The sequence below is a fragment of the Myxocyprinus asiaticus genome, chromosome 15 (assembly GCF_019703515.2).
Source record: "Myxocyprinus asiaticus isolate MX2 ecotype Aquarium Trade chromosome 15, UBuf_Myxa_2, whole genome shotgun sequence".
Lineage (NCBI taxonomy): Eukaryota > Metazoa > Chordata > Actinopteri > Cypriniformes > Catostomidae > Myxocyprinus > Myxocyprinus asiaticus.
In genome coordinates, this window is record NC_059358.1 from 39,274,161 (window position 1) to 39,346,249 (window position 72,089).

The window sequence follows — 72,089 nt, forward strand, 5'->3', positions numbered from 1 at the left end:
AAAAGTCAAGGCCATTATGGAAATGCCAGAACCGAAAAACACTGGGGATGTGCGCAGAATCCTCGGCATGGCAAACTACTTAGCCAAATGTATTCCAAATCTAGCCTCTCTCACTACACCACTAAAACACTTCTCTGTGACAAGAATGTGTGGTGTTGGGGGCCACAGCAGATGTATGCTTTTCAACAATGCATAAAGGAGTTTAGTTCCCCCTGAGTTTTGTCTCAGTACTCCCCTACAGCAGAAACACAAGTAGCTGCAGATGCTTCCTCATAAGGCCTTGGAGCAGTTCTGATGCAGTGACAGGCAGATGACACCTACAGACCAATTATGTATATTTCCAGGAGCCTAACAGAGACTGAGAAAAGATATGCCCAAATAGAAAAAGAGGCATGAGGCATTACCTGGGCATGAGAACTTCTCTCCTCTTACCTGCTTGGATTACAGTTCACCATAAGGACTGATTACAAACCATTACTCCCGCTGCTGAGCTCCAGAGGGCTTGAACAGCTACCTCCATGGATACTGTGGTTTCGGCTGTGCCTGCTCAGCTCATTCTCCATTAAGCATGTCCCGGGAAAGTCTCTTATCACAGCAGACACTCTGTCACGAGCTCCAGTGCATGATCTGCCCACAGAAAAAGAAGCAGAACTCTCGAGAGAGGTACAAGTGTATTGTTGATGCAGTGCATGCTGTTTTCCCAGCATCAGAGACACGTCTTCAACGGATCAGACATGTGCAGCACTCAGACAAAACATTTCAACGCATCATTTATTACTGCTAGCAAGGCATACTTGCTTACCGTGCCACTCCACTGGAACATGGCTACTCACTGGCCCAGTTATTAATGGGGAGACACCTCCGTACTACTGTCCCACATTCACAAGCCACCCTCCAACCAAGGTGGCCGAACTTAAAGCGATTAATGAGGCAGACAAAGCAGGATGGCTGCGATAAGCTGCGCACTACAACCAGTGACATCATACCCACACTCTGCCCCAGCTGCAGCCCGGTCAGAGAGTCTGGCTTACAATGGAGAAGTCCACAGGTGCTGTAGTGAATGGGGCAGGAGCATCTAGATCATATTTTGTTGAGACAGACAGAGGTGTGTTCAGATATAATAGGATTTACTTACATCCATTGAGACAGCCTCATGTCACACCTACACCAACAGTCATTCTCCAGAAGCACCAGCGGAAGCATTACAAACAGAAAATTCTACCAGATCAGGACGTGTTTCCCATCCACCTGAAAAGATGAATCTCTAGGTTTAAACTATGATTAGTTACCTCTGTTGGCCTTGTAGTAAGGTAACTTTAATGTATGTTGCAAGAGTTGGTTCAACTGAAAAAAGTTCTGTGAAAAAAAAAGAGTAATGTATGTACAAAGTTCAGCCACAACATTAAAACCACCTGCCTAATATCATGTAGGTCCCCCTCGTGCTGCCAAAACAGCTCTGACCTGTCGAGTTATGGATTCCACAAGACCCATGGTATCTGGCACCAAGATGTTAGATCCTCGTAAGTTGCGAGGTGGGGCCTCCATTGATCGGACTTGTTGGTCCAGCACATCCCATAGATGCTTAATCGGACTGAGATCTTGGGAATTTGAAGGCCAAGTCAACACCTTGAACTCTTTGTCATGTTCCTCAAACCATTCCTGAACAATTTTTGCAGTGTGGCAGGGCACATTATCCTGCTGAAAGAGGAATACCATCACCATGAAGGGTGTACGTGGTCTGCAACAATCTTTAGGTAGGTGGTACGTGTCAAAGTAACATCCGTATGAATGCCAGGACCCAAGGTTTCCCAGTAGAACATTGCCCAGAGCATCACACTGCCTCCGCCAGCCTGCCTTTTTCACATAGTGCATCCTGCTTCCATCTCTTCCCCAAGTAAACGACACATATGCACCCGGCCATCCACATTATCTAAAAGAAAATGTGATTCATCAGACCGGGCTCCCTTCTTCCATTGCTCCATGGTTCAATTCTGATGCTCACTTGCCCATTGTAGGCACTTTCGGTGGAGGACAGGGGTCAGCATGGGCACTCTGACCGGTCTGCGGTTACGCAACTCCATACGCAGCAAGCTGCGATGCACTGTGTGTCCTGACACCTTTCTATCATGGCCAGCATTAAGTTTTTCAGCAATTTGTGCTACAGTAGCTGTTCTGTGGGATCGGATCAGATGCACTAGCCTTCGCTCTCCACATGCATCAATGAGCCTTGGGTACCCATGGCCCTGTCGCCAGTTCACCGGTTGTCCTTCCTTGGACAACTTTTGGTAGGTACTAACCACTGCATACCGAGAACACCCCACAAAACCTACCATTTTGGAGATGCTCTGACCCAGTCATCTAGCCATCGCAATTTGGCCCTTGTCAAAGTCGCTCAAATCCTTACACTTGCCCATTTTTCCTGCTTCCAACACATGAAATTCAAGAACTGACTGTTCACTTGCTGCCTAATATATCCCACCCCTTGACAGGTGCCATTGTAATGAGAAAATAAATGTTATTCACTTCACCTGTCAGTGGCTTTAATGTTGTGGCTGATCAGTCTATGTGTTCACAATTTAAAAGGAAATGTGTTTAAGTTTATAGATTAAAAGGTGAGATATAAGATTTCTGGTAAGGTTAACTAAATAAGATAATTTGGGAGTTTATGTCTGACAAAAAGGGGCAGGTCTACCAGAAAGAGTTAAATGCCCTGGATGTATGTGCAAGGGTAGGTTGAATAAGCCAGCTGTGAGTCAAGCATGTATAGTTTCTTTGTTGATCCTTTATTAAGTCTTACCTTATTAGTACAACTGTCACTGATATTTTTAAGCACCCAACCCCACCCCTACACCTAAACTCTCTTCTCCTCTCAACAAGTCTCTCATCCATTCAGTAATCATCTTCAGTTTCAGCTCCACTCAGTCAGATCTACCCTCATTATGTCACAGACAGCAGCTGTTCTGAGCCTGAGGCAGTTCACTCTAAATATCACATGGACCAATTAAAGCATTGTCTCTGTCCCTCATGTGGGCTGATGTGCAGGGACTGAAAAGGGTTAATGAGTGGGCTCAGGGACCACAGGTCTCTTCCTTGCCCTCCCCCTCATCCAGGCAGTGATGGGACTTTCCTTATGCTTATGTCATGTCACCCGCTCCCCTAAAACTCAGCCATGTATTGAGACAAGGGTGGTGCGGAGCGTGTCATTACAATATTCATGAGGGACAGTCAGAAAGCTGGCCTCTTCTCCACTGTCTCCGCCTATTGACGTGTAACCCACCATATGGATGTGAAAGGTCACATACCCGGCACATGTCTGTCTCAAAAGCATGTGACGGTTAAAGGGACAGATCACCCAAAAATGTTCTGTCAACATTTACTCAGCCTCATTTCGTTCCAGACCTGAATGAGTTTCTTTCTTTTGTGAAACACAAAAGGAGATGTACTGTACAGGAATGCAGAATGTTAGTCTCAGGGGGCTTTCACACTGGGCACATTTGCTGCGGTCCGATTCCGAGTGCGATTGTTCCCGGTGCCGCCTGCAGCGTTGGTCTGGTTTCACACTCACTTGATTCTATCGAACCCCGGTCCATTTGCGTTCATCTTACATCATCACAAACACGCATGGTGAACACAACGCGACTCATCATACTTTTTGTTTTTTGTTATTTTGGTGCCATTATGCACAGCAGAATGAACGACAACTGCGTATATGTGCGCTTCATGGCGTAACTCATCAGATGTCCAGGGGAAGGTGGCTTGCTGCTGCTCGCAAATGGCGTTTTTTGAGGAGACATGCATCTTTGCATCTTTGTTTACACTGCACGCTTACTCACGCTCGTGTCCAAGGTGAAGTTATCATCACTGTCATCTCCTATTATACCCTATATTTATAACCTATTAGTATTTATATATAGTATTTATAAAGTGTATAGATAGATAGACAGACAGTATTTATAGTGTTGATTTTAATTGTATGTCATTGTGGTGTCATTACTTTTTTGGGACTTTCAGGAATGTGTGGATCCTCATGTGTTGTCGAAACTAATGATGTCGTCATTGGCTAAAACACAAGCACAGGTTACTTTACTTCGCACCCGAGTCCGAGTTGCTTTCACATTCACACGGATCGTGTTACAGTTCCATTGCAACCGAACTCAGACCACCTCCTACAGGTAGTCTCGGGTTCGGTACCATGGTGCACTCCCCGGTCCACATGACAGCTTTCACATTACCAATTTTTCATGCAAACCATGCTCTGCTTCGAACTAAACTGCAAATGCGAAAGCACCCTCAGTCACCATTTACTTTCACTGCATCTTACAGTGGAAGTGAAAGATGACTAAAGCTCTCATTCTGCCTAATATCTCTTTTTGCATTCCTTTGAAGAATACCAATGCTTTAATTTGCCTACTGTTGCAGACCATATTTAAACAGGAAAGGGTTGGGTGTCCCATCTCTCTCACGAACGTTTAAATTTTTTAAACGATAATGTCCAAACCAATTAAATTCCAGTTGATCTTTCTGCAAAAGCACATGGTGCATGAAATATGTATTGTGGTTCTTAGGACTTTTTTTCTGTTTTCATTTATTTATTTTTTTCCTGTGGTGGGAAAATAGATCTGATTTGCATATTAATGAGAGGCTTTGCAGATTGGCAAGTTGGAAATTGTCACAGTGGTTGAACCTGATGCTATAGGCCTGTGTACAGAGGTTTAGACTGCATTCTCGTACTCTGCTAACACTGCAGGATTAACAAGGGCAGCTGGTCAACAACTGCACCTCATGTACACTGCGCGTGACCTATTACCTCATTGAACATAGATAATATGGGGTTTATAACTTCAAATAGAATCAAGGATGCATGTGCTTCTTTGTGATATTTTGTGATGAAATTCACATTTAGACAGACAAAGAACATGTACACAAAACACATACATGATATTTATTTATTTATGTATTTATTTATTTTTTCTGTGAAAAGGAACGGAACAGATATGATTTGTACCCAAAACCTCTTCATTTAGCATTAGCACTTTCCTAAAAACAATTGTTTGTCACTATGCACTGCAAAAGTTTCCTGATCCATGAGGTTATCATGTGCAATGTCAGACTCTAAAGGTTAATTTTGAGGTAATATCATATAACATTTAATAACTTACTGTCACAATTTTAGGTATTTTATGAGAAATCACTGAAATTATTAATTTTACCTTGAGACAAAATACTTATTTGCCATCTTCAGTTTTGTTCTACATAATTAAATAAATGTTTTTCAATAGCTGTTCAGCAAGTGTGTCAGGTGTATTTTGTTGATTCATGTCTTTTATTTTGAAATTCTAGTTCCTGTTTCATGTCATGTGTTCCTGTTTCCCTTGTCATGTGATTTCTGTTTTCCCTCCATGTTCATTTGTCAGGTTTTCATTGGTTTATTGTTTAATTAGCTTGTTTGAGTTCTGTTTGTTCATTGGTTTATGTTCTCACATGTCTTGTATTTAAGCCCTCATGTTTCAATTGTGTGGGGGTCAAGTATTGAATGTGATTGTGATGAATGTGTTTGACACGTCCACGTCCATGTTTTGTATTTAACATTTCTAGTTAGGGTTTTTTGGTTCATGTTTGTAAATAAACTGCACTTGGGTTCTTCATCTCATCATTGTCATTGTCATTGCCAGCATCCAACAACGTTACAAAGTGAAAGTATATCTAAATATATGGTTATGTTGTTGTGGTAACCTGTAGGGCTCTTTGAAATAACTGAAATAATTTGGTGAAGTGATATGGAACCGTTATGCGGTCAAGACCTGGAACTACTTTATAGCAGTGCGTTTACTTGAAAAATAATTGCACACCTTAGAACGTCCGTGAACCAATCAGAATCAAGCATTCAACAGACCCGTGGTATAAATATATATACATTTCAATTCAGTTCAATGGCTTTATTGGCATGAGTGTAAACAACACAATATTTAAACAATACAATATATATATATATATATATATATATATATACGTAAAGAAATTTTAAAAGACCCAGATTCACTGGCTACACCACATTTATCTCATTAACATCTTGTTTCTTATGTGTAACACCCTGAAGTCACCAACAACAGATAAGGCTCCATTTTTTAGACAACATACAAGCTCTTTCTCATTCTCTCACTTTCAGAACTAAAGCAGAGGTCTAGGGGGCACTGAAGACTCCTAAAACCCGACTATTGCAAACACAGCTGGCTGTGTTATCGCTCTCCTGCACACACTCTGTGCAAAGTTTAAGCTGATCCAGTGACAAGCAGTGTGGTGTTGGGCTATTCTAATCTGGCAGGGAGCGTGTGTTAATTTGACACTAGCAACAGCACAATTAAAAAGCCACTGCTGTGTTTACACCAGCTGGCCTGTGTAACCGATGAATGAGAAATATAAACAGCTTAACTGCCGGGGAGAGTGCGGATCTGATGGCGTGAACCTCTGTGCAGCCTGGGATACTTGCCGTCACAAACTCCCACTGATGGAATCCGAAAAATTGGCATATTGTGCGGAACACAAAACAGAGATTCTTTTCGTCTGTTGGCATCTGATGCGAACAAAGGCTAGGATAGGTTTGGGGTAATAAATATAATCTGTTCTAATCAGTTGGATTGCCTGGTGCCAGTTGAAGCTTTGACAGTCCTCTGGGTCACAGCACTTATGGATGCGGCGCTCTTTCGGAATTGGACTTCCCTTGTCCCCTAAATTCTGTGCTTCAAGTCTGGTTTTCCTAGAGTTAAAAATCCCCATATAGAGGATCATGTTTGAATGCTGGCATGGTCTGGTATCAGGTGGCATTGCGTCAGTAATCTCAATAATCAGTAATCTCCTGGACTGTGTGGAAACCATCCATCTTTTCCAGTTTCACATTCAGGCACAATATTAACAGAGCAACATTTATTTGGAGTCACAATACAGTCGTGTCACTTTTATTGTGAATAAACTGCCCAGAGAGGTCGGTTTATGCATTCTCCCACATGCTATTCATTGTTATAATCTGTTTGGCTACTTGAGCATCAACGATGAATTCTAACCAAAACTCTCGCAGTATTTCTGTCCCATCATCATCCTTAAAGCCAGATGAGAGCCGTTCACAATATAATCTCTGATCTGGCAGTGCTGAGCATATGTTTGCTACTGGTGAACTGATAAATGAATCATCAGGGCCAGTGATCAATGTGCTTCTCTAAAGTGTACAAACCTCTCATCAGACATTCACAGTTTTAGCCATGTATTGTTCTCTAAACAGATGATTCCGGGCTTTAAACATGGTGTTTGAATGTATGGATGTATTTGTATATTTTCTGATTCAAGGCAAGCCCACCTTAGAGAATGCTCACTTCTAACATAACCACCACAATGGATTGTTTTATTTGTAAGGCTGTTGATTAAACACATTAATTCCATGTGATTAATCACATAAAAACAACCAAGTCTCATAAATTGAGTGTTACTAGAACTAAATTTTTGAAAACTGACTTTTACATGCCAAATTCTACATTTCACTGTAGTTTCCTGATGAAATTAGCACTAGAGGCACTACAACAACTGTGTGTTTTATTTACTGTCACACAAATCACAAGTACAATGGCTGATTATGACTTTATAAACACTTTGTAGAGCCGAGGAGGGCGGGGCCGGGCTGGAATGAGACACACCCGGTCCCCAATCAGCCTGATGGGGCGCGCGAGGGATAAAGGTGGCCGGGGACGACAGTTCGGGAGAGAGAGAGAATTACAGACAGCTGTACTGTGTGTTTTTGGTTGTGTGTTTTTGGTTATGTTTTTTTTGGTTAATAAATTATTATTTAAGTTGTCAAGCCAGTTCTCGCCTCCTCCTTTCCACTAAACCCCCTTACACTGGTGCCGAAACCCGGGAAGGAGGAGGGATTCCCGTCGCAGAGTCCTCGACACTGCTGTCCACCCAGGGGAGCGCCGCTGCCATCCGATGGGGGACGGAGTAGCCTGACCACCCGGACGCGGGGAACGGCCACCGTCTGCGAGGCGAGTGGGGACGGGACTCCCCGACCACCTGGAGCGAGGGAGCCACTGCCGGGGGCGGAGGAGTGCCCTGCCGTCCCCCGGGAACGCGGAGGGGTCGAGAGAAGACCGGCGTCCGCGGGGGGAGGAGGGAAGTGACTCCCCGACCGCCTGGAGTGGTAGGGCCGCTGCCAGGGGCGGAGGAGTGTCCCCACGGGACGCCGGAGGGGCGTTCTGTCCGCTGGGGGTCGGAGGTCTGACTCCGGTCTGCCCGGGGAGGAGCGGCTGCAGTCCGCCTGAGAGGGTGGAGTAGTGATCGGGGACCACGCGACGGCGCATCAGAGAACCGGTGAGTTTCTTTTTCTCTCTCTCCTCTCTCTCTCTCTCTCTGTCGCTCCGTATTGGCCTTTCCCTCGCCATTTTGTTTTGTTGTTTTTCCCCTCCTGTCTCCTCCCAGGTCGAGGAAGGCAGGGATGACCCGCCGGCAGTCGGGGCATAAGGCACGCCCCCACCCCCCGGAGAGGAAGGGTGGGGGGGGGATGTACGTCATGCCAGGGGCTCCCCGGCCTGTGGCAATTTGGGATTCTCCAATTCACTTAACCTGTATGTTTTTGGACTTGCTGCATAAGGTGTTAAAACAATGTGCACAATGAATCATGTCCCCTGACCACACGTAAATTCCATTATAAGGAATTTTCCTACCACAGGGGCCATTCAAGCTTTCCTTCATGTTTTTATGAGTCCAAGTCAGAAGGAGGCTGTCGGCGCAACTCCAGATGTTTAGGCAACAAACAGACAGCTCTGCTGTTCAAAGTTAGCTACACAGAAACAAAATGCAGGGGTCTCGAGATGCATTTTTACCATTTCAAATTACATTTAACATGACACAATGTCCTAAGAAAACGCAGTGTGTATGGCTAGAGATGATGAAAACCTGTGAGAACGCACCACAACGACTGTGAGATGCTCCAAATTAATGCATGTGTACATAGACCAACAAAATTAGTGCAGATGAAAAGAAAAATGATGTCCTGTAAGAACAGCCCTTCTGTATTGTCTTATCAATGCTTTACTAGTCTGCCACAATAACGTAATGTCTTTGAATTATTAAAATGATCGTATTTATTGTACAGTACTGTGCAAAAGTTTTAGGCAAAAGCAAAATCAATATTCAGTGTGACCACCTTTGCCTTCAAAACAACCCCAATTCTCCTAGGTACACCTGGACACAGTTTTTCTTGGTTGTTGGCAGATAGGATGTACCAAGCTTCTTGGAGAATTCGCCACAGATCTTCTATCTATTTAGGCTGTCTCAATTGCTTCTGTCTCTTTATATAATCTCAGACTGACATGATGTTCAGTGGAGGGATCTGTGGGGACCATGCCATCTGTTGCAGGGCTCCCTGTTCTTCTGTTCTATTCTATTCAAGTTGCAAAATAAATGTTTGGGAGTCTAAAATGTACATTTCCTATTGACACACTAAAGCTGAAAATATAAATAACCATCTTAAGACAAATGCTTTTGTGAAACATCTTATGTGCCTAAGACTTTTGCACAGCACTGTATATTATATATATAGATTTATTTTGATAATGTAATTATCTTTACTCTTTACCTAATTTCGGAAGGAATATACAATATACAGAACAATCAGAAGAACTAATAGCACTGTACTAAAAAAAATAAAAAAATAAAAAAATAAAAAAAACATTTGGCCCACTCATTAGACAAAGCTTTGGGTTATACAGTATATAGTTTTATATATAATGATATAACATATTTACACTTTTTGTGGAAATCAACCTATAAATGGCTAACTGATAGTTGTCTCTACATATTAAGATGGGATAGTAGAAAGTTTTTTCATAGCATCAAAAAATATAATAATAAAAAAAATCACCCTTAAAATAGCCTGGACTGGAAGTGACTCTAGGTCAGGTAGATTTTTTCCTAACCTAGTGTCAGGCTGTGCTGGTGTTTGAAGAATGTTAGAGACCCTCGGCTGGCCTCACAACACTTTTCTTTGATGTCTGTGACAGCGAGATGTTTTCATTCATAGGAACAGAGGAGAAAAAGCCAACAACAACTCAACAACAAATATAAACACGCTGAAGTACATTGGAGTGCTGTGCAACTTAAGTTCGTGACATGCTGTCAAAAGCCTTGGTGTGAAACCATCCCTCCTCCTCTCTCTTGCCCGAGGACATCGGGGGAAAACCTCTGCCTCCGATTCCGCTCCTGCAGCTACCATCAACTTGCCCAGACCCCCTTTGCCAAAATGATCAGCTCTGACAGGCCTCACCCCATCCCACTCCACACTTATTAAAGGACCCCACAGGTACCCCTCTAATCTGCTCACCTGAATTTGAGTGCCACGGCAACAGAACAGACTCTTCACACTGGCGAGAGCCAACAATCTCATGTCTTGTACTGTTCAGTCAGAGGTCTCGCGCTCGTTCACCCAGCACGGTCACAGTCAACAGCACCCAGAACTCAGAACTGACCACCTGGCAGTTAGGGAGTCACTGACATGTGGCATCCGTTCACTTGAGCGTGGTCGGATCGGAGAGAATTCAGAGTAAATTGCATCGTGTAAGTAGGCCTGCACAAACTTCAAATACTCTTCTATTAGAGATGGAAGTGTCTGATTGTAATAATTGTCATAGTGGAGGCCTAAATGTGACACTAGTTTTACCATGTGTAAGGGGTGTTCTTAGATGCAACGCAAATTTGGCTTAAACACCCTTAAAATCTGGTAAAATGCTTTTATAAAATTGCTTTTATATATTTTATTTGTCTAACATTTTGCTGTTGACAATTGCCAAGCAACACAGAACATTGGTGCATTACTGGGTGTTTCTTCAACTTGGGCACTTTTATCACTGTTGATTTCTAGGAGGTAAAGTCTGGTTAAAACATATTACTCTCCCACTAGTTAATTTAATTTGTCTATTAACAATGTCTAACAGTGTATGCACACGCATTTATGCCATTTTTGTCATTTTATTCTGAAAGTCATGAAAATTCCCACCACAGTGTCACTTCATGAACATCTCAAACTCTGTATTGAGTTTAATAGAATTATGTGGTGGAAATGACTGTGATGGAAATGGTTTTTAACATTTTTGAAATTAATTTGCAGACTCCTATGTCTTACTAAGGCAAATTCCATAGATAACATTTCATGTACTAAATACACACAATTCTAAAATAATATTTTAACACTTTCTGCATAATCTGGCAAAATTACGGCTTGTTTGGAAATGACGCCCAATAAAAATACTTTGCTTTACCTTGATTTTTCTTTGTTTTCTACAAACATCACTTGTCTCATATTTCATCCCAAGCATGCTCTTCACTGACACTACTTTTATCGGCTTGGTTACCAATTACACTAAATTATAAAAAAAATAAAATAAAAAAAAAGAGCTTTTATTTAGACTTTTTATATTAAAATATGGAAATCCATTATATAGTTTCATATGAAAAGTCTGGGACAAGGCTATAACAGTCAAATCGTACCATAAAAGGCATTTAAATAGTACCAAAAATGAACGATGAAGGTCTGGTAAAAAAATTTCCATTTAAGTTTTAATGAGACCTTCAATTAACAAAAATAAAAAAACGTTTAAATTTGTTCATTTTAGTAACAATCAACCCCTGGGGCATGAAATTGAGATTGCGGTCACAGGTGCAAAATCAGAATTTTCAGTCTTGTATTGTAATAATAATAATAATAATAATAATAATAATAATAGTTATTATTATTATTATTATAATAATTATTATATTTACTTTTAAACTGTTTTTCACAAAAATAACAACAAATAAAAACAACAACAACAACAACAACAAAAATAAATAACGAAAGGCAATCATTTGGTGAAATAAATGAATGGGCCAAATCCTTTTGTACATCACTGGAAATAATTAAGTGGTTAGGAGAACACACTCTACTGTATGTGCTGCAAGACCAACTGAATATTCTGACCTGTAATTCCTATCCTGAAAGAAAGAGGGCGCTGTTGCTTTACTTAAGAGTCAGTATAGATCTTGAATCCCTTGTTCAATGGATTCTGTCCTTGACCGTTACTCTCCTCAAGGTTTAACCCAGTGCTCTTAGAATGTGTGTCTTTAATGTTAAAGCAAAAACACTGATTATACAAACAGCAATCAAAATGCTGGTTCATTTTCATTACACATTTATTATTTACTGTATAACCCCTGTACTCATGCTGTCCAAATATGTGAAAACCGCAGATGGTGGGATGTGTATGTTTTAGGGGTGGCTAGGGGCTTTATCAAGTGTGATGCACAGCATGACCATTGTTGTCAGAGTGTTGTTTGGATGTTTTTGGCACATCTCCATGAGAATCTTACATGAAGCAGAGCAAACAAGTACGCATGTTTACTCCTCTTCTCTGGGCAACTGCTCCATTTGGAGGGCACCCTGAAATCTTATTTCCATTTCCTGATGAACATAGTCGTGCCCACCCAGGACCACAGAGTGTGGGCGTGCACCTATTCGGCATTAGAGTTAATTATGTGTTTCTGTGATGGGCAGCGTAGATGTAACGCTGCGTTTGCACATCTGCACTTCTACACTGCAACGGTGGCAACCTGCCATTGCGGCTTTCCACCCCAATCTTGCTTTTTTCATATACAAACCCAGAGATTTGACTGGTTTGAAAACAGGAGGATTATGAAAGGCTGTAATTAGTTGGTTCAGGACAGGAGGAATGAGTAGAACTTGAGGTGAAGTGGCAGATCATTAAGGACTGGTGGTTCTGTGAACCTCTCACTGTGGGTTTTAAGTCATTTTGGCGTGTAATTACCAAAAAATGTTACTTGATAGATGGGAGAGTGAAGTGTGCTCTGTTTCTTTCCCTCCCACAGTTTCTCTCTCTCTGTTGCTTTCATTCTATTTAAAAAATTCAAACACTTGTACACTCTTGTCGTTTTTTTTTTTAAAAATCACTGACTCCTGACTCTAACTAACCAAAACTAAGGCCTTAAACTTATTTTATTTGTTTGTATCTATGTAAACCTGTCTCTCTGATGACCATTTTATTGACGTTTTTAAACGTTTTAGCTGTTCATATGGCATTTAACATTTTATTTTCAATGTATAGTGAGACCAGGGCAGGATGTCACACAGGAAAGTTGTAACAAAGGATTATCTCAGCAAGGATGTAACCATATATTCAAAATTGAAGGGTGCCACGTGTAGTAATTTAAGAATCAACAATTGAAAAACCCACATCGCTCTACCATTAATCGGAATGTTAGGTGTGGCATGTGCCCCTTAATGTCTATTATGGTTACAGCCCTCTATCTCATATATATATATATATATATATATATATATATATATATATATATATATATATATATATAAACAGTAAATAAGTCCAGTTGCAAAAATGCTTTTTTATATTGGTTTCAGCCACCTAGTTTAAAACTTTGTGAATTCCATCCTTAAATTCCTATTTCAATATACTTTTAGCTGTTTGGTAATAAGTGAATACCACAGAACCCTACTGGCATACTTTCAGGCAAAGATCTGCTCTATAATAAAAGTCAAGTTTTCTTAGGAGAAGGGTTTATTTCATAAATGTCAGTTTGAGACAAGTTGCATACATATGTGTGACATATTGCAAATATATCACCTTTTATTTTTGTAGGCCAAAACAATGATTAGACATTGTTGAATATTAACTTTTTTGTTGACATGTCCTGCTATTGGGTATGTATAATGAACAGTATTTTTCTTTCTGGCAAAACAAAACACAAAACAAAACAAAACAAAACAAAACAAAAAACAAAACAAAATAAAACAAAGGAAAACAAAACAAAATAAAACAAAGAAAAACAAAACAAAACTGTTTAAATGTTGAATAGCTTCAATAGAGTAAAGACTTTAAGGTGTGTGTTTATACAGAAATTGACATTCCAAAAAAAAAAAAAAAAACTACCCTGAGAAATATTCACCGGAATAAAAAGTGACAACTAGCCCCAGTCTCCCTTACATATTCTTGGACAGATTGAGCCAAATTTAGAAGTAAATCACACCATTTTTATTCCTCATTATCCTTTTGTAAATGTTTTTTTTTTTTTTGCTCTTTAAATAGAGACTATAATCGACTGATGTGACTGGGAAGGTAATGCTTCAAAGTTTCTGGCATTCAATTTTTCTGGATGTCAAACTTGTTTAAATGCTCTGCAGAAATAATTTGTATATGTTTGATATTTATGTCTTAATATAAGTACATTTTTGCTCTAAAGCAAATTTGTATCCCAAATATGAATTCGAGCGAGAACAGTGGGTGCCATGCTGCCATAAACCGACAGACAGGAAGAGTAAATTTGAATCGGATGTGAATGTCCAAATCTGATAAGTCAATACAAATGTTATTTTGGTTTTTGGAATGGACAAATAGATTCATGGGCTCAAACAACTCTCTGTCTATTATCTGGAGCATGCAAACAAAATCTATCATAAATAGACTTTGGATTATATTACAGGGTACAGTCACTTTCAAACTCCCTTTTACCAAAATAGGATGTGCTGTTATCTTTTATAACTCACAAATGCCATCTTTCCTTGTATCAAGGATTTTTCAAAGACAATTGTTTTACTATATATATATTAGTATACTTTTGATCGTGCTCCACCAAAGAACCAAACGGATCCCTAAAGATCAACAACTCTAGTTTTACAATTCACTGACTTGTGCTAAGTGACGGAAAACCACATCTTTTTTGCAACATCATTTTTATTTTATAGGTTAAATTCTCCATAGACCTGGCGATAACAGTCGCCATAGCATTGTACAGGCAAGGAGACAGCCCAGCCAGATGTCTAGTGGTGCATGTCCTGATTCCAGCAGTTGCACATGGAAGTTTCTGGGAAAGGGCCCATTGGCTTGATTTAATTGCTGTTGGTGACACAACAAAGAGCCACTCTAATGACTACAGACATTCATGTGCTCGACACCGCTGGATTATAATTGAACAGGGAAAAAGATCAATAGCATTCAATAAAAACTAATTGTGTTGGAAAGGGGAATGTTAGTTTGCGTGTTATATATGTTATATATGCCGGCCAGAAACAAAGTCCTTTGTACACAGTGTCTCCAGCTCCATTTTTTAGTGAAACTGAGCATGACAAAAAGGGATGCATAAAACACACTCCTCTTCTATTATTTAAGAATGGAAACAGTGTGGAACAATGGGAGAGATGGGGCTTTGGAGCGAAAAAGAGGAAAAGAACAGTAGAAAATGGAGGTTTGATCATAAAAACAAGAGACTTTAGAGATTTCCATTAAAAAAATTTTTTACTGTATATTCAGTGTAATTTCTTGGTTGTCAAGGGTTGGTTCCAATATTCTTTTGTTGGTCTTTTGTCATATCTATTGAAAGTGAAAGTGGAAAGATGACAGAAAATGATGGCGAAAACAGGTGGAATCAGGATTGGGGCACAACATCCCACATGAGCATGCTTTATGTGATTTTGCTTAGTAGATATGTTCCTGCAATAACACCTATTTGGTCCTGGATCAACATTCCTAATAACCAACTGTATTGTAGGGTTAGGGTTATGTTAAGGGCTGGGGAAGAGACTTCAAGAACATTCTTATCTAATAATTTCCCCCTTATTTTAGGGGTAGATTATAGTCAGGGTTTGGCATGTGACTGATTGTTTGAATGTTGCTCCATCCAGGACCAACAAATGATCTTGGTCCAGGAGCAAGCCCTACTTGGCACCATCATGTTTCACATGAGCACCACTGCTCAACATTTCTGGAGAATGTGCACTGGTGGCTAAACCACGTCTCCAACTGATTCCTTTATTTGTAACTTGAACAAAAATGTGCATTCTTACAGTAAAATTCCTTACAGTAAATTAAGCATCAGTTTTAATTCTTCTTCTTCTTCTTCTTCTTATTATTATTATTGTTATTAATTTTAAACATCCATTTTAGGTATAGTGATCATCTTTCATTCACCTAACTCCCGATAAAGGGAGCCTCTTAAATGCCTCTCACCATAATTTTAACAATAGTTTACGTATTCTCTTGTTATATATAATATAAATTTTTACCGTAAATAAAAATCCAAACATCTTTTTTTTTACAATATTTTGACGTAAAATGTATTGTTAAATATATTATAATCTTTTACCATATATGTTAAGGTTATTATGCGTTAAAGGTGCACTAAGTAACTTTTTCTTTGTGTAATCCTAATGGCTTTGATGCAACATCATTTAAAATTAATAGTTTTCAATTTCAGATGTCATTGTAGAAATGTAGTATTCACAGTCAGACATGATTACTTTAATCAATCAGTGAAAGTGTCAAACAACAGGACGGTTACTGAGATTAAGGGAGTAGTATTCGGCTGGTCCTGTGATTCTAACATGGCAGCACCCATGTGCGGAACCTCTCCATGTAGAATAAAACAGCTTTTATAAGGTAATTGATATGACTGGAGTCTTCATTTTAATGCGAGTGCACATGATTTCCTATATATATTGCAAAATTACAATTATTGTCTTTAGGAGTTAAACTTTTGTGATGAGGAAAAAATGACTGAGTGCACCTTTAACCAATTAAAGGTTATTTCTGTAGCATTTTCAAATTCTTTTACTGTTAGAATTAGTCATTTTTTATAGTGTGGCAGAGGTTTTGAATGTTGGTTTCAAACACCTAGTTCAAAACCCTCTTAAATTGGTATACTTTTGTTCATTCTACCCTCCGAAGTAAATTTTCACAAACATCATATTTTGTTATAGCTTTTTAGTAAACAAGCGAGCATTATCATCACACTGGCATCCATTCAGGTAAGGGTCAACCATATTATGAAGGCAGAGTTGTACCAAAAGTTTCAAATAGTCTTAGGACAATATTTTTCATGAAAGTAAGGTCGGGTCATGTTGTCACTTATTTATTTATTTATTTTCAGGGCAGATGGTCGTGTGTTTAAATGCTGTAAGTTTATACTATTTATCAATTAAAACATTTGTTGGCCAAAACATTTGTTTCCATTATTTTACTTATTCTGGGAATATTCCGGGTTCAATACAAGTTGAGCATAATATCGATTGCTACAACTTTTCTGTGTAAAGTTATGGCCAGTTTAACAACTTCATTGCCATGACAATGTAATGTAAATAAACCCTAAAATGACTTTAAAATGATGATTTAAACAACTTTACAGCTCAAATAATACATGTGTTTTAACAAAAGAATTCATGTAAGTGTTTTTATAAAATTATAAACTTCACATTTCTGCCTTTAAACCCTCCAAAAATTGGCTCCATTCACTTCCATTGTAAGTGCCTCAATGGAACAAAAAAGCCCAACCTTTTTATTTTTAAGAACACTTTAGCAACTGTGACGACTGTGTTACTAGATTTCGATTTGAAAAATGGTGGAATCACTTCATCAGTCTGAAAATGGACTGACACGAGGATTTCTATTGTGTGTTATGGAACTGTGTATATTCAAAATTGGATGACAAATGTTGAAGGGAGAAACAACACGAGGTGCTAAATGAACAGAGATGGATAGATAAGACTTAATTTATAGATGTCTTAATAGGTCTGTATGTGTTGTAGATTTCTATAGAGTCCTGGTTTTTCCTTAAAGGAGGTGACTTGTGGAGGGAATGTATAAATAATGTAAAGGGTTTAAAGTGTTTTCGTATGCCTGTAGCTCATTCCTGACCCATTTTAATTAGCCCTTCATTTCAGCACTCTCTGCTTTCATACAACTTTTGCAGAGCACAAAAACCTTGACTTTGATTAAAAGCACTTTGATTTGACCCAGGTTTCTGGAGAAAAAAAAGGATTATAAGGTGGCACACTGTCAAATCAGACAGCCAGGACCTCCAAAACATTTAATTGCCCACCAAAATGTTCCACATCCATCACATTATCTCGCCACAATCTGCCAAAGGTATCACAGACCCCCGCCTCCAATTAACTGCGTTTTCTCTGCATATAAGTCCCCTGCACTGCAAATGTGACCTTTCGCATAAGTGCTGATTGCTTGTTTAGAGGATGAGTGTTGGTGAAGGGGGAAATATATGTGAAAATGTGTGCATGTGTTTGGAACGGATGGGTTTTGTTGAAGTGAATTGTTGTGTGATATGAGAAATGAGTTCTGTACCAAAACCTAGTGAGTTGTCTTGCTGCTTAGTGCCTACATAGTTAGCTGCCTTCTAAGGCAGCATCCTAACTGTCATGGAGCCTCATAAGTGACTGATTTGGAACACTTTATATAGGCTGCAACTCTGTGCAACACAAATATTGCTCCGCACTTAAGGCTCAACTCAACAAAAGAGTTTGAAATTAGCACATTGCTAAGTTAACAGGGCAATACTCTTGAATAAGCATAGCAATACACAGCAAACGCAACTATTGGCAACCTGGTTTCTTAGAATCACATTACTATACCTACATTTTTGCAAAAAAAAATCTTACGTGGCTCATTGTACACATTGCAGCAGTTTCCTGTTGAAATTAACACTAGAGGTTCTACCACAGCAATGAGTTTCATTCACTTTTCATTCAGTAAAATGGCTGATGATCAGTTCATAAAAAACATACTTTTCACCCTGTTCCTTAAACAATGTTATCTTCATACATCAAAACACTTTTACTACAGTGCATAACTTCAAAGGCGATACATTTTAATGTTAGCAATACATAACCAACTTCATTTGCAAACTTGTTCAAATATGATCAAATTGAACAGTAGCTCAACTGGTAGAGCATTGCACTAGCGATGTAAAGGATTGGGGTATGAGTCCTGAAGAGCATGCAAGCTGACACGTGAGCCAAAAGTGTCATCAAAGCACCACAAAATGGTGTGGTTGCTTTAGCTATTGCATTTTATTATGTCACATTTGCTTTTACTGACATTATCAGTTATGTTTAGGTTTAATATTTAGAGGGAGGTAGGTTATGTTGATTTAAAACTCAATACAGTATTAACCTTAAAAACCTTATTTGTTTGAGAAAACATTTAACTTGCTTTTAGCGCCACTCAGTAGTAGGGGTGTTATGGTATGAAATGTTCACAGTATGATGACCTTCACAAAAAATACCATGGTATCAACAAGCTATGTCTCCATCTAAGTTGTGAATTTAATTTATGCGAAAAACCATAATATAGCAAAAACAATGCGCGAATAAAGACGCATTTCCATCTGTGATGAGGAGGAGGGCGTGACTGGGCTGTGAGGATGCCGAGAGTTATGGAGAGAGATGGAAATGCCAGAGGGAGCCCGCTACCATCTGGTAGGAGGCGGAGGAGCCGCTGCCATCTGCCAGGAGGCGGAGAAGCCCACTACCATCCGACAGGTGGTGGAGGAGCCCGCTGCCGTCTGCCAGGAGGCAAAGTCCAGTGCCATCGCCCGGCGTTGCGGAGGAACGTTGCACAGCTGGCTGAGGACCGAATGGTGACGTGGTCGGGAACCGGATTTTTTTTTTCTCTCTCTCCCCTCTCTCTGACTCTCCCACTCTCTTTCTCTCCATCCCCACATCCTACTAAGGTTCCCAGGAGGAGGGGAAGACCAGACAGTGGCGGAACGGCCAAAGGGGCAACTCCACCCCTCCAGAAAGGGGGGGTGGCGGTTGGTTCCCCAGCCTGAATCGGGCACTGGGGATATGTGATGAGAAGGAAGGCATGGCCGGGCTGTGAGGATGCACGGCTGGTGCTGAGTTGCCTCAATCAGCGGGAGAGAGATAAGGAGGAGCCGGAGACAACAGGGAGGGAGAGCGAGAGTGAGAGAGAGAGAGAGAGAGAGAGAGAGAGAGAGAGAGAGAGAGAGAAAGAGACATACGCAGCAGTGTTTGTGTGTGCACACATTTTTTTGGTTATGCTGAAAAGCAGTTTTATGTCTGTGTTTTGTTTATTAAAAGTATTTTTGGTTGATATCCCGGTTCCCGCTTCCTCCTTTCCTGATGAACAAGAGGTGTGTCTGCCACACCATCCAAGGGTGTTCAAAAGGATGAAATCGTCACTTCTAGAGAAACTGCAGCCACTGTGAGTGTTTTATTAATAAAATACTGGTGGTTTAGTGTACGCAGACAAAACACTCTAAAGAACTTTGTCTCATGTTTGGGAGCGACGGTGCATCACAAACGTCTGGGAGTGCTATCTATGTGCGTTCATCCATCCTTATGACTATACAGTGTGGATCTATAAGATATTTTTCAAAAGTGTCAATATACCTTCTCTTCCGTACAGTTCAAGTTTGTTTTCAACTTATTTGCTCTGCAGACTCTTTGTAGGCTTTGGATTTTCTAGACACCGATATTTCAGGATGACAGGAGCAACATTTCAGATGCGAGTTTTAGTCACATGAACTTTCTGATGCGCATCTTTTATTCTTAACAAATTCAATAGAAATGTATTCAGTAAATGTGTTTCCATCATAGTTTATGCGCATTTCTTCTAATCAACTAAAACATTTATCCACCCCAGTTTATGCGAGCGTATAATTTTTTATGTGCATTTGGAGGTTTATTTGCATCTTGGTGTTTCTATCCAGCAGTTTTTATGCAATATCCCAAAATGTGCATAACATTGTTTGGATGGAAACATAGCTACAGTATGGTGGCCTTGCTAAAATTATTAGAAAAATACAGCAATGAGTCCTCTGACTGGATGATGGCCCAGGAAGTGATGTTGGGGCATTTTTCTGGATAAATAAATAAATACATTTGAAATCTTTATAGTTTGTTAATGCCGTCACTAACTGGTCTTTGAAATGCAGGCAACATTATAAATTGCATAGGCCTATATTAAAATATGATATTTTTGTCCAGGTATTATTTCCCATTAGGTGCATCTTGTGAATGAAGGAAAAACAATGCCAAGTGAAATGGATAAAATTATACATACGTTTTTTTATTGTTTTATTATTTTATGCTGTTTTGAAATATAATAATAACGGTAAGGCAGGAAAAAATCCCCCTGTCATCTTGTTCTCCCAATTTTTGATAACATTAAAACCACTGTTTTGCGCCTATATCTCTATGCTCTTTGCATATTTTCACACAATATACAGATTCGAGATAAAAACAGAATTTCTATACTTTTCGGGATACGCTGTTTATCTAGCGCCCACAAGTGTTTATCTATCACCCACAAGTGTCTGACTGACTTGTGTCTGACTGGCAAGTTTCTAAAAACTTTCAACTTAGATGCAGTAGACCTACCACTTTCTGGTGTTCACATTTCATGCCGTTGTTGCACTCATGGGTGATCTTGTTGAGCTAGGATGGTTATTTAATTCCGCCATACAAAGAGTGTAAAAGACATGTCCCTTCCCTTGACTGAGCGAGAGGCCTAGAGAGAGGGAGGCTGTGTCTCATTTGGAAGGCTGCGTCCTCCGAAGGTCGCATTTGTCGGCCGCATACATCATCGAGGCTGTCTCGTTTCAGAAAAGCGAAGTGGACACTTCAAATGCAGCCTTCGAATGCAACCTTCTTTCACGAGAATTCGGAGGATGCATGAGGTGTATCCTTCGTGGGCACTCACAACCCACAATTCTTTGCTTCAACAGAAATGTCTAAAAAAACAAAATGATGCCAGTTTGCCGGTAAATAAGATGATCAAACTCAAGGAATATTAATTCCCAAGTTGAAGTACCTCAGTAGATGGGTGCAGAGTATATAATATGCATAATTATATGAATATATAATTAAAATAAAGTATTAGACTAAAAGTACACCTGTAAAATCAATTTTTTTTTCTCTTTACATCATTATAACTCTCCTAAAATGTACCTCATGAGGGACTTTGTTCCCTTCTCACTCAAAGCACCTGCGCTTGTTAAAGAGTGGTGTGCTGTCATAGCAACCATGTTTCGTTCCGTTTCTGTTTCAAGGAGGACACTCGATATACTGCAGCCTTCAAAGCACGCGTCCTACCTAGCACGCAGCCTTCGAAACGAGACACAGCCTTAATTTTCTCATGATTGTCCAAACGTCCAAAGCTGAAAATCACGTGACTGCTTCAGTATGTGGTTCAAAAGAAATGCAAATCCCACAAGTTTAGACCCAAAACAGTCACATAAGCACATTGCACTACCATTTTAATAAAATGTTACAGACCATCCCACAAGCATATTTATTATCCAATCTAGACATTAATAATCAGTTATTAATTTACTCTCAGACATTGTTTTTATTTACAGAACACAGTTCTTAACTCATATATGAAGCCTTTAAGCCTTTACTTGACTTTTCCATATTTTATTTATAAACACTTCATTTTTTGACCAACAGATGACAATAAATTTAACCTTGTACAGAAGCTTTGAGTATGAACCCAATTTCAATAGGTTTGTAATTAATTAAATATGCAGTTGACATGGCACTTGTGGCCTTTTGCATGAAGGAGGACCAGAAATGAATAATCTTTATTATAATCACATAAAGTCCCACCAGAATTGGTGTCGGTTGAGTGCACTTGAGATTAATGTGAATAAAACCAAATAATTAGTCGTTACTAGCAAGAAGCAGGAAATCCCTGAACAAGTACAACCTTTAATACTTGGTGAGCACCCTGTAGAAATAGTTTGCAGTTTTAAATATCTGGGAACATGTATAGATAGTCATCTTACTTTTACTGAGAATACAGATTATGTTTTTAATAAAAGCAATGCAGAGACTGCATCTTATTCGGAGGTTAACCACTTTGGTGTAAGTAAAGACATTTTAGAAATGGTTTACAAGAATCTCATGGAAAGCATTATGCCTTTCAATATGACCATGTGGTACAGAAACCTGAGAGTAAAAATCAAAGCAAAGTTGTCTAAAGTTGTTAATGTAGCAATTAAAATGGTAGGTAAGCCATATATATATATATATATATATATATATATATATATATATATACAGTACACGTATCCAAAGTAAAACAAAAAGCTTTGGTGATTATAGAGGATCTTACCCATCCTCTACACAGTCACTTTCAGTTATTACCCTCAGGGCAGCGTTTTAGGCAACCATGGGCTATCAAGTATGTGTATCAGATGTCATTTGTGCCAAATGCAGTCAGACTTTTAAATGAGTAGTCTAGTTGTATATGTGTATAAATGTGTGGGTGGGTATTTGAATATGCCTGCAGAGGGCATACTTTTAATGGATCATATTTGTTTATGTTTTTTCTATGCTGTTTTATGTGATGTGCTGGTGTTTTATTGTGTATGGTGAAGCTAAAGTCAAATTTCCACATTGTGGATAATAAGGTCACCGAACTTAACTGAAATGAAAACCCTTTTGCTTCAGAAAGCTTCATTTTCCCATCATTACTCCATGGATACCGAATTATGACTGAGAGATGCAGCTCAGCAGACTTGCAAGTCACTAGATAAAACTGAGATAAAATCCATCTTCTTGACCTAAAGAATCCTACTGTTGTGATAAACAGAAACTGAAGATGCTGTGCCTGTGACGTCATGAGCTGCTCCAGGTGTCAAAAGGTGTTTACTTGCGGGAACTTTAAATTGAAATCACGAAAACAAACGAGAAAATTAAGTCATGATCACGAGAAAACAACTTTTGTTATGTCGAGATCTCGAGAAAATTAAGTCGAGAAAATAAAAACTGATAAACCATGGACAAAACGGGCTTCCTTATGATCAGCTCCGATTCCGATCCCACTTTTTTTTCGACAAAGTTTACAAATTGGGGTGGACTGGACATCAACATTGATGATGCCTTGTGGGTCTTTTAAATAACCATAATATTGCCACACCGCAGACTTCAACTGCTTGACTGAGGGAAATAAAGTTTCAGGCTTCGACATTTCAGTGCGCTGCGTTCTCTCTGCCGTGCAGTTCACGCATGTGGCGGTTCAGTGAAACTGGAGACATATGTTGCAATTTAGATATTTATTTTATCAAGTTTATATGATGCTGTGTACATGTTGCCAATTCTCTCTTAAATTAACTGATATTAACTATGGAAACTTTCATTCCTTTACTTGGATTTTAGGAAAAAAAAAATCTAAGTAATAGACTACAGTGAATGCAATACCATGAACTATAAATGTCAACTGTTTGATAACCATCTCTTTTTGAAACTGTGGTATACCATGAAACCGTGACACCATTGCATCCCTGCTCAGAAGTCATTTCACCTCAGAAATTTCACCATACTTGTAATGAACTTCGTAATGTCATTTTGCACAAATTTTGTCACAGTCACATAATTTTTATGAGATCAGCCTGAATATTGGGTATAATAATACATTTTGCTTACACTAAACATTTTATAAATTCTTTTTAGTATTGAATTAAATATAAGTTTATAATCAACATTTCTCTCACCTCATCCATCATCTTGGATTTTGTTTTCACAGAGCTTGTCGCATTGTATACTGGGATTGCCTTCGCCGTGAAAATAAAAATGTGATGCTGTCTTAAAATTTGACTAAAATAAGGTATCTTGGGCAGCATAATTACATTGCCTACCTTTTAGAACAGCTTTTGTGTGTGGAGTGTGCCTTTGACGCTCTAAAATGCTGCCACTGTAGGCAGCTCACTAGGTTTTGATAGAACGCAATGGTGTTTCTTTTGGCTCTTTTTTGTGTGTGAGTGTGTTTCTCAGATGTAGACACCTCTGTGACATGCCACCCATTGTGAATGTTAACTCACTCTGATAGCCATAACACAAATCAGTAGACTTGACATCATACAGAGGGCTTGAGTGCCCTGACTCGGGTGGTTTAACGAGGGCTGGGCAGCCATCCGGATGCCCCTGTAGTCCAGACTCATGCATAAGAAGCAGCCATGACGAAACTTCACCAATTCCCCCTTCTCTTACCACATCCTTAAACAGGGCAGATCCCCCTCTGCCTATTTTCTCTCCTCAACAGCTCAACCAGGCCAGGCATGTTAAGCAAGGCCCACTCGCATGGCCAGTACCGTTAAAGTGTACATTCACAGCTGTCTACATGCATCTGCCTCTCTAAGTTCGTGCAGTGTGAAACTAAACCAGGCCTAGTTAAAGCCGACCGTCATGGCACCATGGTGTGGTCTCAAGAAGCAAGCCAAGAAATGTACATTTCCTGGAGGACAGCACATGTTTTGTTTGTTTGTATTTACAAAAGCATCCATTTACTCAAAAGAGAAGTTCTGCCCATCACTAAGGTATAACAATTTACTGTATAACAGAATAATTGCATGTTTCTGTCTTTTAATGCTATAGATAGATAGATATATGGATGGGTGGATGGATGGATGGATGGATGGTCTGTCAATAGATCGATCGATAGATAGATAGATAGACAGACAGACAGACGGATGGACAGACAGACGGACGGACGGACAGACAGATAGATTTAGGACCAAAGTGTAAAACTAAAAAATAAAGAAAGACCCAGCTAACTTCTGTAAACATCACTCTGGCCTTTTTTTTGTCACCTTGGTAATTGCAAAAAGGTCAGGAGGCATTGTGTGAAGCCCACAGATTTGTGTATCTCATTTTAGGATGGATCAATAGTATATGCTGTTATGCTTTGTCTATGAAAGGCATAAGAGAGTTAAGCTTGACCTTTGCCTCCATATCCAATTGTGTTGCAAAATAGCAGCAGTACATACAAATGAGAGGGGCTCCTGTGTTTTTGTAGAATGAAAGATAAGAACAAGAGGTCGGGCACAAGGGGGAATAAAAACACTGATTCTGTTTGATGTAAGGAAATATTACTAAGTTCCTCTGACAAATCATAAGATGTGTTTGGATTGTTCTTGTTGGACCTCACGGTGCCTGGCATTTTTTTCTCAGTTGAAATAAAAAGGTAAAGTAGATGTGAACAGACTGGTTTTAGTTTACTGTAATTGTATTTTTCCTTCTAATCAGGACAATATAAAACTGGAGTTTGGCATTGACATATAACATAATTTGCAAAGATGTTTTAAATTCCTTTTGTAAAATTCTTGTTAACAGTTTAAGCAATATGTGCATATCATAACTTTCAACAAATATTAATACACCTTTCACTGGCACACAGACATGTAGTCACGAAAACATTTTTGGCTTGAGTTGAAACTCTTAAAGGGATAGTTCACCCAATAATGAAAATGCTCTCATCATTTACTCACCCTCATGCCATCCTGGATGTGTATGACTTTCTTTCTTCTCCAGAACACAAATGAAGATTTTTTTATCTCATCTCTGTAGGTCCATACAATGCAAGTGAATGGTGGCCAAAACTCTGAAGGTCCAAATTTCACATAAAGTCAGCATAAAAGTAATACATATGACTCCAGTGTTTTAATCAATGTCTTACGAGCAATCCAATTGGTTTTGGGTGAGAACAAACCAAAATATAACTCCTTTTTTCACTGTAGATCTTGCCATTGCAGTCTCTAGGCTTGATCATGTTTTAAATATCGATTACACTTCCTAGCTCGACACATGCACAGAGCACTAGGTGGTGCTATTTGAGGTCTAATCGAGCTTGAAATCACGATCACCAAGGAGAATGCTGTCAAGATGTATAGTGAAAAAGGAATTACAATTAGTTTTTTTTCTCACCCAAAACCAACTGGATCACTTCAGAAAATATTTGTCATGGTTTTGTCACAGCCTTGTCACCTTTAAGTTCCCAGGACTCTTATTTTGATATGGTCTTGTCATCTGTCTATAGTCTCCCTTGTACTACATTTCCCATGATTCCCTGCACTCATTACTACCACCTGTTTCCCATCATTGCTCCCAAGTGTTCTGTGTTTGGTTATTATCCTAGTCTGTATAAATACCCTGTAGTTTCTATCATGCTTTGTCAGTTCTTGAATGTATTTCACTTGTCTACCGGTTCCTGAATATCTGTCAGTTTACTTGTATGTTTATGTGTAGTTTAGAGTTCTTTGTGTTCTCCTCGTTGTTTTATATCTTCATCATTACCTTCATTAAAAGCCTGCGGATAGATCCTTGCCTCTCATCTCACCTCTGACAAATCCTGACAATATTGATTTAACCACTGTTTGGCAATGGTTGCCAACCCTGTTCCTGGAGGCCCCCCAACCCTACACATGTTGGATATCTCCCTAATCAAACACACCTGATTCAACTCATCAGCTCGTTAGTGGAGACTCCTGAATTGAGTGTGTCAGAAAAGGGAGATATACAAAATGTGCATTGTTAAGGGGCCTTCAGGAACAGGGTTGGGAAACACTGGTCTATGGATTACTTTTATGCTGCCTTTATGTGAGTTTTGGCCACCATTCATTTGCATGAATGATATAATTCACAAGGGCTTGCAATTCTTACAAAATTCTTTTTTTCATTCTGTAGGCCTCCATACTGTACAAAATTTCCTCTTTGTCTTCATAATAAACTAAACTTTTTTTTTTTCTTTTTTGTCTATATTGTCTTAATATACAGGGCTCCACATTAAGGATTTCCTTCTGTTTCTTCTGTTCGGTTGGGCCATAGTGCCAGTCAGATTTTCACTAAGTAACATTTTTGACTAATGCATATTTATATTTTACTGTAAATATTGTGTATTCTGTAATTTAAAAAATAGTTAGAAATTACACATCTTTAATGTAACTCCATGACAATTATAATTTCACTTTTGCTGGAAAATGTTGACAGATGATGCAACTGATTTTCAACCCATTCTTAATGATGTTCGTAAAGGCACCAATATAGGCTACTTCTAGCAAAATCGTAGAAAGAACAGGTGTCTGGAAAAAAATCAAAACACAATCGGGCCAAACAGAAGGTGCTTTTGAGTTTGTTGCAAAATAGTTTGCCAGCACGAAATGTCAAGAAAACTTTGTGCCGGCTGTTAAACACCTGCTCATACTGCAGTGCTGCACCTACCTTGATGCCAACATCTTATTCCGGTTAGTTTCCTCACTCAGTCGAGTTCAGTCAACATGAACACACTGGACTGCAGAGTTGACACCCTTTTATCCACCCATTGTTGCAGTAGCATAGATGTCGTTCTTTAAAAATCAAGTATAAAAAAATGTTTTCCCTGATCTTACATACGTATATTATTTAAACAATAGTCGTCATAAAATACAATAACAGAGGTTAACGTGCTATTGTGACTACATTGTTAGCATTAGCATTAGCTCCATGAATGCAGAATGTAAACATGAAAAATTACACATTAACTAGAGCATGCATGTGACTTTAAATAATCATTAAGTGGTTAAAACAGCTTCTTTGACTGATCTCACATGGATTCTTTTCGTAGAATGGGGCATTATTTGATAACGGATTTTAATGTTACACTGGTTGAACATGCAGTCTATCTCTCTCACTGTGGCCTTGGCAAGTTGTTTGCATAATCTGTATGATATTTTGATTGTTTCAGCCCTAGTAGTCTGGCTAAGTGACAATGAGTTCTTTCAGACACACGAGCACATAAACCAACACTGACCAAAACTCACTTCTGCCCCTTTGAAGTTTTCTGAATAGTTCTCATGGTCAATCAGAGAACAACTAGCACACCAACAATGGGAGCCATGTGACCTCTGCGGTGTCTTTAGAAATGTGTGAGCTGGTCTATGAAAGTTGATGGGAAGTTTGTGACACCTGTGAGTGAGAACAAGCCTATCAAACATTCCTTGCACAGATCAGCTCAAATTTGCCCTCCAGACCCCCTCTTTCACCCTGAGTGACTAACCAAAGAGAGCAGCCGATAAGCTCTCTGTGACCACATCGATACCTATTACACTGGCTGATCTAGTGAACTTTAATGGCATTTAAATGCAATTTTAAAGCTGAAAACAAAAATGGCTTTTGCATGTGTTATTTTTTATATGATTAATATTGACTTGTGACAACTGATTGCAAGATTATACATATTTTCTTTGCTCACTTTTTCATTGTACACTAAAATTAAAAAGTGGACAAATAAATAAAATGAAACACTTTGGCATATTGTTTGCATTTGTATGAGATGTCTGGTTGCACATAACCTTTATATAGAGAAACAATGGTAATATATATTTTCAATTTGACCTATTGTGGGAAAATAGGAAATATATAACCAACATGCAACATAATGGTAAAACTTATAGCTTGTTATGGTTAGTTGTCTTTTTTTTTTTTTTTTTTTTCAAGATAGAAAGTCATAACTAGCAGCTTTCTTCACAAATGTCTTGCCTTATTTGAAAATTATTGTCTCAGAGTGATAAAACTATGAAGTGGAAATCTACAGTCTCTAAAAAGAATCTAATAGTTGATTGTGTGCACGTTGTATTGTGTGTATACAGATCTGTGTGGGTTTGGAGCTTGTCATTACTGTTGCAACCTTCAAGCTACACTCTGCGTCAGCATTTCACTCTCCAGACCTTGGTAGACCAGTAGGACAAGTAATTGCTTTTTATTAATTAGCTTTCTGCCAGTTTTATTAACACCAAACATTACTGATAATGCAGCTAGGACAGAAAACAAACAGGGCTAGGCTAGTGTTAGAGAGCTACTAATGATGTGCAAATATATTTTCCATGTCCTTTACTCCCAGGGGTGCTTGTGTGTTGCTCTTATTTAAAGGTGTGCAGTCGGAGTCCGTAGGGACATGTGGACAAACCTGTCTGATACAAAAAGCATCTGTTCTCTTAAGAGCTGTGAAATCTGATGTGTAACAATGTTTAATTGTTTTATGGAAGTGGGCCTGTTTGTTATCTCAGGGCATTCTCCATTCACTACTGGATTACATGCCTAGCTCTTTTGCAATGATTTCATTATTCGCAATGTAATGGTTCTCAGTAGTTTAAAAGCATTAAAGGAGTTATGTTATTTATTAATAACTGGGAAATTATATTCAGCATTATCCACACTATGTTCAAGCAGTTTGATTCCAATAATAATAATAACAATAAGATACAATTGGGCTTAAGGAAAATGTGCTTTTTTTGTTTTGTTTGCAAAGTGTGTGGTTGCAAAAAAAATATAAATAAAAAAGGATATTGGTGGATAAACATCATTTGTGTTAAAAAATAATAAATAATATGAAGTTATTTTGATTAAAATTATATATATATATATATATATATATATATATATATATATATATATATATATATATATATATATAATAAATTTGTTAGGGGACCTTTAACCCCACACTTGGGTTATAGTGATATTTATAGGACATAGTCATAGGGCTGAATTTTTGAACTTGAGCAAATACTTTTGGGACAGCAAGATGCTTTTTTGAGTAACAAATACAGATAATGCTTACTCAAAATAAATAAATAAATAAATACAATACAAAAACAATAAACAAATAAATAAAATAAAACCCTTGGCAGAAAAGGGTTAACTATTAACTATTAACTATAATAACTATTCTGTTAATTTCAAAAACATCTGGCATTTCATAACATCTTAAGTATTCTATAAACAGATGGATCAGTCAGTGTGACCACATTTTGATCATTCTTCATTACAAAGCTTACATTTTTACCCCAAATACCATTCTTTCCTTATTAAACAATTATTGAAAATTGTTTGATTTAATCACCTTGAACACAACTGAAAATGAAAAATGTGTATGTTGTCTCAAAATAAGCAAAATAATTTTTATTAGCTGCATAAACAACATTTTAAAAGTTAGTAAATGTTAGACCAAATAACCTTAAAATCAACCTTTGCACGCAATGACCTCATGGATCAGGAAAAATTAGCTGTATATAGTGTTATGTGAGAAAACACAATTTAAAAGACCTTCCCTTTTCAGACTTTTAGCCCCATAGTAGCATAATAATAATAATAATAATGATAATAATTTAGCATTATGTAATTAATGATGATGATTGATGATGATGATGATGATGATGATGATGAATATTATTATTATGTGTGCTGCTGATTTTCTCTCATTGCGTTGCTCTTAAAAAAAAACTTTAACTTTGTATGTAAATTAGCCAAATTTGATTCTTAGTTTGACAACACATAAATAATTACAATGATATGTAGGCAATCGCAAATAGACATCATTGCACATCAATAGGTCTGCTATTTGCTGGTCAACGGCGTTGTTTGCGATCTGATGATAGAATCGGAGGAGGAAATAAAACACACTAATTGGTCAGTTAAAAATCTAAATCTGTTTATGCGTTTATTTTCCTCCTTAGTTAATGTGTTGTGTTAAAGTCTATTATGACCGCTGGACTTTCCTGCCCCTCACGCTGAAGTAATAAATAAATAAATAATAATAAAAAATCAGCAGAGGTTTGCGCAGGTCGATAAAGCTTTTAGATTTGAAGATGTTTTCTATTTCCCCCGGCTAAAAGTTGTTAATGGAGCTTAAGGAATTATCTTATAGCTCTCTGTTTTGAGAGCAGTTTATTTCAGAGGCATCCATGTCCCCTGTCGAGACTGAATATGCTGCTATCAAAGCCGCTTAATGAAAAGTAACGCGCCGCTGATTACAGTTTGATTTGGTTTCCATGTAAAAGCGCAGTTAATTCAGCATCATCCCTCAACTGTGTGTGTGAATTTACCACGCCTGAATGACTTTGTCAACCCCCCCTCTCTCTCTCTCTCTCTCTCTCTCTCTCTCCAGCTGTTTTGAAATAGTAGGCTAAATATAGGCTACTGCTGTAATGCACTTAAATCGTAATTTTCTATTCTATTCTATTCTATTCTATTCTATTCTATTCTATTCTATTCATTATTTAGATATACTTAATTGCTTCCAGTGTTCTGTGGAGACCACCTGTACTTCTAAAGTTTTAAATTGTAGATCTTTTACACAGTACAATACATACATATATATATATATATATATATATATATATATATATATATATATATATATATATATATATGTATAGGTTTAAGTGGTTTACTTTTTTTTAGGTTACAAACTGGTAATTACAAGGGTATTATGCTATAAATGTGATTTGTGAGGACATTTCTACTGTCCCCATAATTAAAATCGCTTAAAAAAAACATACTAAACGATGTTTTATTGAAAATGTAAAAATGCAGAAAGTTTTTGTGAGGGTTAGGTTTAGGGGTATGGTTAGGTTTAGGGGATAGAATCTATAGTTTGTATAGTATAAAAATCATTATGTCTGTGGAGGGTCCTCATAATGATAGCTGCACCAACATGTATAAATACCCTGTGTGTGTGTGTGTGTGTGTGTGTGTGTGTGTGTGTGTGTGTGTGTGTGTGTGTGTGTGTGTGTGTGTGTTTATTTTTGTTTTTCGTGTTCCTTATTTGGAGATGAAGAAATACAACACCATTTCACTGTGTCGTTTTTTGTTTATTGTGCATTGTGTTGAATAGATAAACACATTTTTTTATGTCTTTGTCCTTGGGATCCTCCAGGAGAAGATCTCAATCGTTTGGGTCTCACATTAAAATTCATCACTGAAGCCCCCCTCAACGGACCCCAGTCCTCCAGGGGCCACACTTTCAACATCACTGTCAACTCCTACATTTGACTGCGTGTTTTTGCCCTTTTATCTGGACCAGCTAATTATCTTGCCCTTTTCACTTAGAGACGTGCCCCAGTGAAAAAAACCTCTGAGTACAGAAAACCTCCAGAAATTGAGGGGTCTGTGTCAAGATGAACATTTCAAATGATCTCGCTTCTGCTACCATATGAACGAGCTGTCTGGATAACTCAGGCCATCTTATCTGTTGGGTCAAGGAAAAGGATTTGGTGCTTCGATAATATTATTAGAGGAAGAGTAGAAATCGATAGAATGAAGTGAATGATGACTGGAAACATCCCAATTACAGGCTGGTTATGGCGGGTTAATGGGGCTCATCCAGCGCTGTCTTATGGCTCCTCGGGGCCTCATCTCCACAATCAGAGTATGAGAGAAAATGATATACAGTGATTGAGGGATCATTACAAACCCAAACACAGTAAACACGAAACAGAGAGTGAGAGAGAGAATTTAAATAAATGCATAATGCTATTTGGAACCACAAACAGTTGCAGCAGTCAAATTCATCTTAACGGGACCAGTGTGTTCAGCACCAAGGACAGCGACTTTGATCGATACACAGACTTATAGCTTCGAAAAATCGACTGAACATTCCCCGATTTCAAGGAGATTTGTGCATTTGTGCCATAGTACTTTCTTACCAATGACACTCGTGAGTCTTTGCAACAAGGTCCGATTTCGTCTAAAAGAATACCCCAAAAAATCTAGTAACATATGCATGCCAAAGAAAACAAAATTATAAAAAATAACGCCAAACAAAACTAGATTGTAAACTTTTCTCAGTCTTTCGGAACACAAACTTCCATTTGTAATTTACATAGGCTCAACGTGCGTTAAAAAATTCAGCCAAACAAATAAATATATTAACCAATCCCGTTTTGGGACCCTCAGTGGGATGTCAATACAGCAATAAATACATACAATTTCCCATGACAGCCCAATTATTTTATGTAACAAAAAAGTCCAACGTATTTTGGGCCCATTGATTCACAGTCGGGCATTTGTTAACTGTTATAAGCAGCTATTTCAATCAGTCCTCTTCGGTTTCTATGATAAATTTGGTGTGCTAGGAACAGAATATTTTATTCATCGTCTTTGGAAAAGTCACACTGTCCTTACTGGCCTCTTGCTGTTGTGTTTTTATCACGTTGCTGTTCCCTATGGAGCGTCCAATGGCTCCTGTCTCTAAGATAGGCTCTTTGGTCGTGGTGGTCCAAGAAACTGTAGTGTTCGTCTGTGACTGGTTTAAGGAGCTGTGTCTAAACAAGGGGTCGTGAAAAACTCCATCTACCCAGTTTCTCAGAGTAGTAACTGGCGAATCCTGCTGTCTTTCCAGACCATTTACAGGTGAGGAGGCCGAGGGTGATGGTTGACATCTAAGCATACATGAGGGGTACTCTGTTGGGTTCAGTGAGGTCGCGGTCTGGGCCAGAGACCAGATGCGGGGTTTGCTGTCCAGTAATGGATAGCCTTGCTTCTGGAAACACGTTTTGGCGTGCCGAAGGTCACAGATGTCGTGTTCGCAGCCTTCCGAGGTCGTTTTTAAGCAGATTTTGGTTAAATCGCAGTCAGCTTCGAGCAGACCAGGAATAGCAAGTTTTGGAGAGGTTCCTTTGAGACGATCATCGGTGGTCGCCATGTGCGTGTTCATGTGAAAGCGGTGTTTGAGTTCACACTCGGAGCTCTCCGATTCGATGGTGTCGAAGTCGTCCAAGTCACTCAACTGAAGTTCCTTTTCCTCCCGACTTTTGCTCTCTGTTAAAGAACAGTGGTAGATATATATTAAATAGAAAGCAAGAATAAACTGCAACAACAACAAAAATAATCATATTTTTTTAATAACATTTCCAAAACAATTTGCCAAAACGGTAACGCTTTAGAACAGTACAATAATAGCATTAACTAAGATTATTAGGCTACTTTCAATAATGCTTAACATATATATTTTTTTCTTTTTTGCATTGAAATAGATGGTAATATAGGCCTAATTGCTCACTAATAGAAGTTTTGCCAAGTGTTAAAATGGCTTAGCCTCTTACGAAAGCTTTAAATGTAACTTTTGTCTATCCTTTATAAATTCAACCACTAACTGCTGGATCGTTAGACTCATTGATATAACTGACAGGTGTGTGAAGAATGAAAGGGAGCTGACCGTCATCATTGGTTTCACTTTTGATTTGATCTTCTTGTGACTCATTCTCATCCTCATCATCATATTTCCTATCCTCTGAGCCCTTGTTTCTCGGTGGCCATGTCATCTTGTTTTCCTTTTTGAGTCTCCTTCTGGCGTTGGCGAACCATGTGGACACTTGCGTCAGGGTCATCTTGGTGATGATGGCCAGCATTATCTTCTCGCCTTTGGTGGGATAGGGGTTTTTCCTGTGCTCCTGAAGCCATGCTTTCAACGTGCTCGTTGTCTCACGGGTGGCATTCTTTCTTCTGGTTCCTCCTTCCATAGATCCGTATCTGTGGCGTAAAATAAATGTTGGTAGTTATGGCAGTGAATATATATATATTATTTTTATTTTTTATTTTTTTTGCAACGAGTTTCTACGTTATAGAAATACAAAGACGAATACAAAAAGTCTACAAAATTCTAGCGTTAGAGTTGTACATTTCTATTTCAGTAGGATAAAAGTGCGTACAAATTTGTTAATCGAGTGCACTCAGAATGCATTGGCCGAATATCTGTCTATTAAAGTACTTTAGGGAAAACCTTAAGGGTAAATCGTGAAGTCCATGATATAACATAAAATATATATAAAATACAATATCATTGATATTCGTGGGGACAAATGCTGTCATTGATGCATTTTTTTCTCTCTCTCTCTCTCTCTCTCTCTCTCTCTCTCTCTCTCTCTCTCCATATAGAAATTGCATCAATGACAGCATTTATATATATATATATATATAATGCCTTTTTTTTTTCGTTCAATTGCTAGAGGTAATTATTTAACCAGTATGCTGAACGCTACCTATAAACTTGATCGAAATTTACTGAGCCTTGAACTTGTTAACTGTCAATCAAAAGACGTTAAATGAGTGCCAGTATTCAATACCTGTCATACTGGTACTGTCCCAGTGTGGGATCATATGGGTAATATGCAGCAGCCTGTGTTATCCCCGCATGCGCAGACGCACTTCCATCCTTAGCATCAAATGTTCCCTACAATTAAACACAAGACTTATCAGTATGCAAAACATACATTTAAACCAATACATTTAAAAGTCACTTTCCCGCAACATGTTTTACGTAACATATCCATGACGACAAGATTCAAGTGCATTTTTATTTTTCAGGTGCAAAACATCATAGGTTAAATATCATGCTAATTATATGTTAATCCTCATAAAGTCAAACTTGAACCCCTCAGAATGGAGGAAATATAAAGTTCCTCCTCTAAACTATCACACTCTGCAAAAGCAGCATGAATGCACGTGTTCTGAAAAAAAAAAAAAAAAAAAAAAAAAATATAGGCCTTTTTTCTTTGCTGATACCGCAAAACTTGATAACATTCTCAGATACAAAAACACACCTTCGTCTCACTCTGTTTACAAAATGTTTTTGATGTTGTTGTAACTGACTGATTATATTATGCTTATTGCTATTATATTATTACGTATGTTATAAACTCACCAAAGAGTAGAAAGCTGAGGCGTCGGCTCCATAGGTAACATAATTCCCATAGCCTTGACTGCTTGTGTACGGGTTCCCATAGACTCCCAGCGCAGCGGCGGAGCTGAGCTCATGTCTGGCAGTGGCCAGCAGTCTGCTTTCATACACGGGACAGTACACGGGCGTCTGCGCAGAGGAATCCGAGATGGATCTGGTGCTCGACTCGCAGCAAGATGTCAAAGAGTTGGTGGTCATGAGGAACTGGAACGATACATATCAAAGCATAAATAAAAGACAAACAAACAAATGCGCATAATAATAAAAAATAAAAAAAAGTTCCTGAGATGAAGTGAGCAATTAGGGGAAAAGTGCGTTTAATGTTTACAAAGGTGAGCATGCAGTGAAAGTTCATTTTTTGGCAATGCACATAGTCAACCCCACCCCCACCCCCAACACACCCCAGGACAATGCGTTTTATGGATCATTGCCAAAAAAAAAAAAAAAAAAACAACTGTTGTCCTCCTTCCCCTTGTCATCGCATCTTCACTTTTGCATGTGTCTGGGGCTCAAACCAGTGTTAGTAGATTTGTAAAATGATAAGCGCTGAGGCAACCATTAAATTACATAAGAGAAAAGCAAACAAACAGTCAAGATAATAAACTAATTACACCTTTATCTTTCGCGTAATGGTATCTTTCTGAGTCTGGCGCTGATTACATTTGAACCGTGCGCGCACATTAGCGCGTCTTTTAAATTTTCAAATTGTGAACATTTAAATCACTGGAACAATCCCGGTGAGCGCAATGGAACGCTGGTTAATGACTGGATAATCAGAGCTTACCTGAGGTGCAGAAGAGTAAGGATATCCGAATTGAGGATAGGACATTGTAGAGTGATCCCTGTTTCTCCGAAAGCAGGCGAGACTGCAGGTCTGCTGTGTTTCACTGTACCAATTGATTGGTAAAGCATAAAGCTGCCGGACGCTTATAGGGCGAAGCGCGATCCTACCATGTTTAATTTGCTTAAACGGCTTCCTGAGTATTTTCAATAGATGCCTATTGGTCTATAAAACTTCTACAACACAAACGAGCACATCGTAAAGCGTTTGGCAAATAGTCGTTTTTGATGTCAGAAATACATATTTTGCGTTATAAAAACTAGTATTAAACACGTCAGCCCAGTTGCGGGTTGTTTTAAACGCCTGTGGCTCTGACGTCAGAAGAAACCCACTCAAAATGACCAGACTCTAACTTTAATATGCATTTATCTGGATAAAAAATCCCGACGAGTGACAGGAGGTGGGGGTGAGATTTTAAGGCACAATGGGCTTGTAATTGAGTTTATCAATTTTACCGAGCTTCGAAAAGGGATTACAGTACTAAAAGACAATCAAGTTGTATCTTTGGTTTATCTTCATGTCTGTTTGGAAACGTTGTTCACCTGAAGTTAATAAGGAAATAGCTACATGAACAACACTACAGTACATGAAAAAATACATAAATACAGAAAAAGTAGGAAAATTAAGTAAGATCGAAGGAAAGAAAGAAACAACTAATTCAAACATTTAAATAGCATATTGGACGTCGTCTCTGCTTTTAAATGAGCTCAGAATTTGTAACAATTGTAGATGTGAAAACCTAAAAGTGCAATGCATATGTATAATTGTGCAATATGTTTCCTTGGTGTAAATATGGTGTATGTTGCTGATTATGTATGGCATGCTGTTGCATTAATTTCCCTCATATGGGATTCATTAAATATCTAAAAATGTTTTATATGATTTTATTAAAAGTCTGCACAATATCTATCTATCTATCTATCTATCTATCTATCTATCTATCTATCTATCTATCTATCTATCTATCTATCTATCTATCTATCTATCTATCTATCTTGCATAAGAACTGCATTTGAGTGCTGAAAGTCTAGGTGTAGCACGGTGTGTTGCTGACTCGCTTTGAGTAGCCCGGGTTCAGACATGTGAGAAGCCCCGGGGTCACAGTCAAATTAATGATGATGTACTCCTCTTTTCCCCAGCTGGAAAACTGCCTGCAAGAAACGAATCTGCCCGCAGTGACAGCTCGATTGCGGGTGATTGATGACTATCTTGAGACCGGCCAACATAATATAATATGGGCCGCATAATTGCTTTCATTTACAGATGAAGGTACTTGTCCTCAAATTGAGTTAGACTTTTATCAGGCAAGTTTTTTTTTTTTTTTTTTTTTTTTTTTTCACCCTTTCCTTCTCCTTTGGCATGCACTTGAGTTTGGAAAATAAGTGTTCTGTGAAATTAAATTAGTCAGACAATAAGCGAGCAAATGTCGCAGTGGGCGTGTGTTAATAGACATGGGGTCAAGTGACTGACCCATATTTGCCCAGCATTTAATTTTCATTCATTTAGTAAGTGACGATTTGATGAAAGTTTTCCCCCCCTCTGATATAGAAAAAAAATAAAATAAAAAAAAAAGCTATTAATCAAGCCAAATAACGGGTCGCCAACAAATTCAACAAAACAATGAGAGAGACTTTGTTAAATGCCATGATGAAATGTGCTAAAACATAATTAAAATAAACATATGTGGCATACAATCTTCATGTAATAACTCGTACTCAAAAGCGCGCACATAGCCTTAATTTCTTTATAACGGCAATTGGAGCTAAATGGCACCTTTTCTTTCTTCCTGAAAATAACCCGTGACATTTTATCTCAAGTAACATCAGCTCTATGATTGATTCCTCCTAAAATACACTAGACTGCAGTGAAAACAGGTAATGCATCCAAGTTTGATGGGCAAGTCCACATTAGCTTTCCGTATACATTTACCATTTACATTATCTTTTTTTTTTCTTTCTTCTTTTTCTGGTGTTATTTGTGCCCGTATTAAATATTAAGACGCACTAGTATAAGCTTTTAGAGGATAATGAAGTCTGCGTGCAGAGTTCCTGCTCTTGTTTTTCGTTAAAGATTTAAACGAAGCCCGGCTCATTTTGACAGATGGATAAGATATGACGGGATGTATTTAATATGGAAATACATTCAAAACGAAAGCAATGCATGCGAAGATGCAGTCAAAGACATAAAAACATGATTTAAGAAGGGTTGAACAATGGGAAAGAAGTTTTGCTAAATATCTCATCGGATAAGGAGCATAACTGTCATGCATAAATCTAGTCGTAGGTCTCATCGGCATTATGAGCTGGATGAATTACACCTTGAAAGGACATGGCATCCTTTTGTCGTCTCCGACAAAACCAAGCCCAAATCAATCACCGGACGGCATGTTATAACACCTCCTTCACCTCCTCCCTTGTTCAGTTCAGATGAGAAGTGTGCCTATTTATAAATACATAGCTCATATGTATACACATATGTCATATATTTACACATCAACAGAGGTTAGCATCCATTAGGCCCTTAAAAAATGCTTTAAGTAGGGAACATACAATGGCAATACTGAATAAACTTATTTAACCCTCATGTTCAGACCCCAAGACCCCAAAACATTCACCACATTCTATGAGAAACACTGGGGGAAAAAATAAAATAAAAAAACAACCTCAATATTGGGCACAATGTGGCAACATCCACATTAACTGGTTGCATTTTAAATATTTGAAGTCAAAAATATTATGTACCATGTCTGAATCAACATGAATACATTAATTAAACTAATTTTAAGGGTCAGATCAGGTACTAGAAAGCAATAATAAGTGATAGCAGATTACCACTTTTTACAGTAAATGCTACATTACATCTGCCTGGGATCTCAGAGACTCCATTTAAACATGACTTAATGCAATGCATTTTTACATGCCAAGATTTTCTGATTGGCATACACAGAGTAGTCCATTCCGGCCAAATGCATGTCTGTTTTCTACAGCATGATTTTGCACAACACATGTACACTCAAAATTAATAAATAAATAAATAGCTCTTTGGCTGAACTTGAGTTAATTATGGACAGTGGTTTGAAATGTACTGCATTTTCTTTTCAACGAATACTTCAAGTAGTGAACGTAACTGAATCAAGTTAACCAACACAAATTTAACATGTCAAACTAACTCAAATGAAACTCTTTCAATGACATGCTAGCCAGTGTCAGGTAATAGTTAGCATGCTAAATACATGCCGGTGGAAAGTACTGAGTGCAACTTGGTTACTATGCTATGGTTAGCACAGCAATTGCTCAATGGATAAAGCAATATGAAGAATAGTAGAAATGAACTGGTCCTTAACCTTGGCTCAAACTCCACTCTTCACCATGGTGGTAACCCTCAAAACAGCAACATAACAGAAATCCTTCTAAATATCAAAATAACAGAATATTAAACACGCATAAAAGACATATAAAACCACACTTCATTTTAACATTTACTCTCCCTGTTAAGTCCCATGCAGAGCATGCTGGATTCAACTCAGTTAATTTAGGTTCTCTTGGTTACATGATTTTTTATTTTGTTTTTGAGTAATACGAACATGGGAGGATTGAGTAAAACTGAAGACAGTGAAAGCCCCCATTTTTGAAGGTTGATGTTAAATAAACATGTGATTTGATGGTTGATATTGGTTGTGATTAGTAGTAATGACATATACCCCACATTTGTGTTTGTATACTTGTAAGGATATCATTAAATAATCAAATAGTAATAGCGGATTTGTTGCTCTCTTTGTAGAATCAATAGAAATTAGTATAAATTTAGATGTTTAAAGGGAATATTAACAACACTGGTGCATATAAAGCTCAGTTTAAACAATTAAAGACTATTTTCTAACATCTGAAGAGGTGTATTGAGATTATTTGAGTGACAGGCTGAGGCGGTGTTAAAGTAGGCTTTGCATTCTCCTGTATGTGCCTTGACAAGTTCATACACTTCTATTTTGAGTCTCTCCCTGGTGAGGCAGATTACAGCACTTCTGTTCCGAACACAGGCATTGGCCCCAAACATTTGTCTTCATTTTGCCTTTTAAAGCATCCGTTAATGGTGAAGGTGTCTATTAAAATTGTGCAATGCAATGTAGTCATCAAAAGTGCTCATGCAAGTAAGCTTATTCTGTTGAGATTGCATTCATTATGAAAAATATCCAAAATTACAACATCCTCCTCAGTCCCTTTTTAATTGCATACTTTGTGTTTTTCTTTCTAATATTGGTCAACTGTAAATAATAGTTGATTTTCAGACAACATTTCAAACTTGGAGTCAGTCTAGGATGAGACAGGTACAGCTGATGATCCAGGAATGACATCACGCCGTGGGCAGCTCCCAGGCTGTCTGCAGATAAACTTGCTGCACCGGGGAATCAGCTTCTTCTGTGCAAAAGGTGGAAGACCTATTCAGAGTCAGGCATGCATTCACTGATACATGATTAAATGAACAATAAATGCATGTGTTGTATTGCAACTGTATTATTCTCACAGTGTATTGTTGTGTTATTCTCAAAAAATAATAAAAAAAAAAAAAAATAATAATAATAATGGATGCTGGGTTAAAACATACATGGATTTATATGTAAAAAGTTTGTATAGAGAGCCTATGTTGCGCCATTTTTATTGTGTTCATCTCCATGGTTAACTAATTACATACAAGTACTATAACTACTGTGAGTCAGTAATTACTTGCAATGTAAATGAATCTTTCCAGCAAGTACAGTCACACAGCAATATAATTTTTGGCGGGCTGGATTATGGGACACAGATAAAATTTTCTGTACAATCAACTGACATTTTTATCTAAATGTTTTGATATATATATATATATATATATATAACTCAGTTTTTAATAACAACAATAATAATAATAATAATTTCAGTATGAATATTTACCCTGGAACTGTAATTCTTTTGCAGTAAATTAAAGTGCTTAGGGGGCTGTTTGGTGTGCCACGGGTTAAAGTTTAACAACATAAATGACATTTTAGAAACAGGGATGATCATATATATATTTTTTTCTATTGCAATAATAATAATACAAACAAAACAATAAATAAAATGAGCATTTAAAAATATTGTAAATTAAATAATAAGTAAGTCATGCTTGATTTATTACACCCTGTGGAGTGTGAGTTAAAAGAAAGTGTCAATTATATTTCATCTAGGACAACCAAAGCCTCTATGATGCTTTGGAACAGAGAGACATGGTCATGAGGACCTGGAGGATGCTTTTCTCTTCCCCTCTCCTCCACTGCAGTGGCTAAGAGGTTTAGCATGTTGCTGTTCACTCTCCATGCATTATTGATCAGAGGGGTCAGTGCGCTCACTCTCTGCTCAGTTAAGCCTGAGCAGGTGTTCCTCAAACAGCTGGTTAAGGATGCAAACACTCTATTCTGCATTGTGCCTTGTTATACGGGCATAACATCCTGTTTTTGTCAATAGCCCATTGGAATTATACAATAAAAATGATTTTGCATATATAAATAATGTGTTATCTGTTGTTCATTTTTTAATGCAGGCAGACACAGCTGCACAGGTTCTAACTTTGTAATTGTCTGTTGAATACTATAACAAGTGAAAATGTGTGGTTGTTACCTTAACAAGCTACTTAATCTGACCCTTAAAAATACTTCCGTTGGTGTGAACTAATGTATTACGGTTGATTTAGTCATATTAATCATACGGTAACACTTTACAATAAGGTTCCATTTGTTGGTTTCATGGTTCCATAGTTAATGCACTATAAACTAACAATGAACAATACTTTTTACAGCATTTATTAATCTTGGGTAATGTTCATTTCACCTTATACTAATACATTTTGAAATCAAAAGCTGTATATTTTAACATTAGTAAATGCACTATGAACAATTGCATTTTTATTAACTAACATTAACAAAGATTAATAAATGCTTTAAAAATATGTTGTTCATTGTTTCTTCATGATATATAACGCATTAATTAATGTTAATGAATGGAACCTTATTGTAAAGTGGTACCTACTGTATGATCCTTTGGACTTGAATAATGCCTGTAGCACATGATGTTCACTTTAGAAAAAAAAGAAAGAAAGAAAAAGATAATTTACCTGACACAATATTCTTACAGTGTAAGAGCATAGTTAGCAAGTAAACACTGTTTAAAACAAACAAAACAAACAGATTCATGCTGTAGCATCTAAATCAACTGATTTTATTCAAGTGAAACATGATATTCAGCCTGACAAAATCAACCTGACAAATTAGGTTACATCAACATAAGTTATTTCTATAGATCAAGTAGAAAAAACATTTTTTTTTTCAGTGCATAATCTTTAATATACAGTATAGATTGTGCAAAGTGGTAACCTGCAATTGTATTTCTACAAGATCTAACCCTTAAAACTAGTTTTGTCTTTGTAATCAAATGTGTTCAGGTCAGCAGTGTTAAATAATATTTTTGACTTGAATGAAACCAATGAATTTAGGAGTTACCACATGAAGCAAATTTTTAAGGTTAAAAGTTCTATGAATGTTTAGGGGAAAGTGTATATTTTAGATGCTGTATAAGGTCACCTAGTGTTTCACCATTGTAAAACACCTTTTTGCCTTCACAAGTTCATTTAACATTCTGCAGTGAGACAACTTAAGTTTTGAAAGTAAAATGTAGTCTTTCAATTATTATGAGGTCTTAATAGCTACATGCATAATAATTATAAAATAATTAGCTGTTTTAAATAGCTTTAGATGGAGTATAGCATGAATTTCATGTGAATTACTCAAATATGTGTGAGCGAAAACTTTAGCTTCGTTGGGGTCTAGAGAAACGGACATTGGAGGAATTGTCATATTAATTTGTTCAGTGCGTTCTTCCTGTAGTTGTGTTACTGACCATGTTGATCAGCGTAAAACATTATTATTATTATTATTATTTTTTTTATGATTGCACATTAACATGACAACATGACTTTTTTCCCAAAAAAACAAAACAAAAAAATTGGACATATATATGACATAAATGTTGAATGTTTCAAATGTATAATGAATTCCATGATATAAAAATATGACATATTTTATAATTACAATAAATCAGTCATTCCCACCCACTATGTTTCATTTTTAAAACTCCCCTCTCAAGAACTTCCATGTTTCTGTAGTGGTTGAATAGATATTTAGGCAGCTAAATAAAGAATGTGGAAAGCCTAAGGCTATTTCAGTTCAAGGATCCACCTGTTTACCACTGAGTTGAGAGAACGAGACAAAGGGAAGCAAAAAATTCAAAGGAGCAGAAGAGAATAGATCAGAAAAAAAGTTATCCAGTGGAAAGACCATGTCCTGCTCATAACTGCCAAGAGAATTCCACCCCTTTTTCAGCCAAACAGCCAAAGCATGTGGCTAAAAAGCAACTACATGTTAAATAGCTATTAAAATTGTATAATTTTAATACTTCAAGGTAAAAATATTCAAATGTATCCCTGTTTCTCAGTTCTGTGATTGAAGGGACTTGAGATTGAATTTCCACATTGTGCTCCCGTCTGCGCCCAAGAGCCTATTCGCTTTGATATTAACATGGCTCTGTCATTAGAACGCATCCCATTTGCCCGATCTATGGGGTTTATGGATAAAATAAGATGCTGAATGAGACAATACAATGCATTTGTGTTCTGAAGCAGTATGATGAATTAATAATTGTGAGTGTCTGGGCTCCATTTTCCAGATAATCATAGCCTTGCACACTCTAATGTTCCACACAGCCCTAAATATGAGGAAGAATATTGTAAAAGGCATGAATAATGTCTTTTTAGTGTTTTGTGCATTTTCATCCACTCAAAAGAAAGTGGGCCACGATGGAAAGACAGACAGAGGTAAAACTAAATGCCGGGTTATTTCTGAAAATTTTATTTTTTTATTTCAGACTACCTGTCCTAGACGGTGCTCTTTCTGATGGATTTATTTATTTTTTGCTAATCAATTATTTATTTTCTTAGTTAGCTTAGGCAGGATTGTATGAAGAGGGTCTTGAAGGGTCCCGTGTGACTTCAGCCTTGTAGGCCTTCATGGTTGGCAGGGGTTTGAGCTGGACCAGGGTGGACTGATTGGTCGACTGGACATCTGCAGCCCAGAGGGTGATCAGTGTCTTTCCACCTGTCTGACACATGGCCATGGGACTCAAAGATAAGAAGAGCGCAAGAGAGAAGGAGAGAAAGAGAGAGATGGGTTTGATTGACATGATGCTCTGTTAGACATGTAGCCTACTGTACATGAGTGCTTCCTTTCACAGACACTTAAAGTATATATGAGTTAATGGAGTGATCCTCAAGTTATTGTACAAATCTGTTAAGTCAATCAAAAATGCATTTAAGATGGAATTCATACCAAAAATGATTTAAATACATCTCTTCTATGATGAACATGTTTTCAATGAACAGTCTGGATAAAAATCCCGACGAGCGATGGGGTGGGGGTGAGATTTTAAGGCACAGTGGGCTTTGAAAGCTTTGAAAAGGGATTACACTACAGACATACACTATGTCTGTTTGGAAACGCATTTCACCTGAAGTTAATTAGGAAACAGCAACATGAACAACACTGCATAAATGATCAGAAAATTAAGAAATCTATCTATCTATCCATCTGTCTATCTATCTATCTATTGGCAGTGGAATATTGTTTTAGATATATTATTAATGTTTATAATACTTTTATAATACTTTTTTTAATTTTCTTTTTACGTAATGATCAGATGTGTAAACTGCATATTAATTCAAGATGGAAGGTAAATACACAGATCAGCCACAACATTAAAACCACCTGCCTAATATTGTGTAGGACCCCCTTGAGCTGCCGCTCACTGGATGTTTTTTGTTTTTGGCACAATTCTGAGTAAATTCTAGAGACTGTTGTGTGTGAAAATTCCAGGAGATCAGCAGTTACAGAAATACTCAAACCAGCCCATCTGGCACCAACAATCATCCATGCGATTATCTAATCAGCCAATCGTGTGGCAGCAGTGCAGTGCATAAAATCAGGTAGATATGGGTCAGGAGCTTCAGTTAATGTTCACATCAACCATGAGAATGGGGAAAGAATGTGATCTCAGTGATTTGGACCGTGGCATGATTGTTGGTGCCAGACTGGGCTGGTTTGAGTATTTCTGTAACTGCTGATCTCCAGGGACTTTCACACACAAAGTCTCTAGAGTTTACTCAGAATGGTGCCAAAAACAAAAAACATCCAGTGAGCGGTAGTTCTATGGACAGAAATGCCTTGTTGATGAGAGAGGTCAACAGAGAAAGGCCAGACTGGTTCGAATTGACAAAGTCTACGGTAACTCAGATAACCGCTCTGTACAATCGTGGATGAGAAGAATATCTCAGAATGCTATTCTGAGATGCGGGTTGGCGCTGTTTTGGCAGCATGAGGGCAGGGTTGGGAGGGTTAATTTTGAAATGTATTCCACTAAAGATTACAAAATACATGTTGTAAAATGTAATTTGTAACGTATTTCGTTAGATTACTCAAGGTCAGTAACGTATTCTAAATACTTTGGATTACTTCTTCAGCACTGGTAGATTTTTTCACTTGTTTTGACTATAAAAACTCTGCCAGTACAGTAAGACAAAATACACATGTTAAAAATACATTCTCTGAAAAAAATAAATATCTTATGCAGTGTTGTTTCTAAAACAAGATCAATCAAACTGATCTCATTTTAAGGATTTTTAGATATTTTTACAAGAAAACAATACAAAAATTATTATCAAGAATACGATTTTTGCCCTAATATCAAAGGTCTTACTAAAAAATATGATCGTGCCTGGTAACGTGCATGTAAAATGGCTAGAAATAGCATTTTAGCTTAGCGAAAAGCTGACAATTTACACAAGGTTTATTTCTATTTCTTCTGCTCCAAACTTACTTCAAACTTACTTCTCTGTCTGCTCGTATGAATGTAACACTTCATAAGAAAGTGTTTCACCGCTGTTCAAATGCACTTTGGATCGCATCATTTATATGTATACATTTTTCCATCTGAAAGGACTAAATATTAAATGAAAAAAATGACAGTAAAATGCAAAGTAATCTCTTCAGTAATCAAAAAACTTTTTAAATGTAACTGTATTCTAATTACCAATGATTTAAATTGTAACTGTAGAATACTTATATTTTGTATTTTAAATGCGTATTCCTGTTACTTGTATTTCGTTACTCCCCAACCCTGCACGAGGGGGACCTGGTTTTAATGTTGTGGCTGATAATGTATGTTATTATATTTACTTCTTGATTATTATGTGGCATCCTTATTTGTTAGTGACCCAAAATAAAAATCAAACAGTGAAACTGTGTTGAACTGTTCATTTGAAAAGTGAACTCAAACTATAACGGTGAAACTACAGGTATAACTGTGGTCTCTTTTGTAAGAAGCCACTTGGAAGTTTTTTTTTTTCAAAAATAAGAATAATAATCATAGTCATAAGTTAATAAATTCAAAAATAGGTATAAGAACTCAAATTCATTGGAAAGTGACCAGCAATTTGCTCCCTAAGATAACCGCTGCCTGCATTAAATATCCTGCATAGCTGTTGCACAATTACACAATAATGACACATTCAATGGTTATTTATTATTCATTACATTATTTGCCATCCTTTTGTTTTTCTTTTTTCTTTTTTTCTTTTTACTGTGTAAAACAAACCTATGACTAATTCAACTGAGGTACAATAAACAATAAATAACTCTATTCCCACAAATGGTCAATTCACAAGTATAATCTTCAGGCTGCTGAAGGAAGGTTGGTGAGATTACATTATCTGGTGGATTTTGGAGGCCAGTGAGCCTTTCCCTCACTGCCTTGTTTATTTTCTACCTGAATAAGCACATTTGAATTGATTTGAGAAGAGTGCTGATGTTTACATTAGCATGCATTACTGTGTCACGCTGCCTACACTCTCACAACAATGAAGACTGGCCGGCATTGACTTCTTTCCTTTTTTCCCTCATATTTCTGCTCCAAATAATATTCATAACTCTCTCTGCAAAACACTCCCACCCCACCGTTAGGCTCTTCTGATCACTGTCTTTAAAATGTGTATGTTTGAGACATGTGTGAGTGGGCTCTGTCCTGTCTGGGCTTTTTTTTCTCTCCACTCAGTAAACAGCAGTGGGGAATGTAGTTTTCTTGCTGCATATCCATTTGAAATTGGATCTGTCATTGCTTTTGCTTTGTGTTGATCTAGACAAAGTTTGACGGAAATTTTCCTTAATCTTCCAGTCATTCATAGCAATGCAAAAATGAGTTAAATGGTGAAATTGTTAAAGTTCAAACTTTTAATCATATGTCCACTGTGTTCTTGCAGACTTGTTGGAACAAGTCCAAGTTTAACGGGGGAAAATTTAAGAGAAGAAAATTTAATTTAGAAAAGTAAACAGGGTGGGATAAATTTAAGAACTCTTGAGTTTTTACAGCTAGTGAGGGGACATTCTCTTTCTAGAGAGCATTGTATGGTTAAATTGTATTTGGTTATGCATGTGAATGTGTAACGGGAGCCAGCTGGTACATGATAGCTGTGCGGTATGTGTAAACCTCACTCCCCTAGCGACTAACGCTACAGGCTGTAGCCTTTAGCCTCCTTGTGAGCGTGCCCGCCTCCCATGCCGGCTGACGCCGGTTCGAATCCTGCTTGGAGTGGGTCGAGCAGGACTGGTTACAGTGGTGCCGTGATCCAGATAGGAGTGAGGTTTAGGGGGGTGAGTGTAATGGTAGCCAGCTGGTAAGTGATAGCTGTGCAGTGTGTGAACCTCACTCTCCTGGCCTTATGAGATGCACTAGCGACCGAGGCTAGAGGCCAGGGCTTTATAGACTTCTTTTTAGCACGTCTGACTCCCATGCCGAGGATCGCCAGTTCAAATCCCACTGGGAGCGGGTCGAGCAGGACCGGTTACAGTGATGCCGTAACCCGGATGGGAGTGAGGTTTGGGGGGGTAAGTGTAAGCCAGCTGGTACGTGATAGCTGTGCGGTACTGGCCTCTAGAGGCACACTAATGACTGACAATAGAGGCAGTAGCCTTTAGCCTCCTCGCTAGTGTATCCACCTACCATGCCGGCTAACACCTGTTCAATTCCGCTCGGAGCAGGTCAAGCAGGACCGGTTACGAACGCATACATTTATTTTAATCAAAACTAAATAAATAAATAAAACATTTAAATAATAATAATAATATTTTAATACAAATGTGATGGGGTCTTTTCTTGATTTCTTGGGGTCTTTAAAATATCATAAAGTTAAAATTATAAAAAAAAATTGCACAATGATGATTTATGTCTTAAAGGGACACAATTTTAGTTTGAGGTTTTTTTTTCGGAGTGTCTATTTGCACCCCGGTGTAAATAGTATCTGCCACACAGGGCAGCTATTTGCACCCTAATAGCCGGGTGGAACCACAGAAATATATGAAAAACGAACCAATAGATGTCGCTGCAATGGTGTGTGGAGTAAAGACAGTGTGTGATTATGTAGTGTTGTCCTAGCGACCGCGGTTCAAATCCGTGTGTTGTCCCACTCTTTTTACCATCTGATTTCCTGTTTCCACTTTTAATATTTCCTTTAATACTACGTAAAATAATAGAAAAAAAATTATATAAATGTTGATTTCATTGCAGTGATTTGGTCACAGTGAATGTCGGGGAGTGCAGAAAAGGGTTTGATCCTGAGGCGGTGTAACAATGCTGCTGGTTCTGGCAATGACAAAGACGATGACGATGGAGTGAAGAACCCAAGTGCAATTGTATTAACAAAAGTGAGATCCAATAACCCTAACTATTAACATGAACTAAACAAAACAAAACAAAACATAAACATGAACTTGACTTAACTTTGACTTGACTTGGCTTGACTTAACATGACAACGTTACCAAGCATAATCCCTGACAAAGGATAATGGTGAACATGAGGGCTTAAATACATGGACAATGGGTAAAACAATGATGAGGGAACCAATGAACAGACAGAACTGATAACAAGATAACAAGACAATAACTCAATGAAAACAAGACACATGAACATGGAGGGAAACAGGAATCACATGACGAGGGAACACATGACATAAAACAGGATTTTCAAAATAAAAGACATGAAAAACATGAACAACCACATCAAACATTACATATCCCCCAACTAGGGGCGGCTCTCGACACCCCAAAACATGGACAAACACATTAAACATGATATCATTTCCAAAGTTCTGTAGGGAGCTGGGGGGGGGGGTCTTGAGGCATAGCTTGGAATGGCATGGCATGGGGCATGGCCTGGTGAGACAGGGCGTGGGCATGGGACCAGGGCAGAGTCAGTGGAAGGTGGGGCCCTGAGAGGCTTGAGGGGCGGAGCCGTGGAAGGTGGGGCTGTGAGAGACTTAAAGGGCGACACCAGGGAACTTGGTACCCAGAGAGTAGCCGAAGACTCAAAGGGCCAGGGTGGAGCCGGAGGCAGGAAGGACCAAGGTGGTGCTGGAGGCTCGGAGGAGCAAGGCGGAGCTGGGGGATCGGAAGACTGAGGCGGAGCCGGTGGGGCTGAGGACCAAGGTAGAGCCGTAGGGATGGAGGTCCACAGTGGAGCTGACAGATCGGAGGGACGAGGCGCAGCCAGAGGATCGGAGAGCCAAGGCGGAGCCAGGTGACCGACAGACCAAAGAGGAGCTGGAGGGATGAGGTACTCTGGTAAAGCCATCAGGCTGAAGGACCGCAGTGGAGCCGAGGGAACGTAGAGCCGAGGTGATGTCGAGGAATTGACAGGCCAAGGCGGAGTCCAGGGCTCGGAGGGTCCAGGCGGGGTCAGAGGGTCGAAAGTTCCCCTTTCCTGATCATGAGGAAGTGTCCATAGGGTGGGTACAAGGTCGGGAACCATCTCTTGGTCCAACTGCTCAGATGTGGCCATGACATGGCGTGGAGCAGACTCAGGCATGGCTGTGATGTGGCATGGCATGGAGCAGGCTCAGGCATGGCTGTGACGTGGCATGGAACAGGCTGAAGCATTGCTGTCACATGGCATGGAGCAGGCTGAGGCATTGCTGTGACATGGCATGGAGCAGGCTGAGGCGTTGCTGTGACATGGCATGAAGTAGGCTCAGGATCCGGGGCAAAAGATGGCGCTAGCTCAGCGACCATGACGAGGACCATGACGTGGCTTGGTGGCCATGTCGTGGAACTCTAGCCGGGCGGCCATGTCGTGGAACTCTGGCTCGGCAGCCATGTCGTGGGACTCCGGCTCTTCGAGCATGACATGGGACTCCGGCTCGGCATCCCCCTCCCCCACAGTGAATGTAGAACCAGTAATCTGCAGGGCAAGGTCGATATACTGAACCAGATTGAGGGAACTGTGACTGCCAGGCATCAAACAGGAAATTGGCTCACTTAATCCAAAATGGAAACAGTCTTTGAGGGCAGCCTCATTAAAGTCCACCCGGCAGGCCAGAGTGCAGAAGTCCTCTACATAATCCTCCAGGGGACGATTCCTCTGATGTAGGCGTAGGAGTTGGATTGCTGGGTTCATGGTTAGGTTAGGTATTCTGTAATGATGCTGCTGGTTCTGGCAATGACGAAGACTATGACGATGGAGTGAAGAACCCAAGTGCAATTTATTAACAAAAGTGAGATCTAATAACACTAACTATAACATGAACTAAACAAAACATAAACATGAACTTGACTTAACTTTGACTTGATTTGACTTGACTTGACTTCACATGACAACATTACCAAACATAATCCCTGACAAAGGACAATGGTGAACATGAGGGCTTAAATACATGGACAAGGGGTAAAACAATGACGAGAGAACCAATGAACAGACAGAACTGATAACAAGATAACAAGACAATAACCCAAGGGAAACAGGAATCACATGACTAGGGAACATATGAAATAAAACAGGAACTAGATTTTCAAAATAAAAGACATGAAAAACATGAACAACCACATCAAACATTACAAGCGGGGTCTGCCGATCGCACTCATTGCCACGTGAAACCATGGTTACTGAATGAACAAATGAATGAAAGAATATTACATTTATATAGCGCTTTTTCTGACACTACACTCAAAGTGCTGACTGTCGTAAAACCAAGGTTATTTTTTCTAAGGAAAGGTTAAGGTTAGGTTTAGGGGTAGGGGTTAATGTAGTTTGTCTGTGGGACTCTAAATAAACACACTGCAGTGATGCCCATACTGTATGTTAGTATTTAAATATGGGTTCAAATTGTATCTAAAACTATTTGCACCAAGGTGCAATAAGTATCTACCATTATTTGCACTAGGGTTGGGGTGCAAATAATATTTACCACTATTTGTACTGGATGTAAATAGCATATATAATTATTTGCACCAGGGTGCACATAGCATCTGACACTATGTGCACCAGGGTGTAATTAGTATCTACCATTATTTGCACCAGGGTTGGGGTGCAAATAATAACTGGCACTATTTGCACTGGGGTGTAAATAGCATATACTATTAGTTGCACCAGGGTCCAAATAGCATCTTTTTTTTTTTTTTACATTTAGTTCATCAAGTAGTTATTATCATCAGTTAGTAAAACCCAGCACTAAACATGTGACATTCAGTTCCTCAATTTGTATCCATTTCTAGACAAGCAACTAGTAAGTGCTTTGAAACACTCTCCCTTGGTTGGAAACTCTTGATGGGTGCTGTGTATGTTGCTTCTCTTTTCAAGGTTAATGTGTTTATAGTGGAGACAAGCTGTAATATCCTCATATATCAAAGGTTTGGCCATCTACAGGATATTCCTGAACATTTCACCACCAGCTGCACACCGTTCTCTGTGTAAGAGACGGATTAAGTGTCTTACTCTATCAAAGAATCAATAAACTACAATAATAATAACCTATTTAGTTGCTCATCAGGAATTTGATTTTATATGCTATTTTATAATTTTGCAAACAACTCTGTTCAAGTTTTAAACATCACTCTGTTGTCATAACAGGTCCATTTTGAACCTTATGGGAAGAACCAGTTGTGACCTTTCACCTTTCTGGATGTTTCTTTCAATTTTTTGTACATATATGAATAAAAATTTGACCTAACAATATTTCAAATTTCCTTAAATTTAGCCCCTAGGCCCAAAATGTCTTCTAGCTCCCCCACCTGCTCCACTGGGTATGGGATATTTCCCACAAGTTGCTAACTTTAATCTCAAATGGGGTTTGTGCACATATGCACATGTCCACTCTCACAAACACACACAGTGAGAAATATATATATATATATATATATATATATTTTTTTACAGTTTTAAACAGGCAATATGTAGTAATTAGGTAATATGTGGTAACAGGGAATTTGTAGTAGTTACTAAAAGGATTTTATATGAAAGGGTACAATGGGGCTAAAGGCACCCCAATGGTAAAAGACCATGGATATTGGATGTTATTTTCTCAGAAAACATTTGATGACAGAAATAACTGTTACAGCATCTTCCTAAACCCCCGTAACACTGCAACAAATTGTTAGACATTAGTGGGAAGGAATGAATTTGTTGCAATCAGCGTGCAAAATTAGCCCATTTTGACTGCTGGAAAAGGCAATACAGATTAATTTATGAAACAGGCATGCATTAAAATTGTAACTCTAAAATATACACTTTTGATTTTCTGAAATTCAGAATGTAGCACATCATAGCACATAGTTTTGGAACTTGGACTCTTGGACTTGCTGGGAGGTGGTTGATAACATTTTTCAATGCTGGGAGATGGAGGTCTAATTTGGATCCCATCTTCGATGATCCTACCTCCTGGTCCCTGTATCCCTTACAGTCAGACATGCCTGCCCTAGAGAGTCATCCATCTCGATGAAACAAGAGGAAATGGAGGAGGAAAAGGACCTCCTCCACTGCAGCCTCCCTGGATGAGCCCATGTGTCATCTAATCGGAAGGATATAACCTGTTTGGAAAGGAAGTGTAAACTCTTCCAATCTTCGTTTACTGGAATATACCTTCAAAGATTTTACCAGACTTCAACGACTCCCCAACTACAGTTCACCCATCAGTCAAAATGTCCATAGTGAATGCCAGGTCACTGCCGAACAAAACCTTTATCTTAAATTAAATTTTTAGCTCTTGTGCATTGGACTTTTTATTTGTAACATAGACCTGGTTAAATGTTGGTGATCTGTCGTCTCTTGGCGAGTTGTCTCCTCCTGGTGTAATTTTTTTAGTTCTCTAAGGACTACTGGTCATGGTGGTGGTTTAGCCATTATTTTTAGAAATTGCTTTAAATGCTGCTGTTGATGCTGTAGAAGTTGCCTGTTGATGCTTTTTCATGCTTTGAGGATCATCTTTTAAAAGCTGATCCCAGTTGCCCACTGCTTTGTAGTGCTGGGTTCAAGTCCACCTCAGTCGAGTCCAAGTCAAGTCCAAATCTTTTTACAACTGAGTCCAAGTCGAGTCAGAGTCCAAAAGAGGCCAAGTCCGAGTTGAGTCCGTGACCAAATGAATCTGTTCATGAATCTGAATTAAAATTGTAACCATAAACTCAACATCAATATTTTACAACTAAGAAAAACAATTTGTCAATATAAATTTAACAAAAACACCTCTGTTGCCTTTCATATACACTGGTAGCCAAAAGTTTGGAATAATGTACAGTAAGTTTGGAATTTGCTGTTTCAGATGGAAATTGGTACTTTAATTCACCAAAGTGGCATTCAGCTGATCACAAAGTATAGTCAGGACAATACTGATGTAAAAAACAGCACCATCACTATTTGAAAAAAAGTTATTTTTGATCATATCTAGACAGGCCCCATTTCCAGCAGCCATCACTCCAACATCATGCTAAATTGCTAATTTGGTACTAGAAAATCACTTGCCATTATATCAAACACTGCTGAAAGCTATTTGGTTCGTTAAATGAAGCTTAACATTGTCTTTGTGTTTGTTTTTGAGTTGCAACAGTATGCAATAGACTGGCATGTCTTAAGGTCAATATTAGGTCAAAAATGGCAAAAGAGAAACAGCTTTCTCTAGAAACTCATCTGTCAATCATTGTTTTGAGGAATGAAGGCTATACAATGATTGAAATGCCCCCCCCCCCCCCCAATACAAAGGTGTACACTACAGTCTTCAAAGACAAAGGACAACTGGCTTTAACAAGGACAGAAAGAGATGTGGAAGGCCAGATGTACAACTAAACAAGAGGATAAGTACATCAGAGTCTCTAGTTTGAGAAATAGATGCCTCACATGTCCTCAGCTGTCAGCTTCATTGAATTCTACCAGCTCAACACCAGTTTCATGTACAACAGTAAAGAGAAGACTCAGGGGTGCAGGCCTTATGGGAAGAATTGCAAAGAAAAAGCCACTTTTGAAACAGAAAAGCAAAAAGAAAAGGTTAGAGTGGGCAAAGAAACACAGACATTGGACAATAGATAATTGGAAAAGAGTGTTATGGATCTTAACCTCATTGAGCATTTATGGGATCAGCTAGACTGTAAGGTGCGTGAGAAGACAGCCACATCTATGGCAAGTGCTACAGGAAGTGGGAGGTGAAATGTCACCTGAGTATCTGGACAAACTGACAGCTAGAATGCCAAGGATCTGCAAAGCTGTCATTGCTGCACGTGGAGGATTTTTTGATTAGAACACTTTGACGTAGTTCAAGAAGTTCTGAATTTTTTTTTTCAAATTGCAATAGTAATTTTTCATGTTATTAATGTCCTAACTATACATTGTGATCAGCTGAATGCCACTTTGGTGAATAAAACTACCAATTTCTTTCCATAACAGCAAAATCTGTACATTATTCCAAACTTTCGGCCACCAGTGTATATATTTTATGATTAGTATACTGCTGAACAGACTTCAGAGTGGTTTCAGAATGAAAACAAAACTGTCCTTCAACACACTTCTTTTTGTGTTCTGTTGACGTTTCAATTATTTGTTGCTTTTTCCCCTCCATTCAAACATAAACTAAAGAAAGTGAAAGCTGAATTAGTCATTACAACCAAGGTTATTATGTTTCGAATTTTAATTTAGTTTTTATTTCTACTTCATTTTCAATTTGTCAATTCAATTTAATTGAGTTTTATTTAAAATTATCTCTATCTAAAGAAATAATAGTCTATACTGAGATTTCTTTCTGAATCTTTTTTCTCTATCTGCCGACTGATTTGGGAAAATACAGTACATACAAATTATTCAACACAGTAGTAATCAGCACTCGCTGAGAAGTTACATCTCATGATTTGACTGCAAATGCTACATCCAAAAACACTAGAAAAGCCCACTGATAATATTAGGGCCATGTCGTCACGGACATGTTTTTTAGTTAATTTGTGGGAAACCGCACAATGCAGGGCAGTTCTGCGTGCTGCTCGTTAACCTTAATCCCTGATGCGTCCGTGTGCGTCTCGCAGCAGCTGCCACAGAAGATAAAAAAATAATAATAATTGATATTTGCTTGAGCGGCAGCTCAAATTTCATTGAGCTCTTCTTTAACGGCAAAAACATGGAGAGTAATAATTTTGAGTCATAAATTTAACAGAATTGTCCTTCAAAAGTGTCAGAGATGTAGGCTAAAGAAAGACGTGCATAAGTTACCTGGTGGTTTACGATAAAAATAAAATAAATAAACATTTAAAAATAAAAATGTCATAACCAACTAAATTCATCTCGTAACATGAAGTTTAGCTTCATACACAAACTCTGTCATCGAATAATACATTTATTTTAAAGTCTATAATTAAATTATAAACAAAACATTTCACTGCCCAAAATATCCTAATATTTATTGTGCATGGTTGAATGTTGTGAATGGTGGACAAATGCTGTAAAAGAATGTATTTTAAGCAGCTCGTCAGTGGTTTGAAAATAGTCAATCAATAATAAATAGGTGCTGTTTATCTTTTAGAGTTGCTGTCTGCTTCAGCAATACCGCTTTTTTCCCCAGACTATTTAAAAAGTTACACAGTTAATTCATCAAGCTATTATGGACCAGTTCAAGCTGACAACACTGCATGGACTGCAAGAGACTACAGAAGCCTTCATGTGAAGATACATTACACCTAAAAAGACTTAATATTCAATATTAATACTATTTTTATGATTTTTTATTGTGATATGCTGTTTTTAATCAACTGTGAGAAACGTAATGTGGGTGACTTGAGTCAATGACATTCTTGATTTTAAGTTTTAACAATGATGAAACTGCTATGTGAGCACCATCTTGGCTACACAAGCGGCACATGAAATTTTACCATTTGTCAGGTCCCGTGTTGTGTGAGACTGCCTTGTTTAGTTTCTATTACATTGGTTACATACCTGTCTTTAAGTTTTCATCATGCCAGCCACCTCCTTAGTCGATGTTATACAGTAGTCTCTGTAGTAACATTCAAGTGTATTGGTTGACTGATGAGCGTGCCTGTGCACATGCATATATGTGTGTGTGTGTGTGTGTGTGTTTGCTTAAACACAGTGAAACAACTCTGGCTACGTCTACAACTTCAGTGGCTAACACAGCTGAATGCAGACAGAGATGTGTTCATTAATTTCTGTTTTGTTATTTATTTATTTATTTGTTTTCATTGCATCACAAATGTCATGGACTCGGCTGGACTTGGAAAAAAAATCCAGAGTCCTAAAGGCTTGAGTCTGAGTCAAGTTATCCGAGTCCGTGACAAGTACAAGTCCATTAAAATTGGACTTGTGACTCAGACTCGAGTCAGAGTCCAAACTTGAGTACCCCAACTCTACTGCTTTGTGTATTGATGTTTAGGCCTCCTAAATTTAGTCAGTTTTTTTATCCATGAGTTCTCCGACTTTCTCTCTGATCTAATATCTCGCTGTGACAGAATACTTGTTTTGGGGGATTTGAACATTCATGTTTTGCTGCCCCTCTAAACACCTGGTCAAAGACTTTTAAGTCTTATGGACTCTCTTAATTTTGTTCAATCTGTCTAATGTCAGACACACAGCACTAATCTTGAAGTATTTGATGCTGGCATTTCTGATCACAGTTCAGTTGTATTTTAACCTGTTATTTCTTGTAATCTGCCCATTCTCCCTCTATCCTACACACTATTCTCATGTTATATACTCTTCTACAGCTTCACATTTTTCAATCAAATCTCTCAAATGCTATTGTTGCTCCTCCCTGTGATATGGATACTGAGCAGCTGGTCAAAGTTTTTAATTCTGTTTGCTCAGCTATTCTTGATGCAGTTGCCCCACTGAGGCCTAGGAGATGCAACCTCAGCCCTGGTTAAATGAATCCACCCGCTCTCTTAGGCAAGAGTGCAGGAGGGCTGAGCGCAGGTTGAAAAAAAGACAGACTTCAGGTCTCCTACTAAATTCTGAGGGAATATCTAAAAACGTATCAAAGCTCTGTCAGAGGCCAAATCAAAATATTTTGCTGATTTAATTGCCAAAAATGCTAATAGGCCTAATGTACTTTAAGACTATTGACTCTGTTCTTAATCATATCCCTTCTTCCCTTTCTGATGCCACTACTGAGACTTTTGAACAATTTTTGGAATTTTTTATCGGAAAAATCAAGGATATTAGATCTCACTTTTTGCTCTCAGATAAGGAATTCCCTCAGTCAGTGCTGCCACTTAGCTACTTTACTCATTTTCAATCTGTGTCGTCAAGTCAATTCATTTATTAGTTCATTTATTACCCGTCTGATGTGCTGCTTGCTCTTTTGTTTCAGGATGTTTTTTATACCATCAGTCTGACTGTTGCACCTATTATAAAGAGCTCTCTCACGACTGGAGCAGTTCTGGTTAGTTTTAAATGAGCCATAGTTCAGCCTTTATTGAAAAAATCACATCTAGATCCTGCTCTGTATAATAATTTCAGGCCCATCTTCAAATTGCCTTTTATCTCAAAGATTTTGAAGAAAACTTTTTTCCCAGCTCATCTCCTATCTCGATAAGTACAACTTTTTAGACAAATTCCAGTCTGGTTTTAGAACAATGCACAGTACAGAGTCAGCATTGCTGAAAGTCACTAATGACATTTTATTGTCCCTTGACTCTGGGTCACGTGTTATCTTGATATTGTTGGATCTAAGTGCAGCGTTTGACACTATTGATCATGATATTCTTTTAAAACGCCTTGAGTTTATGGTTGGCATCCAGGGCCTTGCTTTACAGTGGTTTGCATCTTATTTAAAGGGCAGGACTTTTTCAGTGAAGATTGGGTCATCTTCATCTGCACCCATATTGTGTGGCATTCCACAGGGATCCATCCAAGGGCCTCTGTTGTTTTCTATCTATATCCTTCCTTTTACATTTTTCAAATATATAACATTTCGTATCACTCCCAACTTTACCTCACTATCAGGTCAGGTGATACTCGCTCAATTGACAATCTCTTAACATGCCTAACTGAAATCAAGAGTTCAATGTCTAACAACTTTCTACAGAATGAAAATAAAACTGAGGTTCTCTTGCTAGGCTCTCATGCCTCCGCCAATACCTTCAGAAATCAGTAAGGCTCCTTAGGAGAAAACTTGAAAATCATGCTAAAAATCTTGGTGTTATTTTCAATCAAGTTATTTCCAAATAAATGCTGTCACTAAGAATAGTTTTTTCCACCTCAGATCTGTAGCAAAATTGAAACATTTTATTTTTCGTAAGGATCTTGAAACTGTGATCCATGCACTCTTCTCATCCCGTCTGAACTATTGTAACTCCATGTATGTTGGCCTGTCTCAGTCAGTCTACTTTATCGCGTTTGCAGATTGTCCAAAACGCAGCAGCCAGATTATTAACTGGAACTAAGAAAAGGGACCACATTTCTCCAGTACTTGCCTCAATGCATTGGCTTCCACTTAAATTTATAGTTGATTTTAAGATTCTGCTCTTTGCATAAAAGGCCTTGCACAGACTGGTACCTGTGATGTTATTCCGCCCTACTCTGCCCCCAGGACGCTTAGATATATTAACCAATTACTTTTATCTGTCCCTCTCTCAAAATGTAAGTCTAAGGGTGATCAGGCCTTTTCTCTAGCTGCCCCTAAGCTCTGGAACAATCTACCTTTGCACATCAGGGCCTCACCATTGATAGTTGTTTTTAAATCTAGCCTAAAAGCCTATTTTATTTGTTAGCATTTGATACAATGTCAAATGATCATGCATTTTTTGATTGTTTTAATCTATTTAATAATCTATTATAATTACTTCGTTTTATTTTCCTTTTTTTCCCTCAAGTTTATTACTATGTTTCTTACTGTACAGCACTTTGGTTCAACTCCTGTTGTTTTTAAATGTGCCCTATAAATAAATTTTGACTTGACTTTGACATCCTCGCTTCAGCCCCCCCTGGAGGCGCTTGTCCTCGCTGCAGTTCCCCTGGAGGTGCCCTTCCTCACTGCACGCCCCTGGAGGCACCCTCCCTCTTTGTTGTAGCCACCCTTGAGGTGCTTTACCTCTCCGCTGCAGCCCTCCTAGATGTGCCTTCCTTCTCCGCTGCAGCCCCCCAGGAGGTGCCATCCCTCTCCACTGCAGCCCCTCTAGAGGCAACAGAGTGTACTGTAGCTCCCCTGGAGGCAACCGAGTGTGCTGCATCTCCCCTGAAAGTGACCAAGTGCCCTGCACCTCACCTGGAGGCATCCGAGGCTGCCGCTGACTGCCAGGAGATGTCTGAGTTGGTCCAAGCTCTTCCCATCGCCCTGAAGAAAAGTAGGAGGAGGAGGAGGAGGAGGAGGAAGAAGCGATGGGTCCTGGCTCTCGAGTCTGCAGCAGCTCCTTTAAGAGGCATACAATTCTCATTAAAAAGTCAGTTCTTTCCACAGTGGCTGCCCCTGACCCATCCTTTTCCCCTGGGGCTGCCCGACCCATCCTTTTCCCCTGAGGCCATCACTGACCCTATTTCCTCTCCACCGCCTGTTGCTGACCTTGTCTTCATCCCAGTGGTTGGTACTGCCTTCCCTTCAGCAGCCATCGAGCCAGGCTTTGCTCCCTGGTCTGCCCCACCAGACCTCTCTCTCCTGTCTGCCCCACCAGTACTCGCTTCTGTGTTGGAGCTGCCTGACTCTCTGCCCCTGGACTGCAGTATGAGTAATTGTTGCCACAGCAACCTGTTATGTACAGGGGAAGGAGGACAAAAATGTGAGATGCAATACATAGAGCTTTATTTGAATAAACAGAGGCCAGACAGGAGATGTAACATATAATCTAGCCACTGGAGCTCCATGGGGAAGAGGGAAGATGCACACACAAAAAGGGGGTGGGGGGGGGGGTAGGGATTCTCTGGGGTCTTACAGAGATGTGTAGGACCACCCAGTGAGACAAAAATCTGCTCGACTCAGGTGAAGAACTGTCTTAAGGGGTGGAGCTCACAGACGGAACCTCAGTGGCTGAGGGAACAGAGGAGAGGAAAAAAACTGGGCTAGTGACAGAGAGAGAGAAGGCAGTAAATAGAAGGTAATCCAGAAGCCAAAGTAAATAATAACAGCTAAAACAACACACAAAAGATTAACTTGACTTACTTGAAAATAAACGAGTAACAAAGGATCTGAATGTATCACTAAACAGGGCGGATATCACTGAGCATGCTGGCTTGAGTAATTATCTTGTTGAGTTCATAACTCACTCTCCGATACAAGCAAACTGAACCAGAGTGTAAACAAAAGCCACAAGGAAAGAGACGAACACAGAGTGAAACAACAAAGCATGGCCAACCAGCCCAGAACCCAGACACAACTACACTTTTGGGTTTTAGGTGCTCCTTGATGCAGTTCAGGGGTTGGGTATCATGAGACTGGTCTAATACATATTTTCCTTGCTGGACTGAATGAGCCATTTGACTCGGAGGTGGTTGGGAAATTGGACTCTTCGACTTACTGGGAGGTGGTTGAAAAAGTTTGTCAGCATTGGGAGATTTACATTTATATTTAGTCATTTAGCAGACGTTTTTATCCAAAGCGACATACCAATGAGGAACAAGCAATTTTTCATACAAAAGTCAACAATATCTGCAGTACCAAGTTCTCACAGTGGCTGGAGTTAGAAAGATGCTACCGCAGAAGAAAGAGACAGCCAAGTTTTTGTAATTGTTAAATAGTATGTGCATTTAGTGTGGACTGGTTATGTGCTAGCAGAACAGATATGTTTTCAGCTGTTTCTTTACTGCTGAGATGGTATCAGAAGATTGTGTGGAGGTTGGAAACTCATTCCACCACAGAGGAACAGAGAGATTAATGATTGTGAAATGGGAGATGGAGGTCCAACTCGGAAATTGGCACCCCATCTTTGATTATCCCACCTCCTGGTCCCTGTATCCCTCAGAGTCAACACCTAGCCCCATCGCAGTTTCCTCGGACATGGCTACCTTAGAGAGTCATCTGTCTGTAGGAAACAGGAGGAGTAAGAGGAGGAGGAAACAGACCTCTGCTGCAGCCCCCCGAAGGTGCCTGTCCTCACTGCAGCCCCCTCTGGAGGTGCCTGTCCACAATGCAGTCCCCCTGGAGGCACTCGTCTTCACTGCAGTCCCCCTGGAGGTGCTCATCCTCTTTGCATGCTCCTGGAGGTGCCTTCTCTCTTCGCTGCAGCCCCCTGGAGGTGCCTTAATTCTCCACTGCAGCCCCTCTGGAGCCAACCAAATGTACTGCAGCTCCCGTGGAGGCAACCGAGTGCGCTGCATCTCCCCAGGAAGTGATCAAGGGCTCTGCCGCTCACCTGGAGGCATCCGAGGCTGCTGCTGACTGCCATGTGATGTCTGAGTCAGTCACAGCTCTTCCCATCGCCCTGAAGAGGAGGAGGAAGAAATGGGTCCTGACACTCAAGTCTGCAGTAGCTCGTTAGGAGGCATACAATTCTCATAATAAAAATTCAGTCCCTTCCCCAGCAGCTACCTCAGACCCATCCTATTCCCCTGCGGCCATTGCCATCCCTATTTACTCTCCACCAGCTACCGCCGACTTAGTCTTCATCCCAGTGGTCGGTGCTCCCCTCCCTACATCAGCCATCGAGCCAGGACTCGCTCCCTGGTCAGCCCCATCAGGCCTCACTCCCCTGTCTGCCCTGCCAGTCCTCCTTCCTGCTTTGGAGCCGCCTGACTCTCTGCCCACTTCTGTGCTGCCGGACCTCATTCTCGCTCTGGAGCCATCCAACAATCTTCCCACTCCTGCTCTGGAGCCATCTGACCCTCGGCCCGCTTTGGCGCTGCCAGACCTAATCCTCACTCTGGAGCCACCCGACAACCTTCCTACTCCTGCCTGACCCTCAGCCCGTTTCTGCACCGCTGGACCTCATCCCTGCTCTGGAGCCACCGAACCTCATCCCTGAACCAGAGTCCTTCTGTGTGGTCTCTGTCCTGTGTCTGCCTAACCCCACCCCTACCTTGGAACCACCTCCTTGCTTTATTCCACCCTCCCCCTTGGTTGGTATTACTTCGACCTCTTTGGCCTGTTTCCAGTCCTCCAGATGCACCCTGGTCTGTCCTGCCAGCCCTGCCCTGGTATGTCCTTCCTGTTCTGTCAGCTCCTCATTGGCCCATTCCACCAGCCCCATCTTTGTCTTTTCCACCTGCAACCCCCTGGGCTGTCCCGCTTGCTCCACCCCTTGACTGTTTTGTCCGCCCCCTTGTTTGCCCTATTATCTGCATAATTGTAAGTTCATGTCCCTCACCTGTCCTCCTGCTTTTGATTTCTCTCCCTTTATATTCCCCTTGTGTTTCTTGTTCTGTGTTGGATCATTCTTTATGGTTTCCTGTCTGATAGTGGATTCTCATCAGTCTGGCATGTTCCTGTTTTTTTTTTTTTTTTTTTAATTTTATGCATGCTTTTGATTTTTAGTTTGTTTCCCTCTCGTTGTTTGTTGTTTTTGTGTGTGTGTGTGTGTGTGTGTGTGTGTGTGTGTGTGTGCCATGTTTCGCCTTTACCCTTGTATTTGAGATTTTTTACTAAAATCAGTTTTTTTGTGTGTTTATTACCATCTGTGTTTGGGTTATTCTGTATCAAAAACTGACAGTGTGTTGTCTCAATTTTTTGTATTAAACTGTTTTTGTTCCCAGGGTTTTCAACCAGGGGGTATTTATTTATTTATTTAAATAAATAAGTAAATAAATAAATAAACTGTGACATTTCTAACCATATGAATGAAAATTAGCTAAATATCTGTTAAGCATTAAATCATGTACTAATGATAGTTCTTAATAAATAATAAATTGTACACAATATTAAAAATACAGAAGTTTTACAGTGTCTGGGTGGGGGTCCTGGTCTGTGAAGGCTGTAAACCCCTGCATCACATCACAAATGCATCTCATCTACCCTCCACACAAGTCCAATCCAGAGGTTCAGCATGGTCTTGTTTTTTTGTTGTTGTTTTTTTTCGGATATCAATGCCAGCTTGTTGAAACAACAAGTGGCTTTAAAAGGAATGAAGACCAAACTCCACAAGGCGGGAATCACTGTTGCTTGACAATTGATGGTAAAAACAACTTCTTCAACACTCCTTTAGAGGCTAAGAACTCTTAGCAAGGGCTAAAGGCTGGTGGGGATAATTTTGTAAAAATATATGGACTTCCTCTCAACTTTATCACTTGGAAGAGGCGTAAATGGTCCGGTCAAATGGTCTAGGGTCTGTCAGCGTCTTAAACTTCTAAAAGCTGATGTTGTTTTCCTTCAGGAAATGCATCTAAAGAGGAGTGATCATATAAAACTGAAGCGGCCATGGGTTGGGCAAGTCTTTCATTCACGTTTTAATTCAAAATAAAGAGGAAATACCATTTTTATTTCCAAAAAATTAAATGTACACCTACTTCAGTTAGGTCTAATCACAATGGACCCTACATCATTGTGACGAGTAGGCTCTTTCAAACACCAGTTATGTTAGTTAATGTCTATGCTCCAAACTGTGATAATGATAATTTTATGACAACACTATTATTTTCTATTCCAAATCTAAATATGCATCATAATATTTTTGGTGGGAACTTGAACTGTGTCATGAATGCCCAATTAGATCGATCAAAAACCAGAGCTATGGCACTCTCAAAGATGGCCACAATTCTCACATCATTTATGAATGATTGTGGATGCTTTGATCCATGGTGTTTTTTCAAGAATTGGTTATTTTTTCATTGATGAAGCATTACTTTCCAGACCATTCTCCTTTACTGCTTACATTTTCCTTTACACACACAGAGCTGCCAATTGATTTTTGAGACTTAACACTCAATTTTTGCAATATATCAGCACAGTCCATTGAAACTTTTATACAAACCAACAAATCGGACACAACAAACCCATCCCTGCTATGGGAAACTTTAAAAACAGTCTTAAGAGGTAAAAATATTTCCTATAGTTCTTTTTTCAATAAATAATGTGAGAAGACACAAGAGGAGTTGACCAAATAAATCTCAGAAATCATCAGACTTCTATCAACAAAGAATTAAGCTTCAAACTTTTATCTCCATGAGTAAAGCAGAACCATTAATATTAAAATCTAAAGAAAAGTTTTACGAATAAGTCGCCTCCTGGCCTTTCAGCTAAAATGGCAGTCAGCATCATGACAGAAGTTACAGAAGTTTATAATCAATCAAATAACCTCACAACATTCCCATCTAAAATTAATGCAGCTTTTAAATTGCATTATTCTACACCTTATACATCTAACTATCCATTGAACTCCTCTATGTATGTTTTCCAACAATAGATGAAAGGACAAACATAACTCTAAAATCACCAATAACTCAGTGAAGTCAGTGAATGTATCAGCTCAATGAAAACACCTGGACCAGATGGCTTTAGTTTGGAATTTTATGAGAAATTCTAAAAGCAGCTAACCCGGTTATTATTAGATATGCACAGCCATTCATTATCTGTTGACAATCTCCCCCAAACACTAACTCAGACCTTTATTTCAGTAATACTAAAGAAGGATAGAAACCTGGCTTAATTCAGTCCATATAGGCCAATTACATTTCCGAATACAGATGTTAAAATATTAGCTAAAGCGCTAGCAAGACGAGTCAAGTCTTCTCTCAATAATCTCAGAAGATCAGACAGGCTTTATGAAGGGCAGGCTTCTATATTCAAATGTATGCCGTTTGCTAGATATAATTTTCATTGAATTGACTTCCACAAATCCTGAAGTTGTGTTTTCCCTCAACACTGAAAAAGTGTTTGATAGGGCTGAGTGGAATATCTGTTTAAAGTATTATAAAAATTTGGATTTGGCAAAAATTGTATCTCATTGATTCATCTTCTTTATGTATCCCCACCCCCATGCCAGCATTTGCACAAATAACCAACACTCAACATACTTCCAACTCTCCTGTGGAACACATCGAGACTGTCCACTCTCTCCCTTGCTATTTGTTTTGGTGATTGAACCTTTATCAATAGCCCTGAAATACTCATCACATTTACAAGGTATGCACCGAGAAGGCATCGAGAACCATGTCTCTTTATATGCGGATGATCTCCTACTTTACATAACGGATCCTTTAAGTTGTATTAATAAGATAATTGGCATATTAGATAACTTTGGCTCATTTCCAGGCTATAAAATTTATTTTCATAAAAGTGAATGCTTCCCACTTTTCAGCTAGACAAATCACACAAGGACATCTACCCTTCAGTCTGTCCCCCTCAGGTTTCCATTACTTAGGAATTAATATTGGCCACTCATTACGAGTCATTCATAAAAATAACTTTGAAACCCTAGTTGGTCAGATCAAATCAGACGTACAGAGGTGGTCTCTGCTGCCATTGTCAATTGCGGGTAGAGTTCAATCAATAAAGATTAATATATTTTCAAGGTTTTGATTCCTTTTTGCCTGGTCTTGCCCTTTTATTTTCCTACCAAAATCCTTTTTAAAACAGCATATAGTTTGATAGACGATTACGCTGACAGGTGACAGAAACTCCCAATTCATCCATGTTTCACTTTGCTTGTGGTCAGACAGGGCAGAGTTGTACAAATTTATCTCTGGTGTAATTGGGTTGTTTCGGTTCATAGGAGAGTTAACTGCATCTCTAACTAACTTTGCAATAATGAAAACACCCTCGCAATTCAGACGACACCTTTTTTAAAGGTCAATATAATATTATAAACATTATAATACTGACAATGTAATATTCTTAAGATACATCGATTCAGTTGTGATTCAGACTATACCTTTTTAAAAGGTTTATGTCAAAATAATATTCTAAATCATTTTTTAATGTGGATTAACGACAGCAACCATGCTTTGGATTGTTTGTGAGCCACTCTCAGTAGCCCTCAGGAGGACTGCTAAGCTGTCATGTGTTTAGGAGCTCTTTTTAAAATGCTTCATGAATTAAGCTACTTTTAGATGAAAATTTTATGAGTCTTACAATTAGGAGTGACACACCCCTGATTTTTAAGAGTTTCTCCTAAATTTCTGTGTTAGGCAGGGGCAGATTATGACTAGCAAAGGCCTCTGGGACAATTTTCTTATTGATGAATTTAACAAATACAGTAGGATCCTACAGTATCTATGCAAGGGTTTGTGAAATTCAGCAAAGAGTTCAGGCAGTTCTGGCTCGCGCTGCTGTATCTTTACAACTCATCTGAATGATGGGGTGTGTTCCATTCATAAGTGAACATCCCTACACCCTGTTTCCTTCAAAGACTTTACCCTCCATTGTAAGAGCTTTGAAGGGCTGAAAAGTGTGGAGCTCAAAAACAGTGGTCATTTGGTAATTCTGGGGATAAATTCTGTTTGGTCCAACCCAACAGCTTGGCTACCATTATCATTCTTCCATCGAAAAGCCCTGCGAATGCATCATTAAGCCTTTTCAAAGTGTCTCAAAATCCCCTAGACTATATTACATTGACAGAATGTTAAAATGAGCTATGAGTCTGTTTTTGAATATTCGTGATTTCAAACTTCAGCTGTCAAAACTTACACACAAGCCCTTTAATCTGCTTTAAGATGCTTTCTTTCTTTAAAACCTGTAAAAATTTCAAATTTAAACCATTTAAATCTATTTAAAACTTTCAGACAATGTTTTGTCAGACCAACATTATAGTTTGTCTCAACAAACTTTACATATCTAGTTTAATCAGTACTTTTGAACCACACAAAGAAACATGCAGTTGTAGCAATGAATAGTATAATAAACGTTTATGTTCGACAGCCCTTTTATACAAATTCAGTAAAGCTTAACCATATAAAGCCTAGCATATGAAATAACAGTCAGAAAATTATATATTTTTAAACCTGTTTAAACGTTTAAATGTTGCTTGAAATCAATAAATACAAATTTTGAAACAAAATAAATGTATTTGTTAATTTTACTTTATTGAAATCAGCAAAGATTTCACATAAAAAGATGAGTGCATCAAAACATGATGGTAGTTATTTTGTAAAAAAAAATTAAATTTTTACTTCCAGCACAGCATGAAAACATTCACCAGGAGACAGTAGACATCTCATACACATCATGATGATGATGTAGAGGCTTTAGAAAGTCATGTATCAAATATGATGCACATGGCGTTAAAAGGTTAAATAGTTGCTCAAAAAATGTAATTAGAAACAGAATGGCAAAAGGTTCCTATAAGAGTGCTGGGGGCCCTCATAGTCACAGGGACCTGTTGAGGGGGCCTTGAATAAGCTGTGGGGCCCACATATTTGCAACCTGGTCTCATAGTGAAAGCATGACTCTATACACATTTTTTCAAAACTTGTTATACGTGTCTCCAGGTACAATTCCCTGCAGCTTCTAGGAGAAATGAACACTAGAGGTGCTACAACAACTGTGTGTTTTATTCACTTTCACTCAAATCATGACTTTAATGGCTGATTATGACTTTATAAATACTTATTTGTCTCTCTGTTACTCAGACCCTGCTATTTTATGATATCGACACATTTTTACTTAACACATCTTTTGAAAAACAACACATTTTAATGCTTTTATTACAGACTCACCTACATATGTACACTTATTCCAACACAGAATGCTTGCGTGGTAGCTCACCTGATGGGGCGTCAAACATAGAATCGGAGGACTGTGGGTAAGTCCAGCCATGAACTCAAGCTGACTCAAACACTATTGGTTAGGTTCAGGCAAAAGTGTTAGTTTATGTTTTTAAAAAAATATACATCTAAGATTCACCTTTAAGCCGTGTCTTAATACGACACCATTTTACTTGCTTTTGGCACCCCCAGCTGGACATTTAACTGAAAACCTGCAGCCAAATGTGATATACAGCACATAAATTTTGAATTGCAAAAATGTTGTCATGTTCACATGAGACCTTGCAGCACAGGACCCTCCAAGGCCCCTGGTAGTCAAGGGCCCCTAGGCAGTGGCCCCATTGGCCTGGTCCGTAATCCCCCTTGGTGTTAGGAGCTACTTTTAGCCTTAAGATTTTTCTGAATATGGGCCCAGATGGACAAACACTGAAATTCCCTTCATTATATAAAGGTTACTACAGAAAGTGCATCAAGAGTTAAAGCTCGTCTGGCTGCTTTCTGTTGGCCGATTAATGGAAAAGAGTGGAGGTGAGACAGGCACGACTGATGGAGGTGTGTTCCTCTGGGCTTTACACCTTTCCTCCACCTCTCAGAATAGAGTGACATTACACATAAATGCCCTATATTCCTGAAAGAAACCTCTCTTTCACACAACCCTTTCTAAGCCCCAAACCATTATTCCGAGCTTTAAATCCAAATAGGGCCATCTTTTTGCTCTTTGGAAAGCAGAGTAACAACAAGTTAGAAAGAGAAAGTAGGTACTTTCCATAAATAAGGCTACACTTTGGTGTTCCAATATTTTTTCTTTTTCTTTTTTTAAGCATTAAGCAATAGAGGCACAAATCCCATGTTTCTGTAGCAAAAAATATTAGATATGCTAGACAAACTATTATTTTAAGATTAGCATTGCATAAAAAGGTATAAAAGGTATAGTTTTTACACACACAACTGTTGACTGCATTCGTTAACCTCAACAATTCCACCCTGTCACCAAAATTATTGAAAGAAAACTGATCAAACAAATATCATGGTATTTATTTATTCATTCATTCATTTTTGGGACAAATTTTATAATAATTATAGATGAGCATTTGGTTCCATTCTAGCTAGCTCATACATACTGAGTGATACATTATCTCAGTTTAGGCTACATCTGCAATCCAGTTACTTTTAACCCTGTTTGGGTATAGATTTTTATTTTGTTTTATTTTATACATTTTATATTTTATTAAATGCTTATTGTTAGAAAAATAAAAAATGTCACATAATTAGTTTTAAATTGTATTAAGTTCCAAAATTATTATAATATGGTTATAAAAAAATTGCAAACCTCATATGAAATAAATGCAAAATAAAATAGCTCATAGAATATTTTTATAAATTTGACCTCCTGAGGATAACGATCATCTAACACAGTCTCATGAGAATTTGTAATAATTTGTACAAGATGAAATTGTATGATATTGTACAACTTTTATTCATATACTGTACACACCAACCAATCTACAAATAATATTGTTTAATCAACACAATAGACACATCAAATTTTTGCTAGCCTCCTATACAAAAAAAAAAAAAAATTCCATAAGGGGAACATCTGTGAACACAGAACATCTTTGTTACTTGTTGTGCTATAAAAACTCTGATGTATTTTACAAAGTTCTCCCTCGTCTCCTTCCAAACCTCCATATTTTCTTTCTTACGTGGTTACATTAGTCTTTGGGTATAGTATTACACTTTATGGTTGTGGTCAGTGCTCACTAGATTACTTCTGAAATGTAATCTGGCACAGATGTAATCTATTGGATTATATTTTAAAGTAATATAATCTGACTGATTTTGGATTACTTTTGAATTACTGCTGACCTAATTGCTGTTTATTTGATGCCACGTGCATTTGAGTAGGATAATCTTGTACAATTTTAAAATAATGCTTAAATGCATAAAATAAAACTTACTTAATGGATCATTATATGAGAATTCATATGATTTTTCTGTGTACGTTTTACACGCTATTTGTTTGTTTCTGGGTGAAATAAAAAAGAAACTTAATGTTCTTGCTCTGGCAATTTTTGTCATTACAAACGCCATCCATGTGTGGTATAAGACATTTATATTTGTAAATCAATGTAAACAAAATGTAGCTGGTGGGTTGTTGTCACGTGTTTGTCGTGTTTTGTGAATGTATCGTTGCCTCTTTGCTTGTCCTGGTTCTTGTTTTTCATAGTCTTAGTCATAGTTATAGTCTAGTATAGTTAAGGTCATGTTTATGTTTTGTTCAGTATACTTTCACATTGGATGCACATTGTAAAAAAACTGCGCTTGGGTTCTTCACATCATCTTTGTCATCTCGTCTCATCTAATCTCCATCTGCTCCTGCTCTGCCAAAACGTTACAGTTGTAAAGAAACAACACAGGATGCAAAAATATCCTTTTGGGGATTTATTCTGATGGCTGTTTAAAAAAAAAAAAAAAAACAGCAGTCAAAAACAGTATTGTATTGTAAATAAAGGAAATATGCTACAATGAAATCTGGTAATGAACGTGCATGCAAAACGTGGTCAAACTCCACACATGCTATCCATATGCATACCAAGAATTCTCAAACAATAAACAAAACTGGGAGCTCTCTTGCACATCGTATGTTCTCACCTCTCTAACAAGAGAGAGTGCTGAAAAGCAGGTGTCGCAAAACTCCGATTTATGACTAGATTTAAATTACATTAAATTTCTCCACTTGTCAAAAAAAAAAAAAAAAAAAAAAAAAAAATTGTGAAACTAAAACTAACTTTACCGCAATAATGCAGTCGGTTAGGCATTTGTGTGTGGATTACTGCTCCATCTTCAGTGTAATAATGGCTGGTGGCTAGTATCAATAAGATGTGTGCAATGCCACCCTAATTTAAAAACACTCAAAGACTTATTGAACGTATATAAGCTATAGGCTGATTTAGAATGAAGAATTATAGGGATCAAGAAATTAATATGTAATCATGTAATCCATAAATTACCAAAAGTAACTGTAATCTTATTGAGTATTTTAATTTTAATTTAATCTAATAAGAATACTTGCATTTTGGTAATCAGATTATGTACTCCAGATTACATGAAATCCGGTACTACACAGCACT

The 72,089-nt window shown here is 38.4% G+C and overlaps 1 protein-coding gene across 1 annotated transcript; it reads right to left on the bottom strand.

Annotated features, from left to right (window-relative positions):
* Nucleotides 1-32,254: 32,254 nt before the first annotated feature.
* On the bottom strand, nt 32,255-37,216 carry LOC127452630 (iroquois-class homeodomain protein irx-4-A-like). Its single transcript, XM_051718256.1, has 5 exons — nt 36,919-37,216; nt 36,099-36,338; nt 35,521-35,627; nt 34,614-34,927; nt 32,255-34,216 (listed from the first exon to the last, which is right to left on the bottom strand). The coding sequence occupies exons 1-5, from the start codon at nt 36,961-36,963 to the stop codon at nt 33,528-33,530; spliced, it is 1,395 nt and encodes a 464-aa protein (XP_051574216.1). The 5' UTR covers nt 36,964-37,216; the 3' UTR covers nt 32,255-33,527.
* Nucleotides 37,217-72,089: the final 34,873 nt, after the last annotated feature.

Bases quoted from the DNA above. Each gene is read 5' to 3' on its own strand.
- LOC127452630 (XM_051718256.1), bottom strand. From the start codon at position 36,963: ATGTCCTATCCTCAATTCGGATATCCTTACTCTTCTGCACCTCAG. The intron at 35,628-36,098 runs GTGAGTTTATAA...GTTTAATTGTAG, and splicing joins CCTCAGCTTTCTACTCTTTG to GGAACATTTGATGCTAAGGA. The intron at 34,217-34,613 runs GTCAGCTCCCTT...GTTCTTTAACAG, and splicing joins AAGTGAAACCAATGATGACG to AGAGCAAAAGTCGGGAGGAA.